This window comes from Zea mays, chromosome 10, assembly GCF_902167145.1.
Source record: "Zea mays cultivar B73 chromosome 10, Zm-B73-REFERENCE-NAM-5.0, whole genome shotgun sequence".
NCBI lineage: Eukaryota > Viridiplantae > Streptophyta > Magnoliopsida > Poales > Poaceae > Zea > Zea mays.
This window is the reverse complement of record NC_050105.1, coordinates 80,853,606-80,925,694: the sequence shown is the minus strand read 5'-3', so window position 1 is coordinate 80,925,694 and position 72,089 is coordinate 80,853,606.

The window sequence follows — 72,089 nt, the reverse complement described above, 5'->3', positions numbered from 1 at the left end:
CACAACCTCTACTTGCCATAACCATACCTGACCTAATAAATATCTAGACATACAATATTCATGTCATCTACTAACTGTTAAAAAAAAAAAACTTGAACAAAACTTTGATTCCCAAAACCAAATGAGAAACTAAAATTCTAGACCAAACCTATTATATCCTTTTTTCTGTTAATCTCGAGGACGAGATTATTTTTAAGGGGGGTAGGATTTGTAAGACCCAAATTGTAAATAAGGTGAAAAAAAATATATCTCATTATATGTGTGACCATCTACTTATTCCAACAAGAGAATATCCTTATTTAAAGAGAATAATTAATTAATAATACATAAAATAATCAATGCCTCATTTTGGACTTTTGTGTTGTGCATTTAATACTAACCATGTTAATGGGAGCAAGTTAATAATCAAAATTAGGGTTTAACCAAAGATGTTCAATTTAGAAAAGGGAATTTGAAATGGACTATTTATTCCCTCCATAAATAAATAAAAAAAAGAAAAGAATATATATTATAAAGAAAAATATAAATAAGTAAATATAATTATTTGGGCCAGTACTTTACTGTGGCTCAGATTTTAATTTGAACTATGAGTTTTAAACTTGAATTTGAAATGGGAATTAGAAATTGAGAAGAGAATAGAAAAAGAATAAAAAAAAAATAAGGACCTTACCTGCTCGTGGGCCTGATCTTCTCTCATCGGCCCGGCTCCTAGCTTTTCTCGCGGGCCGAATTCCCCTCAGCACAATTCGGCCTCCACCGGGCGCTCGTGGGTTTGGTGTCACTGACGCGTGGGCTCACTTATGCATCGATGCCGCGTCCTCCGCTCAAGCTCACTGGCAGCCGGGCCCGGAAACCAGGAACATCTTCTCCTTCCTCGGGTCGGACTCGCCGCCCAAAACGGAATCCGCGGAATCCGTGGAGGATCTCCCGCACCCGTCGCGCGGCCTGACCGGGCTCGTCCCCATCCCTGGCTATAAAACCTTGGCGTGATCCTTCTCCTCCACCATCGGAAGCATCCGTCTCGGGTAGTAGGGAGGCAGCGAAATCAATAGGTACTCCGCCGCCGTCGCACTGAAGTCCGGGATACACCGTCGTTCGGTCTCTACAGGTGGCTTAGGAGCTTCGCCAGGGCATTAATTTCATGGGGAGGCGCCGCGGGACCGTGGGAACAACCGGGCGCCACAAATCTCTCGTTGGGTGGATCCTCCGCCGTGGATCCGCGTGGCGCCGTGGGTAGCCCTGTTGCTACCTCCATTACCGGTGAGAAGCTATTTAATCAATTCGAATGACCCTCCTCGGTATGTTGCGCCCAACCGTGACCAATTTTGCGCCGTGGCTTTGATTCGGCCGTCCACCGGCGTACCTCGCCACGCGGCGGCGCCACCATCTCTAGGTGATGCCTGGCAGCCGGGGTGTAGTTGGGGGCGATACGGTGGCCCTTGATTCAGCGATGAACGCCCCAGATTATGCCACACCGTACCGATTCGGCCTGGGCGATTCTAGGCGTTGGATCGCGATCGTACGGGTTCGAGGCGATCGCGGGGTATTTTAAATCTGAACCGTAGAATCAGGATCCTACGGTCACCGTACCCTGCCGGTTCAGTATTCCGCCGATCTAATCCGGGCCCTTGACCGCTGATCCAACGGTCCACATGCCCTCATACCCCTTCGCCGAGGCAAACTTTCTAAAGAGCCCTCGGACTTTTAGCGATTCAACCCGCAGTCCATGCAGGCTGTTCGCTGTGTCTGCAGAATTTTACTCCGAGCCCCCTGGCCTTTTATGAATTTGAGGCCCAGTCCAGAGAATTAGGAAACCCAGTAAAAATAAATAGAAAATGATTTTTAATGTGAAAATAAATGCCAGAAACTTGTGAAATTCATAGTTAATTCATTTTAACTCCAAATTGAGTAATTCCAGTTGCAATAATTTTGTATTAACATTGTCTATCAACTAGTAACATTGTTTAACCATAAAACTTAAATTAAAATTATTCATTTGGATTAATCTATTCTAGATGCTTATTAACTTCAACAATTCATAACTTAGAATCTGTAACTCCAAAATTAATGATTTCTGTTCCTAGAATCTTATTTTAATGAGTAGATTATTATTATGTATTTTGTTTACATGTTTGGTGTGATGTTAATTTTGCCTATACACTGCTTGTTTGTATTGCTACGACTAGCGTGAGGTCACGTGTCACCTGAAGATCATCCTGGTACCTGGAATCTCAAGTCCCAGGCAAGTTGTGCCCTTGATCACTTCTTTTTACCCACTCATGTTCTAATTAATCATAATGATCTGCATAGGTTAATTTTGATGGGACCCAATAGGTTACCCTAGTTTGATTATCTTTATACCTTGTTTACCACTGAACTTTTTGGGTAGTACTTGCTAGTGCTTTATGTGGTTTTGGGTATGAAGATACATTGTTCACGATTACACTTTTATTATCTGTTTATTACTACTGTTCATGATAAGATCATTATGTTAATTGGAACATGGAGAACCACCCGGGAAAACAGTGCTACCACAAGGGTTTAATGGGACGCCCTTGGCCGATTAATTAGGAAAGCTAGTGGAAGACTACCTTACCCGAAAGGGGCAAGGGCAGTAGGGGAGTGGTCAGTGTAGGGAGGCCCTCGGGAGGATTTTGCTGTGATGGCGGTCCTGCAAGGGATTCCTGGGAAGGCCCTCGGGAGGATTTTGCTATGATGGCGGTCCTGCAAGGGATTCCTGGGGAGGCCCTCGGGAGGATTTTGCTGTGATGGCGGTCCTGCAAGGGATTCCTGCATTGGAGCTTCCTATAAACTGTAGCGGGTTTTCTGAAGCTAGTGGAACTTTGTAAAGGCCTCGTAGTGTTACCCTGCCTCGCCTCCTCGGTAGAGGTGTATGGGAAGTCGCGATCCCTTGGCAGATGGGTAACATGACTTGTGGGTAAAGATGCGCCACCTCTGCAGAGTGTAAAACTGGTATACTAGCCGTGCTCACGGTCATGAGCGGCTCGGACCCTCACATGATTAAATTATGGAACTTAAACTCAATTTGTCATATGCATTGCATCGCAGGTGATGTTGTTACTTTTGTTCTACTACTTAATTGGGTTGGTATTTACTTATACTTAGTAATTGCTAATAAAATTTTGACCAACTTTAAAAGCAATGCTCAGCTCTAACCATCCTCTTGGTAAGCCTTACACTTCACGTGAGCTCCCATCTTTGGCGAGTTCATGCACATTATTCCTCACAACTTGTTGAGCGATGAACGTATGTGAGCTCACTCTTGCTGTCTCACACCCCCCCCCCCCCCCACAGGTCAAGAGCAGGTACCACAGGATGAGGCGCGTGGAGGATGCTGTGATGAGTTCGTGAGTGGTCTAGGTCGTCGTCTCCCAGTCAACTTTGGGTTGCTGGACCGTTGTCTCCTTATAATGTAATTATTTATTTTGTATAGAACTCCTATTATATAGTAAAGATGTGACATTCGATCCTGTGCCATGATTCATCATATGTGTGAGACTTGGTCCCAGCACACCTGGTGATTATGTTTACACCCGGGCTTTGGGCCCCCTAAAATCCGGGTGTTACAGGTAGGTAATGGTAAAGGAAACACATCACATTTTTATTTCCTAAATTTTTGGTACAAGGCAGGGGTGGTGTGGGGGTCACTTCTTTATTACAACAACTATATACACTTTACAATTTACAAGAGGCTAAAAAGCCTGGGAAATTCTTATCTAAAAAGTCTTGGGTTTCCCATGTAGCCTCATCTTCAGAATGCTGGTTCCACTGTATCTTGTAGAACTTGAGAGTCTTTCTCCGGGTAACCCTGTCCTTTTGATCCAGAACTCGAATAGGATGTTCCGAGTATGTTAAATCTGGTTCCAGGACAACATCAGTCACTTCAATGGTTCGATCGGGAACCCGAAGACACTTCTTCAATTGTGACACGTGGAACACATTATGCACAGCGGACAATGTTTCGGGTAGCTGGAGTCGGTACGCCACTGGTCCACATTGCTCAATCACCAAGAATGGACCAATGTACCTGGGTGCAAGCTTCCCTTTAACCCCCGAAACGCGATACATCTTTCATTGGTGAAACTTTTAAGTAGACATAATCGTCTACTAGAAAGCATAAGGGTTGTCGTCGTTGGTCTGCATGACTCTTTTGTCGAGTTTGAGCTTTCTTCATATTATGAATAATTTTCTGAACCTTTTCTTCGACCTCTTTCACCATATCAGGCCTAAAGAAGTACCTTTCTCCAGGTTCAGACCAATTTAGCGGAGTTCGACACCGACGTCCATATAAAGCTTCAAAAGGTGCCCTCTTGATACTTTCTTGATAACTGTTATTGTATGAAAACTCCGCTAAGGCAAACATTTATCCCATTTCTGTGGGAATTCCAGAACACATGCCCGTAGCATATCTTCCAGTATTTGGTTTACCCTCTCAGTCTGTCCACTGGTTTGAAGATGATAGGCCGAACTGTGGAGCAACTTAGTACCCAGGGATTTATGAAGTTCTTCCCAAAATTTGGATACGAATTGCGATCCACGATCCGACACTATGGTCTTCGGAACACCATGCAGACTAAGAATACAAGCAATGTACAATTGGGCATAGGCAGTAACCGGGTGATCTGTCTTGACTGGCAAAAAATGAGCAATTTTCGTAAGCTGATCAACAATAACCCAGATAGAGTCATACCCTTTTGTAGTCCTGGGTAATCCCACGATAAAGTCCATACAATATCTTCCCATTTCCATGTTGGGATAGGTAAGGATTGTAATGGACCAGCAGTCTTCAAATATATGGCCTTGACACGTTTACAAGTGTCACACTTAGCCACATAGTGTGCAATTTCAATTTGCATCTCTGCCCACCAGAAGAACACATAAGGTTCCATGCAACTTGCTTTTTCTGATGACACTGTACTATCTGAGTCTGTTGGGTGGCAATTATGCAACTTTACCCAAATAGAATCAGATGCACCATCTTGGGTAAAACACATAAGAAGAGGTTTACCAACAAGTGGTTACAGTAAGTTCATAGCACACGAGACGGGTGTGAATGTCGAATAACATCACGGTTGACTCGTGTTAGCCAGGGAATCCAAGTCCACGAAAGGTGATATAGATTCAAGAAAAATCACCAGCGGAGGGATCCTAAAAATGCGGACTTTGCAACCAGTCCATTTTATCCAGCACTAGTCATGGATCGGCATGATCACACACACAGGAAAAGTATGTGTGAGGTGGTCGAGGCGCGACTGGATCGATAATTTACTGGTCAACTTAACTTGACTTTGGTAAGTACTTTCTTTGTGGTGGGTTGAACCAAAGTGAGTTTAGACAACTCGATAAAACGATCTCTAAACTCAGCATTCGTTCAACGGGCAGTTACAAGTTAGTCAAAACCAACTTGTTGGACTACTTTTGACGTTAAGCAAATCCTCTTAATACCATTGGTAAGCCAAGGGTTGAGAGTTCAATTTGCAAGCAAAAGGTCATGCATTTGGGTAGAAATCCATTTAGTCATGTTGTTCATCTGTTTCTTCAAGCGAGATGAATTATCCACTTGGTTAGGGAATACATGGATTAATTAGGAAAGCGAATGAACAAACTCCTGCATTTCAGCAGCAGGGGAAACAGATCTCTATTTTGAGAGCTAATCAGTTGTTTTCTTACACTAAAAAGCTCCAAGGCTTCACCTTTACACAAAGGATGCAAAGGGAACTTGTGTGAGTAGTCACTACCAAGATCAAAAGAAATAAGACCACACATGAAAGTGGTATGCCCTTTTGATCCAATGGAAATGACAGATGTTGCTTGATCTCTTCAAGACCACATAGAAATTGTTTTAAGGAAGGAATCCACAGAAGATCACACATCAGTGTAGTTTCACAATGGATCATGACCAGAGACCTTGATACCAACATGCGCCAAGCAGCAGAATCCTGTGTGTACATTCACAGGAGGCTCTCAGTTTCGCCGCGGTACGATAAGTCCTTAACCATGACACCATTACAAAACTAGTACCAATAATGAATCTCACGTGGTAAGAACAATTTGCGTAGAGATAACATATTGATATAATCTCATAATGGATTATGACTACTAACTGTGATACCAGCGTGCATCGAGCAGCACAACCTTGTGTGTATACCCACAAGAGGCCCTCGGTTTTGGCGCAGCATCATCAATTTTAGTCATAACGCCAATACCAGACATAACCAATAAGGAATCTCACACAGCCCAAATAGATTGGTCAAGGATGACAAGGTACAAAAGAGACTCCACCTGTAAGAACGATTACAAGTAGAGATCCAAATAGATCATGGCCCAAGGAAGTGAACAAGGCATGGCCATAACCTAAACTGAAAGGAGTATGATGGGAGACTGTTAATTCAGCCCAAGCATATTTCTATGCCCATCGCAGAGATCACAAGGTCAAGGCTTAAGTTGGTATGCCTTCGATAGATATGAAGAAACCAAAGGCATCAAATTCAAGGAAATGGTCGGACATGTCTTTCCTAGGTTGGGTTAATAAAGTAACATGACGATCCACAAGGAGAGGCTAACTATACTAGAGACTGCAACCTGCATCAACCGAACAACAGAATGGCTCTAGGAGGAGACATGACTTGAGATCCTTGTTTGAAGTCTAGGTACACCTTAGGTTTGACAAGGAAATTATCTAGGCATTTATTTGTACGGGTGTGGTCATGAAGTGATAACGGAAAATTCGACTTTGGGTCAGGTCATGGTTCACTAAATGCTAATATAGCCTAATTCTTGGGTTTAGGCAACCAAGTTACCAACTCTCTATTGGCCATAACTCAACCTGATGGTTCTCAAATCAGGGTTGAGAATTGTTTTATGCTAGGCTAACCAGTTTATGCCTAAGATGACATCTATGTCTTGGCCTTTCAGAACGATCATATTAGTAGGAAAGTTCTGTCCGGCCAATGTCACGGGTACTTGGTAAGCCATTTTTTACTTTTGGTAGCTTTACTGTCGGGCGTAAAAGACCATTCGTCAACCAACTTCATAGAGGGAGGGGGCCTGAAAAGGTCCAGTGCACCATCAAGTGCTTCTCCCGCTACATGAGAAGGTCCGACTTCTGTCCCGACAAGATCCGCAGGGATGTTCGGGTGCAGTTGTGAATACAACACATGAACTTCTTTATGTAGTGTATTATAGACCTGCAAGTTATCCATGGCTAAGCTAAGCTCCTCCACATGGGCTCGAGCTTTGGCTTCCTTAGCCCAGGCGAGTAAACGAGAGTTAACCGCCCAATCGAGTGCTAAATCTCGTTTCGCGAGTTGGTCTTGTAAGTAGCGGATGGCTGCATCCGTGACCCATAGATCATTCCTGTGACGGAATCCTGATTAAAGTAGTTCGACTTGTGCTTCCCGATCCCGATAGGATCGTTGCTACCACTGTTACTTTCTTCATGTCTTGGGGCAAGTTATGCCAATGGGTCTAGTAGATTTGCGCGCGGTCTTTCTGATGCGCGACAGCATTTCTCTAAGGGGGAAATTTTATTAATATAGTTCTTAGCATGATGCATGTATAATTACAGAATCAACCTTAGTCGATTCAACCTTCTATACATTGCACTCTTCCTATCTGGTCTTTAAGATATACTCTTCAGAATACTTAGGTAAGAAGAGAAAAGAGTTTTTAGGTAAGACTTTTGAAAATCCTTTTGAAGATGCCTCATAATATCTGCAAAGAAGGGCTACGCTCCGATACCAGCTGTGACGGAACCTCCCAAGTAATTAGGCCCACCTACAGTTGTCCTTGTCTAACAGACATCAGACACCCTGTAGATGTTCCTAAGTCACTTGACAAGCTCGGTATCTTTCCTTACCTTACCAGGAACGTTTCACCCGTCTTGCAGACATTACAGAACATCGGAGATAAAGAAATGCGGAAGCAAATTACATAACTTACATTTATTTCAAAAGCAAGCTTGAGTTATTTTATTACAGACCAGAGCTAAAAGTGAGTGCAGAGTAGTAATATTATACAAACCAAGGGAGGCACAAACTCCTCCCGATAAGTTATAAGCAAAAGATCCTAAGTGGAGGACCGAGTCCTCCCGCACTTCAGTCTTGTTTTTCCTCATTTGGTACCACCTTGGAGCAAAAGCAACAAAAATTTGTCGCTTCCTCACCTAAAAACAACAAAGGGATAAACCCTGAGTATGGAATTACTCAGCAAGTCTTACCCGACTAAGGAAAAGACTCTCAAGGGTATGCTGGATAAATAGGAATCAAGGAGAGGCTTTAGCAAGAATCAACTTAGATACTTTTTGCAGAAATAACTTACTAAAGTGAGTCCTTACTTTCAATATTTTAACGCCAGATTGAATATTAATAGACACTGTTTGCATCTAGTCTAATTTCATCATCTCATCAATACAACATCATTTTTATCCATAGTGTTCACATCCTGACTTTAGGTTGTAGACAAGTGACCACGTCTTCATAACCGCGAAGGTACGGCGATCCGAATCGATTATACTCAGCTGAGGATCTCCAATCACACGACATATGTAGCACTTAACCCTTGCATATGTCAACCCGCCACCGGGGTTCTTAAGACCAGATCAGGTTCACGCAAACCGAGAGCACAAATACACCACCGTCCAGCCTCTTGCCACGGAGGGTACACGCTACTCTCGCCACCGCTCCACGCCCATTTCGTGTTATCTTATTTTGGCCTTAGTCTGCCCGAGGCAAGGCTTACCCACGACGAGGCATGTGACCAGTTAAAGGGTCCGCGGTCAGCACACCTACATACGCATTAATCCTTAACCAACCTGGGTAGAACATCACCTGTTCCTAACCCAAGTCTTGATTTACGTACTTCCATCCTTAGGATTGTTTCTGTTCCCAAGGATGAAAAGAGCATCACAGGGAGCTTTGCAGTAAGATCCCACCATTGCTCCAAATGAAAATATTCTTGCAGGTAGAAGCCATCCTTTCTCGAGCTAAGCTAAGGACAACCTCTATCCACAAGATCTAAGCAAGGCTAAGCATTTTTGTAAATCATATTTTGATACTTCACAGAAGTATCTATAAAGGTATGGATATCAAGGAAAGCAATGCATCAAAGGGTTTCAAGCAACTCCTATAAACCTAATGCACATTTCACTAGACTTAAGGTGTGCGAAAATTATTTTAAAAACACAAGGAAAGGGGTTGCATGCACCGGGGCTTGCCTTCGTTTACAGGTGAGTCAGGCTCGGACTCGCAGATGTCGAAGTAGAGCCAAGTCTCTGTCTGAGATTCCAAAGGTGGTGGTGTCTTCTCTTTAGTCACTTCACTCTCTTCTTCGTTCTCTAAATATAACCATATAGGTATATATATAAAAATGAATGCCATGTCATGCTCATGAGAGTGCAAAGGTAATAAGGATTTATTATCTAAATCTTGAATATAACTTTCCTTCACGGAACTCCGAGAACCTAGAGTTTCCGGAGTCAGTAAAGGAGTTCACAGGGCAGGGGGGTGGTTTTGGGTCCTAGTTATCAAACAATGTTCAAATCAAACCAAACTCTACCCATGGCTTCTAAATAATGTGAAAAGCTCACATAAAAAGTTTGGGCAATTTTGGGATTACCATTTATCTTTTAAAAATCCAGAACTATTAGTTTAAGCTATTTTAAATGCCTTAAAATTCCTTATTTAACCTAAAAATCACACACTTATTTTTATTAAATTCTAGGGAAAATAAGGAGTCTAGGAAAATTGGTTTCACAATTTTATCATTTTTCTACTGTTTTTGATAATTGTTTTGGCTCTGGAGATAAAAGAAAAAGAAAAACACTTCAACAGTCGTGGGCTCAAACTGGCTTAGGCGGCCCAACATCGCACAGAAGCGCGCTTGCGCACGCGTCCACGCCTGCGTTAGCCATCTTGCAAAAGGGCCCTCGGGGTTTCTGGCTAACCGGAAACAGCTCTTGCCACTGTTTACAGAGTCACTGACCGTTTGCATAAACACCCTCCTATTTCTAATCCTTTGCAGACCGAAGTCCCTGTCGACGAGCAACGCCGGTCCGCGCTCCGGCGAAACTATTCCGGCCAGATGACGCCATGACTGGAGTTCTCAAGCGACAGGAACCAAATTAGCTACCTACCGCACCTTTCCCCTCACTTAATTTCTGAATTGAAGCTCTACACCCTTCTGCCCACGGTGTCAGCGTGGGTGATTAAGTGGATCAAAGTGTTCCGGATCAAACAGCGATGAGAATGGCCGAATTGGGGCTGGGTAAAGCTTCACAGGTTCACCAGGGTCTACGGACACATTTTGGTTTGGGCAGAACAAGGCCCGAGGAGTGGGTCGACGGTGAGGGGGGTCACGGCGGTGTTCTTCAGAGCAAGCACACGTTCCGGTGAAAGCTTTTGGCTTAAGTTCGATTGGTTGGTACTGGGAGCAATAGGGGGCTAATAGCAAGCAAGAACATGAAACAATTGGGTAAGTACTCACTCGAGGAAGGCTGGCCACGGAGATGTTCTTCGCGGCGGAGTTAAGAACAAGGGAGCGAGGGATTTGGAGGCTACGTGGGTTTTCCGGTGATCTTGAGTCGGGCGCTTAGTGGCTGAGAGGTGGGATACGGTGAAGAAGCAACGCTCGCCCTCAATTTATAGCCAACCGGCCGCAATCGGATGAGCTTCACCGGCTGTAATCGTGCTGGCGAGCTCACACGGGTGGCAGAGCCACGGCACAAGTCCGGTGGCCGCCGTTTAACCGGGTAGCGCCACCTCAACGCTTTGAAGCCACGTCGCACCAGATCTTTACCGCAGCCGCCGACGACCATCCGCTGCGGTGGCGTTCTTATCGCCGGCGAGGGGCTGACCCATATCCATGGCGCGATATTTCTGAAGGCTGGTGAACAGTGCTCGGTTTCAGTAGAATCAACGAGTCTGACAGCCCATGTTTAGCGTTGATTTACTCCGGATTTTCAATGGCAACCAGTGGATCTGCTAATAACAAAGTTGTTGTCTGATAGTCCAACAACAATCTTGCTATAGCATCCATAGCCAAATTCTTATTAGAGCAAGGTTGATTTCCAGTTCAAAGTTGACTTAATACTACTGTTAGTCTGAATTTCATACTTCAGACAGCCTGAAAGTTCAACTTTGAGTGCACTTTTCTCCAAATTATTTACAAGAACATGGCTTGCACTCTTAAGCAAAATTGTTCTCCTTTGATTCCTCTACAATTTTGATGTGGTGACCCAGGGCAAAAACCCTAGAATTTGAAAGTTACAAGGGCTTCAAGTTGAGCCAATCTCATTGAAAATCAGACTTAACCAAAAAGGGTCAAGTATGGCTCTTTTGCACTTAAGTCCAAATCTCAAATTTTGGATTGCAAATCTTCCCAAGTGTGAACCATGTGACTTTATATGTTTAAACATAGTAGTTTTTACACTTTAGTCCAAAAGTGGACTAATTTTGCACATAGACCCCTAGGGTTTAGTTTTGGGGTTTTCCAGGGTTCCAATTAGGGTTTCTGGTATCTTAGGGGTATAAATGTGTTTCAACTTTATTCTTGGGGGTATTTTAACTATTTCCCTAAAGTATTTAGGTTTTTCTCAATTTGGGTTAAGTTTTACCCCTTTAATCCCTATTTAGGGTGAAGCTTCCTATCCAGGGTCCTATTTGCAAAACATTAAAACAATACAACTTGTTTGAAATTTTTGCCTAGTGAATGCATTCTAGGTGTATCAAACATATGCAATGCCAATGCTTATGATGTCATGCTCAAGTTTTAGTTATAGTAACACCAGGGGTGTTACAGCAGGGGCCGGGCGCGGCGAGTGTCGACCGAGGTCGGGGCGCGGCGGGGCGGCCGAACGCGGGGTCGGGGCGAGGGCGGCTCGCCGAGGCGGGGGCAGGCGCGGGCTCGCCGGGGTCCGGGGCGGCGGAGGTCGGCGCGGTGGGGCGGGCTCGCCGGACATGGGGGCGGGGCTCGCCGGAGGGAAATTTTGGGGGGGGAGGGGGGAGGGGGCGGCTGGGCCGGCCATGGGCCCAAAGCGGGGGGGCGCGGTTGGGCCGGCCGGGATGGCCCACGGCGGGGGAGGGAAGGGGGGAAGGGGGGGCGGCTGGGCCAAAATGGGGAAAGGGGGAGAGAGAGAAAAAGAAAGGGTTTTTTTCTTTTTCCTATTTTCCATTTTCTATATCCCCTATTTCGCATATGCCTAATTCTCCAATTCACCCAACCACAAATAAAAAAAAGGTGCATAATCCAGCATGATGCAACAACCAAAAATAGTTCTAGGTTTTGCGTATACAAGATGTCGAGCTAATTCTCGCTATAACTTTTGGAAAAGATCAAGGCTTAGCGAGGAGAAAAAGGGAAAAGGAAAGGGTAACGCCTGAATTTGGTGTGAGAAAAGAAGAAAAAAATTCTACCCCCAAATTCAGGGCGTTACAAACCTATCCCCCTTAAAAGAATCTCGCCCTCGAGATTCAGGGTTGGCTAGCAAAGAGCTCAGGGTATTTGGCCATCAGATCATCTTCACGCTCCCAGGTTGCTTCTTCCTCAGAGTGGTGATTCCATCTGACTTTGCACATTCTGATGGTCTTCCTTCGAGTGACTCTATCTGCGGTTTCAAGGATCTGCGCTGGCTTCTCTGTGTAGGTCAAGTCCTCCTGGACTTCAAGACCTTCCACTGGCAACTGCTCTTCCGGCACACGCAAGCACTTCTTCAACTGAGACACATGAAAGACATCATGCACAGCAGACAAATTCTCTGTCAGACTGAGCTGATAGGCCACTTCTCCACGCCTTGCGAGAATTTGGTACGGACCAATGTAGCGGGGTGCTAGCTTGCCTTTGACTCCGAACCTTCTGACTCCTCTGATCGGTGACACTTTCAGATAGACGAAGTCTCCGACTTCGAAACTCAGCTCTCTTCTTCTTGTGTCTGCATAGCTTCGCTGTCTTGACTGCGCTATCTTCAGATTCTCTCGAACCATCTTGATGTTCTCTTTGGCTTCAAGCAGAATGTCTGGCCCGAATACTTGCTTTTCTCTAGGCTGATCCCATTGCAACGGAGTTCTACAACTCCTTCCATAAAGCGCTTGAAATGGTGACATCTTCAAACTGGCCTGGTAACTGTTGTTATAGGAGAACTCTGCATAAGGCAATCGCTTGTCCCATCCGAACTGATCCTGCAACGCACAGGCTCTCAACATGTCTTCAAGAATTTGATTGGTCCTTTCGGTCTGACCATCTGTCTGCGGATGATACGCTGAGCTGAAATTCAGATGTGTGCCCAAGGCTTCATGCAGCTGCTGCCAGAAATGAGAGGTGAACTGCGTTCCTCTGTCTGACACTATCTTCTTTGGCACACCATGAAGACAAACAATCCGAGACACATACAACTCTGCCAATACTGCACTACTGTAGTTGGTCTTGACAGGTATGAAGTGGGCTGACTTGGTTAAGCGGTCCACCACTACCCAAATGGAATCGTAGCCGGCTCGAGTGCGAGGCAATCCGACTATGAAATCCATACCGATTTCATCCCATTTCCACTGAGGGATTTGCAACAGTTGCAACAATCCAGCTGGTCTCTGGTGCTCTGCCTTGATTCTTCGGCAACTATCACACATAGCCACATGCTCTGCGATTTCCCTCTTCACTTCGTACCACCAGAATTTCTTCTTCAGATCCTGATACATCTTCTCACTTCCGGGGTGAATCGAATAAGCTGTCTCATGAGCTTCCTTGAGAATCAACTCTTGAATAGACTGGACATTGGGAACACACAAGCGGTCTTTGAACCATATCGCACCTTCTGCATCTTCCCGAAAATCTTTGCCTCTGCCATCTAGAATCAGTCGTCGGATCTCACTGATCTTCTCATCATTCTTCTGCGCTTCTTTGATTTCCCGCTCCAAGGTAGGTTCCAACTCAACTGTGACTCCTCGCGAATTGTTCAGAAATCCGAGACTCAACTTGTCAAACTCCTTGGCCAACTCATAAGGCATCGGACGAGCGACCATCAGATTGATCTGACTCTTCCTGCTCAAAGCATCTGCCACTACGTTCGCTTTGCCTGGATGGTAGTGAATCTCCAACTCATAGTCTTTGATCAACTCTAACCATCTTCGTTGCCTCATATTCAGCTCTGACTGAGTGAATATGTACTTCAGACTCTTGTGGTCTGTGTAAATGTCGCATTTCTGTCCATACAGGTAGTGCCTCCATGTCTTCAGTGCGTGAACCACTGCTGCCAACTCTAGATCATGGATTGGGTAATTCTTCTCATGAACCTTCAGCTGTCGGGACGAGTAAGCCACAACTCTTCCCTCTTGCATCAACACACATCCCAAACCGGTGTAACAAGCATCACAATACACCAAGAAGGGCTTGTGCACATCAGGCAAGACTAGGACATGCGCTGTAGTCAACTTCTCTTTCAGCGCTTCGAAGGCCTCTTGACATTTCTGGGTCCACTTGAACTCAACCTTGTTGCCTAGCAACGCTGTCATTGGTTTCGCAATCTTCGAAAACCCTTCAATGAATCGCCGATAATATCCGGCCATTCCAATGAAGCTCTTGATTCCTCGAACATCTGTTGGCGTTTTCCAGTTCAGAATGTCTGCCACTTTCTTCGGATCCACAACCAATCCTTCTTTGTTGATTATGTGACCCAAGAACAGGACTTCACTGATCCAGAACTCGCACTTGCTCAACTTGGCATACAATTGGTGCTCTCGCAATCTCTGCAATACCATCCTCAAATGATCTGCATGCTCTTCTTCGCTTTGAGAATAAATCAGAATGTCATCGATGAATACCACCACAAACTTGTCGAGATAGTCCATGAATACACTGTTCATCAAGTTCATGAAGAAGGCTGGCGCATTGGTCAAACCAAAAGACATCACTGTGAACTCATACAACCCATACTTGGTAATGAATGCAGTCTTCAGAATGTCCGAAGGTCGTATCCTGAGCTGATGATAACCTGACCTCAGATCAATCTTGGAGAACACACTGGCTCCTCTCAACTGGTCAAACAGATCTTCTATTCTGGGCAAGGGGTACTTGTTCTTGATCGTGACTTCATTCAGAGCTCGATAATCGATACACATCCTTTTGGTGCCATCTTTCTTTTCCACAAATAGGACAGGGGCGGCCCAAGGCGAGGTGCTTGGCCGGATGTAACCTTTCTCTGATAGCTCATCAATCTGCTTCTTAAATTCAACCAACTCTGGTCCGGATATTCTGTAAGCTCTCTTAAAGATAGGGGAGGTTCCAGGAAGAAGCTCTATGGCAAACTCAACTTTCCGCTCTGGTGGCATACCCGGTAAGTCCTTTGAAAACACATCTGGGAATTCGGACACAACCTTGATACTCTCGATTGGGTCTGCTTCACTGCTATCAACGGCCATCTGATAACAACTTCCTTTCTTTGGCTCAGGCGGGACTAATTCGGTCACCACTTCCTCTCCTAGTGGAGACACCAACTTGATTGTCCTCTTATCACAACTAATAACTGCCTGATACTTATCTAGCCAATTCATCCCTAGGATGACATCTATTCCCTGAGTACCCATTACTATGAGGTTGGCAGGAAACGCTATCCCCCTTATTTCCACACTTATATTCAAACATATGCTATCGGCTCGAATTCTACCACCGGCTGAGTCAATTTGAATGGGGGTTGACATGGTTGTAATTGGAAGATTATGTGCTTCTACCCATGATGCAGTAATGAAAGAATGCGTTGCTCCAGTATCAAATAACACTTCTGCAATATGGGAGTCGACTGGGAACATACCTACTATCATGCCGGGGGTCTCCTGAACTGCTTCAGCCTCCAAGTGGTTCAGTCTTCCATGATTGTAACGCGGTTGAGAGCGGTTGCCTGCTCCAGGCTGAGACACGTTCTGCTTTGCTGGGGCATTGGGGCCTGACTGCTGCTGGGCTGCCTTCTTTGGACATTGCATCACCCAGTGGTCTTGCTCTCCACAGTGGAAACATGCCCTGTTTCCAACCTGAGCTGGTGCTGCCTGATTGCTCTGCTGGTTTGCTGGGGCAGGAAGACGAGGTGCCTGCTGATTCTGCCTCTGAAACTGACCTCCTGACTGATTGCTCTGACGGTTCTGATACTGGTGCTGAGGATACTGCCTTTGGAACTGCTGATGCTGCTGAGGTGGACGCTGGTTCTGCCTGAACTGCTGAGGTTGATTGCCTGAGAAACGAGGACGATTGCTGCTTCCAGGCTGCGGTCCACTGATCTTGCGCTTACGATCCTCCATCTCCTTACGCTTCCTCTCTGTCATGATTGCTCTGTCAATCAAGTGCTGGAATGTCGGGAAGGTATGATTCATCAGCTGATACTGAAGAGGGTCAACCAAGCCTCTCAGGAAACGATACTGTCGCTTGGCGTCGGCGTTGACATCTTCAGGAGCATAGCGAGACAACTGCAGAAACCTGTCCCGGTACTCACTGACAAACGATGACCCTTGCTTGAGGGCCAGGAACTCCTCCTTCTTCACTGTCATCAGACCTACAGGAACATGGTACTGACGAAAGCTACCTCTGAACTCTTCCCAAGTGATGGCGTCGGGGTTGGCATGAGTGGCGAGATAAGACTCCCACCATGACTGAGCTGCTCCTCTCAACAGACGAGGACCATACAGGACTTTCTCTCTGTCGTCACACTGAGCGGTATGCAACTCCCGCTCCACAGTGCGCAGCCAGTCTTCAGCATCCATGGAGTCAGAAGAATGGGCAAACGTGGGTGGATGACCTCTCATGAATTCAGCACGCTTGTCCCTGGGCATCTGAGGCATCTGAGGCTGAGGTGGTGCCTGCTGCTGTTGTTGTTGCTGCTGCTGCTGAATGGCGGCCAGAGTCTGACCGATGGCTTGAACTGCCTGAGTCTGCATCAGAAACATCTGCTCGATGGACATCGGGGGCGGGGGCGGCAGGTGCTGTTGCTGGGGCACCTCATCCTACTGAGCGGCTCGCTCCTGCTGAGCACGCCTTCCTCCTCTGCGCCTATTCTCTGACATCTGCAGAATGCAACCACACATCAGAACTGATCTGTCAAATCTTGTAGCATAAGAAAAGAGTATAGAATCCTTCAACAGCACTGAACAGATGAGCATCTTCACTGATCTCCAACACAGACCACACAGCTTCTCAGATAGAGAGGAAAGTGGAATAAAAGGTTTCCCAACTATATAACTAACTCCATTAACATAATAGGTAAACCAAAATGCAGGGGATACCCACACTCTGGTGACAGTCATTACAAAGATCCAAACCAAACATAGTTCATCATGACAAACATAAATGCACAGGATATAGCAAACTACCCTGTCTAACTAAGACTAACTAAGAGCGAGACTAACGCTAAGGCTGTAGCTTCTAAGTATATATTTTGTATTAATTACAAGATCCAACTCTAACGATCTATGGTTCTAGATTTATCTTGGTCTTGCAGTCGGGGTTGCCATAAGACTGGTGTCCACGCCGAGGTGAGCGGTACGGGTGCTGAGTCCCGACAGGAGTGGGGGAACCATCATCCAGGTGACGACGCTTCGCGCGCTCAGCCCGCAGCAGGGCGATCTCAGCACGAGCCCTACTCAGCTCGTCTAGCGCATGGTCTAGCTCCGTGTTTAGCACGGCGGCTAGGTTGACTGTGCTGCTCAACCTAGGATTGTCCTCACCAACAGGTGATACAATCACGCCTCCTGTGCTGCCAGATGGACGGCGGGGGTAATACTTTAGGTCGAGATCGTCAGCTACCCCACCGAGAACGGAGCAGTAGTGCGAAAGCGCACGCCGTGCAGCATCTTGCATGGCCGCCTCAGCTGAGTCCCGCTCAGAGATGGAATAGTGCTCTGAGCAGGCCTCCGCACCCTGGAGACTGTTCTCCGAACGGCGCACCAAGCAGGTCGCCTCCCAGTGGTCCGAGTAGACCCCGCGACTATGCTGGTAGACCACACAGCGATACTCGATGGACCAAGTATGCCGGTTAAGTGCCCGACGTAGCAGGGTGTCGAGCGCATCATGGAAGTGACACCCGCGAGCAGCGTCGCGAGTGATGGGTCAAGCAACCCATCCTTCCGGCTCCTAGTCAGCAGAGAAGTCGGTGTCGTGGCTCGAGCTGTCGTCGCCACCTCCGTCGTCTGGGTCTCCTCCAGCAGCTACTCCAGAAGCTGGGGCGCCCAGTGGTGGTGCAGGGGGCGCCTCCAGGGGAAGCACAGGGGAGCAGCTCCTCACAGACTCTATCTCCTGGTGGAGCGAGAAAGAAGAACCCTGCTGCTCCTGTCGTCGACGCTCCTGCTCCTCATGTAGGCGGCGGTGCAGTCTCTCCAAGTGGCTGGACTGTCCGGCCACGGGACGGCGAAGCGGACGCTCAGCAAGGCGGGAGGGTAAGAAGGGGATGATGGACTTTCGTGCAGTGTGTCTAAGACGAGCCATCTACAAAAGACACTGCAAGCAAAAGAGTGAGAACAGAATTAATATGACCAGCAAATAATGAACCATAAATAAATGAAGGATTAGAATAAAACATAATTTTCAGCAAGGTATAATACATAGTAGAACATAGGTTTGGTCGGTATGACCAACTTTTGAAGGGATATCAAAGTCAAGGCAGGGACAGAGGTCTATAGTCCTTAGAACGACCATTCTACTCTAGGTTAGCGGTCCTACAGTCAGCACGGCTTTGATACCACTTATGTCACACCCAGTTTTAGAAGGCAAACCGAATGCGAACCATGTACGTGCCAGGATCAGCAATTCACGTACACAGCAGTTACATAACATGGACATCATCACACAGTGCTCAAATAGTATTAAAAAGGGAAATAATAGTCGATTACATCATATGTCTGAGACATCCACATAGTCTTTACAATAAATCAAAGTGCGGAAAAGAAACGTAGATAAACGCGGCCTTCACAGGCAGCCGACTGGGGGTTGCCGCTAACCCACGCCTAGAACTCGTCGTAGTCTTGGAACTCCTGGAAGTCTCCTTCCACAGCTTCATCTTCTCCTGAGCAGTGGTTGCAATGCTGACAACCTGGGGATGGGGGGGGGTTTGGTGTGTAGAGCAAGGGTGAGTACACATCAACATACTCAGCAAGTATCCTGTTTGGCTGTAGTGGACTAGCTTTATGTGGGGATAAGTCAAGCAGTTGCTTTTAGTTGGTCAGATTATTATTTACTAGTAGAAAGCCAGGTTTTAGCATTAACCCAAGTTATTAGCCTGATGTACCCTTTCCAAACGGAAAGAATACCACTTACCAGCACCATAGACATAACCAAAACCATCAGTCTCATTGCCACCTGTAAACCAAAGTGTCTCTGATCAAGTACCACTAATCACTGGAGCTCCCTTGGCCGCTCATAACCGCGAGCACGGCTGATATATCAGTTTTCAAACACTCTACAGAGGTTGTGCACTTTACCCACAAGCTGTGATTCCCTTTCTGCCCGGAGATCATGACTCTCCATTGATCACTACCAAGGTGACCCAGCAGGGCATCACTACGTAGCCTTTACAAAGACTCCCCGGGGCTGTAGCCACCCGTTAGGTTTCCTAAATGCACCGCACTCCTCCCCAAGGGGCGAACCCAAACTTGGCAGAGCGAGCCGCATACACCGAGCCCCATTAACGGCACGACGACTAAGTGATCTACACCCCGGGTCCTCTAATTATTCAGCTAAGGGCACCCCATTCCACCCTCATGGTTGCACTATTTTCCCGGGTGGTCATCCAAAGAACAGGTCCTTACGGAGAGGCACTCGAGAAACCGCTCGAGCCCCCTTAAAGGCCACAAGTATAACATCATAATAAGAGATGGGAAAACAGTGTATCATAGATAATCTCATCATGTTCATTGATTAGAGTTTGAGCAATATCATAAAGCTAAACAATAATAATCCAACCCAAATAGGTAAACAAGGACATGGATAACAAAGCTAGTCAATCCTTAGGCATAAATGTGTAATGCGGGAGGTGAATTTAAGAATGAATAGGACAGAGATAGGTCAAGGGACACTGGCCTCCACCAACCGACTACTGCTCAGGGGCTTCTCCTGCGAGTTCTTCGGGCTCCTCGACCGAATCGTTCTCTATGCGATTGCAAGCATACATACATCCATCCATTCAAATTAGGAAACAAACAGTACACCATACAAGAGAACAAATAAAGTAAATATGCATAGAATATCACATATGATAATGAATTTACCATGGTTAGAAAGAGGCGGGGAAAGGTCTCGCGAGGGTTGAAGCTTATGCTTGAGGCGTGTAACACCCTAGGTATTACTCAGGGTGTCCACCCAGGACTACCCCATTTAACCTATTATCACATGTGGATTGGTTTGGGTAAAGTACATCAAACTTGGAATTCAAGGTCCTAAGCAAGTGCAACCCATCTTGGATATCATGCCCTAGCTTGTCATGCACATCTAAGGGGAGAATTTCCCAAAACCCTAAAGCAAACCCCTCTTGGGCAATAGGAACCCTAAATGTAGGTGGGATCAAAAGGTCATATAAACCTTATGATCATGGCTTGGGCCAAATATAAAAGTTGTAATATACTTCATAACCTACAAATGATAGTAAGAAAGTAACCCCAAAAAGATTTCAGAAAAGCCCCAAAAAAGTTCACCAAAGGTTGAGCACAAGAGAAAATTCAGAAATTGCCTAAGTCTAAAAACTAACCTTTGAACAAAGATCCCACATGTTCACCCTAATCCAAAATTCAAAACACTTCGACCCAATTGACAAAGTGGCGCCAAATTAACCCTAGAATGCCCTGGAAAGAGGTGACACCTACCCTAGGGCGTTTGACACGACTTGGCACCATTTTTGTCTCGACTTGGACCTAGCTGACATAGCCAACTTCTCACCCCTCTATCTCCCTACCCCGACCATATCTTGACTTGGAACTCACAGCAAAAAGGTAGGATATGGAGCAGGGAAGAGACCGTACACAGTGACTTTGCCAAGATACGCACGCTATGGTGCTCAAATCTGCCGTTGAACCATGGCAGAAGCGAGCTCCCACGTGTTCGACGCGGGCTGACACCCGGAGGCGCGCTCAGAGCACGCCCGTGCGCGAACCCCCGCGCGCCCGCGACCGCCCGTGACCACACCCATGCCACGGCTATAAAGCCCGTCCCAGTGCTCGGCTGCCTTCCCCGTTGCCTCCTCCGTACCACGCCTAACTCCCCCGAGCCCGCCCTTAGCTCCGGCGACCTCCCCGCGACCCGCCAGAGCCGCCCGAGAGCAACCACCGTGGCTAGCCCCTTTCCCGTCCTCCTCTGTTCGATCCAAGCCTTCAGATAGCTTCCTTGTGAGGCTGTGAAGCTTGCACAAGCTTGAACCAAGGACCCGCGTCACCGGAATAGCGAAACCGTGCTCGCCGGAGTTCATCACCCTGCCGGCGCACGTGGACCGGGTAAATCACTGCGCCATTTTTCGATTCAATGCACAGATAGCCTCTACATCACCCCAGGAAGCTCACCGTGCCGTTGGATTGGACTAGGTCGCCGTGATTTGGCCGGCACACCCGCCGCCGACGAGGACACCCGCCTGCGCACGTGGATCGAGCGATTCCGGCCATCCCCGTCGTCGAGCCGTACGTCGTTGTGACCGCCAGAACCTCCCCGAGCCAACCCTACCCCTCGCCGGACTTCTCCCGTCGCCGGTAAGCCGCGCCGCCCCTTTCTTTTCTGCGGATACTATTTACACCTGGGAGGGACCGCGGGGGAGAGGAAGAGAAAGTCAGGGGGTTTTGCGCATTGTCAGTCACACAGAGGAATAGTGGCGCAAGGGTAGAACTGCGAAGATTAATTAGGAAAGACCCTGGGGACCTCGGTGTAAACTGCTTTTCCAGAAAACCTTATTAAACCTGATTTTGAATTTGAACAGAAACTTTGAAAATCCATAACTTCTGTTTAGTTCATCCAAATTTGGTCAAACCAATTTTGTCAGACTCTAAATAATGTGACCTACTTAAGAAAAATATAAAGCCCCCTATGTACTACAGAAAACTTTAAGGTTCTGATTTAATTATAGTTTTGGCCAAAAGCTAAATAACAGGAAGAAAAATAGTTGTACTATTTGTCTAGGGTTAGAAAAATTTGGAGAAGTTTAGGTCCACCTACTGACCTAATTAAAAATGCTAAACCTCTTTGTCCACCCCATTAAGTTAGTTTTTACCACTTATTTTACAATGTGCTTAAGGTTAAGAAACATAGAAAATGTGATTTAAATAATGAACCAGAGGGCACCCTTATTTTTGTTAGGGTACTTATTCAATGTAGTTCACTGGAAAAATCTATCATACCCTGGTTTAGTATAAAATAAGTAGGATACCTTTTATTTTAATAAAACAAGGAATACTTAGAAAAACCCTACAAAAATAACCCCAAGGTGAAATCACCCCAACTCTTGGGATAATTAATGTTTTGTTAATAAGAACATAGGAAAAATATGAAATCTGTTGTTTGACATTTTTCAAATAACAATGTAGTAGAAAGTGCCTTTTTGGCATTTAACTTTAGAAAATCATAACTAAATGACCATTCCTTAGCTATCTGTGATTTTTAGCACAAAAGCCTATTATTACTGTTAGATGCCAACAAAAATAACCCTTAGGGCAGAACTCACCCCTAATTAAGAGATGTAGTGCAAAGTGGCCCATTTTACACAACTCTTGTTATTTTTGTCTAAAGCATAGCCTTTATATTTTTAAGCCTCAAATTCTTAAAACAGGCTAGAATGGCCAATGGCAACCCACTGTAATTTTTATAGAATTTTTGGAAAATATTAAACCACTGTTGTAGTTCAAATCTACACTAGAAACCCTAAATAGGAAATGAAGAAAGGGAAAAGTGAATGAGAAGAACTAGTGTCATCCTAAAACCCTTATTAACTTGTCCACTGAAATATATAGAGGCAATACAAATTCCCTCTGCCTATCCCTAGAAAAACCTAAACCTAGAAGTGATAAGCATAAACCATTAAATGCCACATATGACCCGGAAACCCTAAGTTACTCATTAGCTTAGTTTTTCTTCTTTAGCATAATGTTATTAAATCCTGCATAATCATGACATACATGTTCATTGCATTGGATAGACTGTAACCTTGCTGACGGAGAGTATGTCCTCGTGCCGGAGCAAGGAGCTGCTCAGGAGGTAGCCCCAGATCCAGCACCAGAGCCTGCACCAGAGGACCTGCCTGCCACTGCTTTGGAAGGCAAGCCCCGGTTTATGCATGACCTGTTAATTATGCTATTTTAATTCACTTATTGATTGTAGGATTGAATGTGCACTTAAGTGTAGGAGTTGTGTGAAACCCTAGTTGCATGATCTCAGGAATCCTTTTGAAATGGATACTAGTATGCTAGGTCGAGTAGTTGCTTTATTTAATTAGGATCTCGGTAGAAGACGAGTGATTTTTCTAGCACTCGCGCGAGATCAGGAAATTGGTTGTACCCACTTTCATACTATCATGATTCTAGTTGTGGACAACAATCCATGGGGATTGGTTGTTTACGAGATGGGAAAAATGGAATAAGGATTAACGTGCGGATACCTGTGTCAAGCGTTTGAACGTACTAAACACATACCGAGAAATATGGTAAATCGGTAAGCCTAGTACCTGATTGAACCTGGCAGTAGACTTTGCCCCTCACGCGACCTGAGACGTGGTCTCCCATTCCGGTTATGGTGGGTACAAGTGCGGTCACTGCACGACGGCAGTCGGGGTCAGTGAGGCATTGTACGCCAAGGCGGTGAGCCCTGATCTGCTGACAGGGAATCGATGGGGACGGTTGATGTGTGTGGGGACGGAGTGCCTCGCCACGTCGTGTGTTTAGGTTTACCTTGCAAGGATAAAAACTCGATTCGAATCGTCTGCTTCTCGCAGCTAATGAGACTGCTTGATCCATTGTACTGCATGGAGTAACAAGTGGAAATATGATGAGTTGATATAAGACGTTGATTGCTAATAATGTTTGCTACTATGTATGAGCAGATAGTACACATTTAGCCTTAAGAGAGTCACACTTAAATTGGCAAAGTTAAAACTTGACTTAGAAACTCAGCTAGTGCTTTTGGCAACCAAACCCCACAGCCAAACAGCTGCATGTCTAGAGGTAGAGGAGTAGACTCCTCACACCGGGTAAGTCTAGCTGAGTATTAGTATACTCAGCCTTGCTTGTGGCATAATTTTACAGGTTCTCTGGAGGACATGGTTGCTGGAGTGACTTGGCCGTCCATCTTGCCACCGGGGTGGACTGTCGAGTGGGACCCTACCTCGGCTGAGGAGGAGCATGAGGAGTGATGGGACAGGTTTTCCCGTCTCTCTGTTTATTTACCGTTAGTTTTATTCCGCTGCACTCCGAACAATGATGATTACTTTTGCAAAACTCCGATGGTGATGTAATAATTTAATACTCCTTCATGTATGGTTTTATGCTTTATTGTATTTGCTCTGTGACTCACCTTCGAGTGAGATTGTGGTACTTGATCCTGTCAGTGGCCGTGTCGGACTAGATCTGAGGGATTGACGGGTTATTCCCATTTAAGTGTGGTCTAGCCTCTAAGGCAGGGCTCAGGCACTTAAATTGGAATAATTCGGGCAGTTCCGCCACAGCTGGTATCGGAGCTTGTACCACCACAGAGGAATCAATAAAATATAAATATCATCGTTTTCCAAGGTAAAACTTGATAGAAACAATGTTGGATAGATAGTAGGACGAGCAGGATAGACCTAGGACGTGAGGCCTTAGGATGATAGAAGGGTAGCTAGGTGGCTAAGTGATTAGGCCCTACAGGCCACGTTAAGGGACAGGAGTTCTTCCCTATTCCCTTTACATTGTTGTGAGGTCGTTTAAGACGAGCATGCATGCATTCTTAAATTAGACAAATGGATCATTGAGTAAAGACTTAAAAACAAGATGATAACCAACTAAGACCCCAGTACCATTTTATTTAACTAGAGAAAGGCTGAGTCTTATTTTTCTTGTTCTTTTTATAATTCTTTTTCTTTTACTTACGCTTAATCGTACACAGATGACTTCCCACGGATCCTCAGATGACGGAAATGCACTGTCCCACACTGACGGGCTTGCACGAGAGGGCTTTCCCCGCATTTTGTGGGAGGTACTTCAGGGGGCCGGATACACGACACCCCCTCAGTACGCGGTGCAGCAGTTCGAGAAGCATCGAGTGCCCCGCTGTAGGGTGAGGATGACCTTGGAGCCCCATCCCCTGCAGCCAGGCTGGCGCTCGTTGGACTCTGAGTCTTTTGGATACCGGGCTGAGGACACAATCGAGGCGATCGCTCTGCACGGGTTGACCACTTTCTACGGATTCCATCCCTTGGAGCTGTCTACCCACCCCATTGGCTTGTTCCCCGCGGAGAAGGAGGACGACCCAATGTGGAAGGATCGGGTGGAGCATGCCAAGGATATCTGGGTCATCTACCCAGGACAGACTGCGCACTTGACCGTACGGTGCATGAATGCTCTGTCGCCTACAAGTGATGCGTGGTGAGGCGATGTCCCATCTGATGGCACTATTGGAGGCGACCAAGATCACTTTGGACAACAGAGAGGAGCTCATGGTTGATTTGTCCACTGAAATGGTGGAAAAGGACTTGCAGGTGGAGCAGCTATCCACTGATATCAAAGAGTTGGAGGAATTAGTGGGCACCAGGGAGAACACCATCGAGGTTCTTGAGGATCAGCTCCTTAACACTCAGCAGCAACTTGCTGAGGCTAACGAGCACTTGGATATGCATCACCAGGAGATCCAGTATATGGAGGCCAACGAGGACGTCGACATCGAGGGAGGAGATGAGCCTGCCTCTAGTTTGGACACTGCTGGCTCAGGGAGACCACCTTCCCCCGAGTCGAGTGTTGCCTCGTTCGCTCACTAGGTGTCCCGGATAGAGTTAGACGTCGGTGATGGTAGGACTCCTCGCAGCTAGCTTAGCTTTTGCACCCTTGGGGTACTAGGCTAGATAGAGTTGAGTCTTTTTGGGATCCTTGATGTAATTGCTTTAAACTCTTTTGGAAGCATGGCTGATGGATGTTATCAGTTTTAAATTTGGAAGGAAAAATTTATGCCTTTTTAAATCCTTTTTGTTTAAGTTGGAATCTATCATTTTGCTTTTGACTCTTTTCGCCGCAATTAAACCTTGAACTTGGAGATATGGCGTTAAGTATATATGTGGTTTTTCAGATGGCCGGGAGGCAGCGTCGTGGCCAGAATGAGCGCGTTCCTCCACCGCCGTCGCCGCCTCCCACTCTGCAGGAGCTAATGGCTCAGCAGAATGAGATCTTGAGGCAGCTAGCTCAGCGTCAGCCACCACCTCAGCACTATGGTGGTGGAGACCATCAGCGTCACCTCGCGGCAGCTACCTACCAGGAGTTCCTCAGTACCCAGCCACCATTGTTCACAAGGGCAGAGGACCCACTTGATGCAGATGTGTGGTTGCGAGTAGTGGAATCCAAATTCCCGCTACTCCATGGAGCTTGTTCAGAGGTCACTAAAGTCAGGTTCGCCACCAGCAGCTTCGCAGACCCGCAAGGACTTGGTGGGACCATTTTCTTGCCATGCAGCCAGAGGATCGAGAGGTGGAATGGAAGGAGTTCAAGGCAGCTTTCCAGGGACACCACATACCAGCTGGGATTATGGACCGAAAGCTCAACGAGTTTCTGGCACTCACTCAGGGCAACATGACAGTGTTGCAGTATGCCCAGGCTTTTAATGACTTGTGCCAGTATGCTGGATAGCACGCAGATACGGATGAGAAGAAGAGAGACAGGTTCAGGAGGGGCTCAGCACTAAGCTCCGTGACTGTCTCAACACCGTCAGGGCCAACAGTTACAATGAGTTGGTCAACATGGCTATCTCCCAGGAGGACTGCATTACAGCTCGATAGGCAGAAAAGAAGAGGAAGACCCCTATGGCAGGACCCTCAGCTCAGCCACAACGCTTCAGGATTGTGTCCGACACACAGAACAGGGGACCCCAGCAGCAGCATGGGAGATGGGTGATCCGACCACAGCAGCAGCAGCAGCAGGCACCCAACCGCACCCAGTTTCCAGCTCCGAGGAACAATCAGCAGCAGCAGCAGTACCGCCAGGCAAATGACAACAGGTGTTTCACATGTGGCAACACCGGACATTATGCCAAGAATTGCCCCAGGAACCAGCAGAGGCAGGGGCAGAATGTTAATCAGAATCAAGGCAAGAGACAGAAGGTGCAAGTGAGGCAGGGCAGACTAAACTTCACCACCATGGCTGATATTCCAGAGGGAGCGCCCGTCTTGACTGGTATCTTTACAGTTTTGAATTATCCTGCTATTGTTCTTTTTGATTCTGGTGCATCACACAGTTTTATCAGTACCAAATTTAGTGCCAAGTGTCAATTGCCTTTTCACCACACCAATGGGGGCATTACAATCTCAACACCAGGAGGCAGGGTTGCCACCTATCAGATCAATAGACACATACCAATTAAGCTGGGTAGTTTCATTTTCAAAACCACTCTCTTGATAATGGGATTGGATAGTGTGGATATCATCTTAGGGACTGATTGGTTATCACGACACCACGCGGTGATTGATGTTGCAGCCAGAGCCATAGAAATCCACTCCCCTTTGGATGGCGAGATCACCTTATATCTACCCGACCAGGGTTGTGCCCGTTCCTGTGCCTTCGTTATGATAGAATCCCCAGTGGAAAAGATCCTAGTGGTCTGTAACTACCCAGATGTGTTCCCAGATGAATTGCCAGGGATGCCACCTGACCGAGACATTGAGTTCGCAATCAAATTGCAACCCGGGACTGCTCCTATCTCCAAGAGACCCTATAGGATGCCTCCCGCGGAATTGGTAGAACTGAAAAAGCAATTGCAAGAGTTGTTGGACAAGGGGTTTATTCGCCCAAGTACTTCGCCTTGGGGATGTCCCGCCTTGTTCGTAAAGAAAAAGGATGAGAGTTTGAGGATGTGTGTTGACTACCGCCCTCTCAATGCGGTGACTATCAAGAACAAATACCCACTGCCCCACATTGATGTTCTGTTTGATCAGTTAGTGGGAGCCAAGGTATTCTCCAAAATAGACCTTCGCTCAGGTTACCATCAGATCAAGATATGTGCCAGTGACATTCCCAAGACGGCTTTCTCTACCAGATATGGGTTGTATGAGTTTTTGGTGATGTCTTTTGGGCTGACCAATGCCCCGGCTTATTTTATGTACCTAATGAACTCAGTATTCATGCCAGAGTTGGATAAGTTCGTGGACGTTTTCATTGATGATATTCTGGTCTATTCCAAGAATGAAGACGAACATACTGAGCACCTGCACATCGTGCTTCAGCGACTGCGCGATCATCGCCTTTATGCTAAGTTGTCTAAATGTGAATTCTGGCTGAAGGAGATTAAATTCTTGGGTCACACAATTTCTCAGGATGGGATATCAGTTGATCCTGAGAAGGTACAAGAAGTGATGGATTGGAAACACCCGACTACAGTGAGGCAGATTCGGAGTTTTCTGGGATTGGCAGGGTATTATCGACGATTTATTCCGGATTTCTCCAGAATTGCCAAACCAATGACTGAACTGTTGAAGAAGGGAGTCAAGTATGATTGGAGCCACAAGTGCGAAGACACCTTTCACACTTTGAGGCAGCATTTGACAACAGCCCCAGTGCTGGCTCAACCTGACAACACCAGGCCATTTGAGGTTTATTGTGATGCTTCCGGTACTGGATTGGGTTGTGTCTTAATGCAAGATAACAGAGTCATCGCTTATGCTTCCCGAGCACTCAGACCCCATGAGCAGAACTACCCTACACATGATCTAGAATTGGCAGTTGTGGTTCATGCTCTTAAGATATGGAGACACTACTTAATGGGAGCTCACTGTAACATCTACACTGATCACAAGAGTCTCAAATACATCTTCACTCAGGCAGATCTGAACATGAGGCAGAGAAGATGGTTGGAGTTAATCAAGGACTATGATTTGGAAGTGCATTACCATCCGGGCAAGGCCAATGTTGTGGCAGATGCTTTGAGTAGAAAGGCCCAGTGCAATTGTATGAGCATGGATGCAAGAGTTACCACCCTGTGCGATGAATTGTGCAAGCTGAACCTGGAAGTTGTTTCTTCGGGTGACTTAAGTTATATCTCGGTAGAGCCCACATTGCAAGAGCAGATAGTCAGGGCACAGATTGAGGATAAGGGTGTTCAGGTTATCAAGGAAATGATCAAGCAGAAGGCAGGGAAATACAAGTGCTTCCGGCAGGACAGCAAGGGAATTCTATGGTTTGGAGATTGATTAGTTGTTCCCAAGGACCCTGAGCTCAGAAAGAAGATATTGGATGAAGCTCACCTTTCCAAATTCTCCATGCACCCTGGTAGCAACAAGATGTACCATGATCTCAGATCTTTATATTGGTGGACCAGAATGAAGAGGGAAATTGCCAAGTACATATCCGAGTGTGACACTTGCCAGAGGATAAAAGCTAGTCACTTGAAGGCAGCAGGCCCTTTGCAACCCCTTCCCATACCATCTTGGAAATAGGAGGACATTTGCATGGATTTTATCGTAGGATTGCCCAATACCTCAAGGCACCATGATTCCATTTGGGTTATTGTGGACAGATTGACTAAGACTGCTCATTTCTTGCCAGTGCATACCACCCACAAGACAGAGAAGTATGCAGAAATATATGTTGATCAAATAGTGCGGTTGCATGGTATTCCAAAAACCGTTGTATCTGACAGAGGAGCACTGTTTGTGGCACGCTTTTGGGAGCAGCTACAAGAATGCCTTGGGACCCAAGTAATACGAAGCTCAGCATACCATCCCCAAACAGATGGCCAGACAGAAAGGGTGAATCAGATTTTGGAAGACATGTTGCGAGCATGTGCACTACACTACGGAAAGGATTGGGACAAGTGTCTTTCCTTGGCAGAGTTTTCTTACAATAACAGCTATCAGTCCAGTCTAAAGATGGCACCTTTTGAAGCCTTATATGGGAGAAGGTGTAGGACCCCATTGAATTGGTCTCAAGCAGGAGAGAGGGAAATTTTTGGGCCAGATTTGGTACTTGAAGCAGAGGCAAAGGTCAGAATTATCAAGAAGAACCTAGAAGCTGCTCAGGCCAGGCAAAAGAGCTATCATGACAAGAGGCGGAAGCCTCTACAGTTTGAAGTGGGAGATCATGTTTATCTTAAGGTGTCACCCACCAAGGGTGTCCAGAGATTCGGGATTAAAGGCAAGCTAGCTCCTCGCTACATTAGACCCTATGAAATCAAAGCAAGTTGTGGACCCGTAGCCTATCAATTGGAATTGCCACCTCACATGTCAGTAGTTCACAAATGTGTTCCATGTATCTCAGCTGTGGAAATGTGTTCGCCTACCCACTGAAGTGCTGCCAGAACCAGACATTGAGATAGAACCAGACTTGTCCTATCAAGAGTACCCCGTCAAGGTATTAGATCAGAAGGAGAGATCAACTCGGGCAAGGTCAGTCAGAATGTATAAAGCTCAGTGGAGTCACCATTCAGCAGAAGAAGCTACATGGGAAACGGAGGATTTTCTACGCTCTCGCTTCCCCGACTTTCTACCTAAAGGAGTCGGTACGTAACCCAAAAAACCCCACCCCCACCTGCCCTTTGAATACAATTATAAGAAAACCTTAGGTAACAAGGATAGTCTAAATTGTGGATTTAACTTAAAAAGGGCTTCCTTCTGAGGTTGCAAAGAGAATGACATTCGAAGAGCAGTTAACAAGAGAAACTTGAGTATAAAGAAAGAGTAGCACACCAACACACCTTCAAGCACCCCTCCAAGGGACTCTACCTAAAATCTCGGGACGAGATTCCTTTAAGGGGGGAGGGCTGTAACACCCCAGGTATTACTCAGGGTGTCCACCCAGGACTACCCCATTTAACCTATTATCACATGTGGATTGGTTTGGGTAAAGTACATCAAACTTGGAATTCAAGGTCCTAAGCAAGTGCAACCCATCTTGGATATCATGCCCTAGCTTGTCAAGCACATCTAAGGGGAGAATTTCCCAAAACCCTAAAGCAAACCCCTCTTGGGCAATAGGAACCCTAAATGTAGGTGGGATCAAAAGGTCATGTAAACCTTATGATCATGGCTTGGGCCAAATATAAAAGTTGTAATATACTTCATAACCTACAAATGATAGTAAGAAAGTAACCCCAAAAAGATTTCAGAAAAGCCCCAAAAAAGTTCACCAAAGGTTGAGCACAAGAGAAAATTCAGAAATTGCCTAAGTCTAAAAACTAACCTTTGAACAAAGATCCCACATGTTCACCCTAATCCAAAATTCAAAACACTTCGACCCAATTGACAAAGTGGCGCCAAATTAACCCTAGAATGCCCTGGAAAAAGGTGACACCTACCCTAGGGCGTTTGACACGACTTGGCACCATTTTTGTCTCGGCTTGGACCTAGCTGACATAGCCAACTTCTCACCCCTCTATCTCCCTACCCCGACCATATCTTGACTTGGAACTCACAGCAAAAAGGTAGGATATGGAGCAGGGAAGAGACCGTACACAGTGACTTTGCCAAGATATGCACGCTATGGTGCTCAAATCTGCCGTTGAACCATGGCAGAAGCGAGCTCCCACGTGTTCGACGCGGGCTGACACCCGGGGGCGCGCTCAGAGCACGCCCGTGCGCAAACCCCCGCGCGCCCGCGGCCGCCCGTGACCACGCCCACGCCACGGCTATAAAGCCCGTCCCAGTGCTCGGCTGCCTTCCCCGTTGCCTCCTCCGTACAACGCCTAACTCCCCCGAGCCCGCCCTTAGCTCTGGCGACCTCCCCGCGACCCGCTAGAGCCGCCCGAGAGCAACCACCGTGGCCAGCCCCTTTCCCGTTCTCCTTCGTTCGATCCAAGCCTTCAGATAGCTTCCTTGTGAGGCCGTGAAGCTTGCACAAGCTTGAACCGAGGACCCGCGTCACCGGAATAGCGAAATCGTGCTCGCCGGAGTTCATCACCCCGCCGGCGCACGTGGACCAGGTAAATCACTGCGCCATTTTTCAATTCAATGCACAGATAGCCTCTACATCACCCCAGGAAGCTCACCGTGCTGTTGGATTGGACTAGGTCGCCGTGATTTGGCCGGCACACCCGCCGCCAACGAGGACACCCGCCTGCGCACGTGGACCGAGCGATTCTGGCCATCCCTGCCGTCGAGCCGTACGTCGTTGTGACCGCCAGAACCTCCCAGAGCCAACCCTACCCCTCGCCGGACTTCTCCCGTCGCCGGTAAGCCGCTCCGCCCCTTTCTTCTCTGCGGATACTGTTTACACCTGGGAGGGACCGCGGGGGAGAGGAAGAGAAAGTCAGGGGGTTTTGCGCATTGTCAGTCACACAGAGGAATAGTGGCGCAAGGGTAGAACTGCGAAGATTAATTAGGAAAGACCCTAGGGACCTCGGTGTAAACTGCTTTTCCAGAAAACCTTATTAAACCTGATTTTGAATTTGAACAGAAACTTTGAAAATCCATAACTTCTGTTTAGTTCATCCAAATTTGGTCAAACCAATTTTGTCAGACTCTAAATAATGTGACCTTCTTAAGAAAAATATAAAGCCCCCTATGTACTACAGAAAACTTTAAGGTTCTGATTTAATTATAGTTTTGGCCAAAAGCTAAATAATAGGAAGAAAAATAGTTGTACTATTTGACTAGGGTTAGAAAAATTTGGAGAAGTTTAGGTCCACCTAGTGACCTAATTAAAAATGCTAAACCTCTCTGTCCACCCCATTAAGTTAGTTTTTACCACTTATTTTACAATGTGCTTAAGGTTAAGAAAAATAGAAAATGTGATTTAAATAATGAACCAGAGGGCACCCCTATTTTTGTTAGGGTACTTATTCAATGTAGTTCACTGGAAAAATCTATCATACCCTGGTTTAGTATGAAATAAGTAGGATACCTTTTATTTTAATAAAACAAGGAAAACTTAGAAAAACCCTACAAAAATAACCCCAAGGTGAAATCACTCCAACCCTTGGGATAATTAATGTTTTGTTAATAAGAACTTAGGAAAAATATGAAATCTGCTGTTTGACATTTTTCAAATAACAATGTAGTAGAAAGTGCCTTTTTGGCATTTAACTTTAGAAAATCATAACTAAATGACCATTCCTTAGCTATCTGTGATTTTTAGCACAGAAGCCTATTATTACTGTTAGATGCCAACAAAAATAACCCTTAGGGCAGAACTCACCCCTAATTAAGAGATGTAGTGCAAAGTGGCCCATTTTACACAACTCTTGTTATTTTTGTCTAAAGCATAGCCTTTATATTTTTAAGCCTCAAATTCTTAAAACAGGCTAGAATGGCCAATGGCAACCCACTGTAATTTTTATAGAATTTTTGGAAAATATTAAACCACTGTTGTAGTTCAAATCTACACTAGAAACCCTAAATAGGAAATGAAGAATGGGAAAAATGAATGAGAAGAACTAGTGTCATCCTAAAACCCTTATTAACTTGTCCACTAAAATATATAGAGGCAATACAAATTCCCTATGCCTATCCCTAGAAAAACCTAAACCTAGAAGTGATAAGCATAAACCATTAAAAGCCACATATGACCCGGAAACCCTAAGTTACTCATTAGCTTAGTTTTTCTTCTTTAGCATAATGTTATTAAATCCTGCATAATCATGACATACATGTTCATTGCATTCGATAGACTGTAACCTTGCTGACAGAGAGTACGTCCTCGTGCCGGAGCAAGGAGCTGCTCAGAAGGTAGCCCCAGATCCAGCACCAGAGCCTGCACCAGAGGACCTGCCTGCCACTGCTTTGGAAGGCAAGCCCCGGTTTATGCATGACCTGTTAATTATGCTATTTTAATTCACTTATTGATTGTAGGATTGAATGTGCACTTAAGTGTAGGAGTTGTGTGAAACCCTAGTTGCATGATCTCAGGAATCCTTTTGAAATGGATACTAGTATGCTAGGTCGAGTAGTTGCTTTATTTAATTAGGATCTCGGTAGAAGACGAGTGATTTTTCTAGCACTCGCGCGAGATCAGGAAATTGGTTGTACCCACTTTCATACTATCATGATTCTAGTTGTGGACAACAATCCATGGGGATTGGTTGTTTACGAGATGGGAAAAATGGAATAAGGATTAACGTGCGGATACCTGTGTCAAGCGTTTGAACGTACTAAACACATACCGAGAAATATGGTAAATCGGTAAGCCTAGTACCTGATTGAACCTGACAGTAGACTTTGCCCCTCACGCGACCTGAGACGTGGTCTCCCATTCCGGTTATGGTGGGTACAAGTGCGGTCACTGCACGACGGCAGTCGGGGTCAGTGAGGCATTGTACGCCAAGGCGGTGAGCCCTGATCTGCTGACAGGGAATCGATGGGGACGGTTGATGTGTGTGGGGACGGAGTGCCTCGCCACGTCGTGTGTTTAGGTTTACCTTGCAAGGATAAAAACTCGATTCGAATCGTCTGCTTCTCGCAGCTAATGAGACTGCTTGATCCATTGTACTGCATGGAGTAACAAGTGGAAATATGATGAGTTGATATAAGACGTTGATTGCTAATAATGTTTGCTACTATGTATGAGCAGATAGTACACATTTAGCCTTAAGAGAGTCACACTTAAATTGGCAAAGTTAAAACTTGACTTAGAAACTCAGCTAGTGCTTTTGGCAACCAAACCCCACAGCCAAACAACTGCATGTCTAGAGGTAGAGGAGTAGACTCCTCACACCGGGTAAGTCTAGCTGAGTATTAGTATACTCAGCCTTGCTTGTGGTATAATTTTACAGGTTCTCTGGAGGACATGGTTGCTGGAGTGACTTGGCCGTCCGTCTTGCCACCGGGGTGGACTGTCGAGTGGGACCCTACCTCGGCTGAGGAGGAGCATGAGGAGTGATGGGACAGGCTTCCCCATCTCTCTGTTTATTTACCGTTAGTTTTATTCCGCTGCACTCCGAACAATGATGACTACTTTTGCAAAACTCCGATGGTGATGTAATAATTTAATACTCCTTCATGTATGGTTTTATGCTTTATTATATTTGCTCTGTGACTCACCTTCGAGTGAGATTGTGGTACTTGATCCTGTTAGTGGCCGTGTCGGACTAGATCCGAGGGATTGACGGGTTATTCCCATTTAAGTGTGGTCTAGCCTCTAAAGCAGGGCTCAGGCACTTAAATTGGAATAATTCGGGCAGTTCCGCCACAAGGCGCGTTACGGGTAGGCGAATAACTAGACGTTACGTGCTCTAGTTCCAATTGGTTCTAACAAAAGGATTAGCTACATGCAATAATGTAAACGTGACCACTTTTAGTAGATTAACATTGAATGAGATAGACGATTAGCTATACAAATTAACTAACGTAACCAATTTCCAAATTGAGACTCCTATCTTATTAATATAAATAACGTGATTAGCGCGCATAGGATACCGGGGGGGGTAGACGAGGCGTCTGGGGGGTAGACGATCGTGTCGCGGACGCGACAGGGCGCTATGCGTCGCGTCGCAGGCACGATGAGCTACGCCAAGGCGCTGCGCGGGCACGCGCACGCGCAAAACCACGCTTAACGTGCCGCGAACGAGTCGCGCACGCGTCGGGGCTGCGCGCTGGCCGAGCTCGAGGCCACGCGCCCAAGGCACGCTGGGCCGAGCTCAAGGCTGCGCCGGGGCCATCACGACACGAGCAAGGCACGCCGGCGGCACGCTGGGGCGGGCGGGCGAACACGGGTGACGGCGAGGGCAGCCGGGCCAGGCGCAGGGCTCGCCGGGGACGAGCGCGGCGGGGGCGGCCGAGCCGGGCGCGGGCGCCATGGCCAAGGACGGGCGGGGCGGCTCGCCGGAGAGGCGGCCGAGCACGGGGGTGGGCGGGTCGCCGGGGGGCGGCCGAGCCGGGGCATGGGGTGGGCGGGCTCGCCGGGGGGGGGGGGGGGCGAGCCGGGGCACGGCGGGGCCGGCGAGGGGGCGGCCGAGGTCGGGGACGGGCTCGCTAGAGGGGGGCGGCCAAACCGAGGGCGGCGCGAGGGCGAGGCGGGTTCGCCGGGGCGGCCGGGCGCGGGCGGGGGCGGGCTCGCCGGGGCGCCGGGCGGACGGGGCGGGGTGGGGAAGGGGCGGCGTGGGGCGGCCGAGCCGGGGCCGGGCGCGGCGAGGGCCAGCCGAGGTCGGGGCGCGACGGGGCAGCCGAACGTTGGGTCGGGGCGGGGGCGGCTCGCCGAGGCGGGGGCGGGCGCGGGCTCGCCGGGGGCCGGGGCGGCGGAGGTCGACGCGGCGGGGCGGGGCGGGCTCGCCGGACATGGGGGCGGGGCTCGCCGGAGGGAAATTTTGGGGGGGAGGGGGGAGGGGGCGGCTGGGCCGGCCATGGGCCCAAAGCGGGGGGGCGCGCGTGGTTGGGCCGGCCGGGACGGCCCATGGCGGGGGAGGGAAGGGGGGAAGGGGGCAGCTGGGCCGCCAGCTGGGCCGGCGCGAAGGGGGAGGGGGGCGGCTGGGCCAAAATGGGGAAAGGGGGAGAGAAAGAAAAAGAAAGGGTTTTTTTTTCTTTTTCCTATTTTCCATTTTCTATATCCCCTATTTCGCATATGCCTAATTCTCCAATTCACCCAACCACAAATAAAAAAAAGGTGCATAATCCGGCATGATGCAACAACCAAAAATAGTTCTAGGTTTTGCGTATACAAGATGTCGAGCTAATTCTCGCTATAACTTTTGGAAAAGATCAAGGCTTAGCGAGGAGAAAAAGGGAAAAGGAAAGGGTAACGCCTGAATTTGGTGTGAGAAAAGAAGAAAAAAATTCTACCCCCAAATTCAGGGCGTTACAAAGGGGCCATGAATCCACGGGCAGAGACGGGGGAACGGCGGTGAGAAAGCCTCCGGTGGGCCGGAGCAACTCCGGTGAGCCATATCGGCCATGAGGAGGGGACTTAAGGCGCTCTAAGGCCTTGGCTAACTTCAGCAGAGGCAGGGGCAACACAGAGACTTACTCCGGTGAACTAGATCGGGCTAAATCGGCCGGCCACCGTGCGAGCACAGAGGACCGCCGCGGCCGAGCACCGACGAAGGTGAAATTGGCCTAGCACAAGGCGCAATAGAGGAAATTTGGTTTGGGGACGGGTGTCTCACCTCGGGGCGAAGCTCGAGGAGGCTTGGAGCGGTCTCCAGCAAGCTGGATGGCCGGGAACGCGGGCGCGGGTCTCCGGCGGTGGCTGGCGGCGTGGGTAGAGCGCGAGAGAGGGTGAAGCTGAGCGAAATGAGGCGAGGGGTGTGCGCGAGGAACTAGCGGGGCTCTAAGAAGGGAGCTGGGCGCGTGGGCGGACGTCGTGGCCGAGAAATCCGGCGACGTGCGCGAGTGCGCACGCGCCGGTCCACGGTGAGCGCGGAGGGGGCGGAACTGACAGGGCAGGCCCACGGCACAGAGAGAGAGAGAAGAAAAGGGGTGCGCGGGGCAACGGCTCGGCGACTGGCGATTCGAGCCCGCGAGACAGAGAGAGAGAGAGAGAGAGAGAGAGAGAGAGCAGGGGGGAGAAAAACGGGTGCCGACAGATCGGCCCCACTGGGCAACGAGCGAAAGAGGGAGGGCGCGCGCGAGGGAGAACTGCCGTTGACAGGCGGGGTCTGCCTGTCAGACGGCGCGTGCGCGCGGCCTGGCTGGGCTGGGCATAGTGGGCAGACTGGGTTGCTTTCTCTTTTTCCTTTTCTCTAGATTTTCTAATTCCTTTTCCATTTCTTTTTCTATAGGGTTTTCAATTCCAAATTCAAACTAGGTTTCAAATTCAAATAAATTCAAACTTGTGCAACACTTCAAAGAATATTTTAAGCTCAGCTTGATGCAACATGTCATGACTCATAAGGTTTTGGCAAAAATAAATATTAACCTCCACTAGTTTAAGCTATTTCTAATCAAAAAGGAAAAAGGGAGAAAGAATCTAGAGAGAGAAATCCTAGAGTGAGAAAAAGAAGAGTAACACATGATTTTGGGTGATAATTAGAAATAAATTTTATACCCCAAAATCAGGGTGTTACAATGGAGAAAATATGTTATTGTCCTGATGGCATTATTAAACAATGTATGAAGATCCTTAATGGGCATGATTGTAATTCTGTACAAAGGCGGTTCATCTTCCCTATAAATAGATGAACAGTGCCCTGCATTAAGTACCTTTCGAGGGCCATAGCTTCGTGTCGCTCAGCCTTCGAAGAACCATCGCGCCACCTTGTATTAAGGAGCCAAAGGCATGCTTGTAAACTCATCTAATATAATGAAAGATGGAATAAGAAATGTTGAGCCAAAGAAAATGAGTTTTCATACTCCACTGAGCAATATTATTTCATTATACGTTGTTTTCACATGCATTTCCTTCCGAGACTTTCGTCCTTCGCATTAACACTTCAAAAGAAGTGTTAAGCTAAGGACGAAGGTCCACACTCCTAACTTGTGTTGCCTTGATTTTCAACGCCTTCAGGGAACTGAAATCAAGTATTCAACAAAAACAGTGCTAGAGAAGATTGAATACAAAGCTTTTATTTTAAAGGACACTAAAAATAATAATTTTAAAATGAATATTATGTAACCAATAAAATAATCTCTAGATGTCATTATGTTATGTCTACATGTATACATACTGTAATACCCCATCCAATCCCTGGACCAGTGATACTTACTCCTGGCAGCTCTCTAGGATCATATATCGTCCCCTCAGACCAACACGAGTCTTTTGTGTGCACTTTGTACTCACTCATGCGCAACCAAGAAAACTTCCCGGTCGGTCACTAACACACTCGGTTTTGGAAGGTAAACCGAATGCGAACCATGTACGTGCCAGGATCAGAACTCACGTACACAGTGATTACATAAAAAAACATCATCACACAATGTTTGAATTAAATAGCGGAAAGGTACTTAGTTACATCAAGATGTCTGAGACATCCACAGAGTCTAATACATAGCTATAGTGTTCAACAATAATATCAAAGTGCGGAGTAACGAAACGTAGAAGATAAGCCTACACAGGCAGCTGACTGGGGGTTTGCCGTAAACTAGAACTCGTCGTAGTCCTGGAACTCCTCAAAGTCCTCCATGTTGCCAGCTTCACCTCCTGAGCACTGAGTACAATGGGGACAACCTGGGGTGGGGGTGGTTGTAAAGCAAGGGTGAGTACACATCAACGTACTCAGCAAATGTCTCGTTTGGCTAAAGTGGACTAGCTGTATGTGGAGTTAAGGTTAAGCAGTTGCTTTTAGTTGATCAAGTTTTATTACTATTAGTAGAGCCAAGTTTTAGTAATAACCCAGTTATTACCCAGAAGTACTCCCTCCAAGAGGAAATACCAGAGATCAGAATTGTAATCATCATTCCTAATCATCATCATAAAAGTAACCAAAGTTCTTCTAATCGAAGAGGATCCCAAGGCTGCTCATAACCGTGAGCACGGCTGATATACCAGTTTCTAACACTCTGCAGAGGTTGCACACTTTACCCACAAGCCGTGATTCCCATTCTGCCCAGGGTTCTAGCCTCCTCATTGATCACTACCAAGGTGACCTAGCAGGGTCTCACTCGTAGCCTTTACAAAGATTTCCCAGAGGTCATAGCCGCCCATTAGGTTTCTCCAGTTTGATAAACATAGTACATCTCCCCAGAGGAAGGGTGACTGACAAAACCAAATCAAAGAACCTCTACAACCAGCCTCGGCAGAGCAAGTATTGTGCCTGGACCCCATTGACGGCCTTACGGCGAAGCCAACTACTCCTCTAGTTCCTCTAATTAATCAGCTAAGGGCGTCCTATTCCACCCTCATGGTTGCACTGTTATCCCGGGTTGTCACTCCCCAAACAGGTCCTTACAGAGAGGTACTCAGGAAACAGCCTGAGCCCCTTAAAGTAATAACAAGGACCCCATCGGGATAACATCATCATACACATCATGTTCATTGATTAAGTTGAAGCAGTAGCATAAGCTAACCATGATTAACCCAAAAAGGTAAAAAGGGTAAGGTAAATACAGACTAGTCAATCCTTAAGTTTTCAATAATGTAATGCGGGATAGTGAATTATAAGTAAAGTAGGACATAATAGGTCTGAGGACACTTGCCTTCACTAGGTTGTTGCTCAGAGGGATCTTCGGCAACACACTCAGGAACCATGAGCTGCTCGTTGTCTAAGTAAAGCGAGCATACATTCAATACATTTGAAAGATAAAAATGAACATCACATCAAACATGTACAAACATTGGCACACAACTCCAAAAGGTATAGTATTAAGTACAGGGGAATGAGGTCAAGTTATAAAATGGACTAATCATAATTGGGGGTTAATTACTCTCTAAGTGTGTGGAACATAACTCAAAAGGTAAAGTAATAATTAAACAAATAAAAGATTAAATTATAAGATGAACTACTCTCATTTAGGAATTTGATTATCCTTTAAATGATATCCATGATTACATACCTAATTTTATTTATCTCATTAAGGCCTAAAGGTTAAACCAAGAATGAATCCCTAAAAATGCATAACAGTAATCTCACAAATTAAATATACTTTAACTCCTAGGATTCTTCTTTTATTTATTACATTAAATAAGTAAATCAACATATAATTTTAATTCTATATTCTGAATGTAAAATTTCAAGTACACAGATTACAGTTGGTCATATTTTATTTGAACAGAGAATAATCTTGTGAACATTTTGCAATTTGAACCACTAAATTTGGAGTTCATATGAAAAAGATATGAAATAAACAAGTTTTAAAGTTTGAAAAATGAAATTAGGGCTAAATATGTGATTAAATAAAAGTCTAGGGGGTTATTCTAAAAAAAATAGGGACCTATGCGCTAAAACAGAGGATGACGGGTTGATTTCCTAAAACCAGGGGGTTCTTAAGCAAAACTCACACGCGAAGGGGTACGGGGTAATCTCAATCGTCAGATCAGAGATCAACGACTCAGATTAGATCGCGCAGGCGCGCGCGCGGGCGCGGGCGCACGAACACGGCTGACAAGCAGGGCCAGGGCGTCAGCGGGTCAGGGCGGACTGACTAGCTGGGCCCAGGGGCAGAGACGCGGGTAAGGGGGAAGAGAGAAGGACGGTTGGATCTGGATCGGAGGGCTAGGATTAGATCTACTTGGGTTAAGGCTAAACCATCCAATCTCAGACAGATGGCCGAGATCTAACGGCCAGAGCTGGATTGGGCGCGGTGGCGCCACTCGGTCCCGCGACGAGAGTTCGCCGGAGACGAGCAGACCGGCCACAACAGGGCACAAGAGGCTCGGGGCCTAGCCTAGGCGCAATCAGGGAGGTCTGGCGAACTCGGCAATGGCCTACACGCCGACGCAGAGGCACTAGAGGGCGCAGACCGCGGCGGAGCGGGCTAACGGCGGCGCTGGATTGCTCCGGCGAGCAATCGCATGAGCTATAGAGCGAGGATAACCAAATTAAGGGCACGGACAGGTTGCTCACCTTGAGTAGAAGCGTTGGCATCGCGAAGCAACGACGAAGGCGCAGAGGCTCGACGGGGCGACGGTGGCCGACTCCGGCTGCGCAAGAAAACGCTCTGGTGAGCACGAACCGGGCGCAGTAGGGAGGGAGAGGGCACACCGAAGGGTGTCCCGAGTAGCTGACGGCAAGGCGAAGCTCACCGTGGCACTGGACGGGGCACGAGCGCAACGACAGCCACAGAACAGGCGGTGGGCGTCGGTGGGCGGTGGCGGAGCTCTCGGTTTGTGCGTGCAGAGCGAGAGAGAGGGCAAGGGAGCTGGGCAGAGGGCACAAATGAGAGAGGGGAGGTGGGCGAGCAGGGCGTGGGGCTCAAAAGGGGCGTGGGGGCTCGGACGTGGCCGGAGAACGCGCGGACGTGGGCGCGTCCACGCGGGGAGATCGTGGGCGAGAGGTTAGAGACGGGCTGACAGGTGGGGACGACGGGACAGAGAGTGGTAGCAGGTGCGCGCGAGGGAAACAGCGCCGACAGGACTGGCCCACGGGACAGAGAGAGGGAGAGGAGTGAGCGCGCTGGTTGGCGCCGATAGGTGGGGCCTGCCTGTCAGACATAGGGGACGAGCGGGCGCGGGTGCGCGCGCGGGCTGGGCTAAATGTGCCGACTTGGGCTGAAATGACATTTTCTATTTTCCTGGAATTTCTATTGCCTTTTCTATTTATTTTCTCTAGAGTTTTCAATTCAAATTCAATTCAAGTTTCAAATTCAAACCAAATCAACCATGTGCAACAATTCAAAAAATATTTGGGGTTCAAAATGATCATTCATGACTCACATGTTTTGCCAAAAATAAAGTAAATACTCCGTCACTAATCAAGTTAACCCTAACCAAAATAGAAAGAGAGAGAGAAACTAGAGAGAGATGGACACTAGAGTGAGATAGAGAAGAGTAACACCTGAATTTGGATGATTATGAGGAAGAAATTTTATACCCCCAAATTCAGGGTGTTACAGACCTATCCCCCTTAAAAGAATCTCGCCCTCGAGATTCAAGGCTGGCTAGCAAAGAGTTCAGGGTACTTGGCTCTCAGATCATCTTCTCTTTCCCAGGTTGCTTCTTCTTCTGAGTGACGACCCCATTTGACTTTGCACATCCTGATGGTGTTCCTCCGGGTGACCCGATCTACTGTCTCCAGAATTTGCGTTGGCTTCTCAATATAAGTCATATCTTCTTGAACTTCAAGATCTTCCGCTGGCAACTGCTCTTTTGGCACTCTCAAGCATTTCTTCAACTGCGACACGTGAAACACATCATGCATTGCGGACAGGTTCTCTGGCAAGCTGAGTTGATAAGCCACTTCTCCACATCTGGCCTGAATCTGATACGGCTCGATATAGCGAGGTGCTAGCTTGCCCTTGACTCCGAACCTCTTGGTTCCTCTAATGGGTGACACTTTCAAATAGACGTAGTCTCCCACTTCAAAACTGAGTTCTCTTCTTCTGGTGTCAGCATAGCTTCGTTGTCTAGACTGCGCTGCCTTCAGATTTTCCTGGACCATCCTGATATTCTCTTCAGCTTCACGCACAATTTCTGGACCGAACACCTGCCTTTCGCTAGGTTGATCCCAATGCAATGGAGTTTTACAATTTCTCCCATAAAGTGCTTCGAATGGTGACATCTTTAGACTAGCCTGATAGCTGTTGTTGTAGGAGAATTCTGCATATGGTAGCCTCTTGTCCCAACCTAACTTGTCTTGCAAAGCACAAGCTCTCAACATATCCTCAAGAATCTGGTTGGTTCTCTCAGTCTGACCATCTACTGTCTGCGGGTGATAAGCTGAACTGAATTTCAAGTGAGTACCCAAGGCTTCATGTAGCTGCTGCCAAAAATGAGAAGTAAACTGGGTGCCTCTATCTGATATTATCTTCTTTGGAATACCATGCAAGCACACAATCTGGGACATGTATAACTCTGCCAACACTGCTCTGTTATAGGTGGTCTTGACTGGTATGAAATGTGTCATCTTTGTCAAACGGTCCACTACTACCTAGATGGAGTCATAACCAGCTCGAGTGCGGGGCAGACCAACTATAAAGTCCATCCCAATCTCATCCCATTTCCACTGCGGAATCTGCAACGGCTGCAACAAACCTGCGGGTCTCTGATGTTCTGCCTTGATCCTCTGACAAGTGTCGCATCTGGCCACATACTCTGCTATCTCTCTTTTCATACCGTACCACTAGAATCTCTTCTTCAAGTCTTGGTACATTTTCTCGCTACCAGGGTGTATTGAATACGCTGTCTCATGAGCTTCCTTGAGAATCAGTTCTCGGATCGAGGTGATGTCGGGAACACACAGCGTATCCTTGAACCATACCACTCCTTCTGCATCTTCACAAAAATCTGGACCTTTCCCATCCATGATTAGTTGCCGGATCTCGTTGATCTTCTCGTCATCTTTCTGACCTTTTCTGATGTCTTGCTCCAAAGTGGGCTCTAGCTCAATTGTCACCCCTTGAGTGTTGTTCAGGAATCCGAGACTCAACCTGTCAAATTCCTTCGCTAGCTCGAACGACATTGGGTGAGCATCCAACATATTGACTTGACTCTTCCTGCTAAGAGCATCCGCAACCACATTTGCTTTGCCTGGATGATAATGAATCTCTAGCTCATAGTCTTTGATCAATTCTAGCCATCTTCGCTGCCTCATGTTTAACTCTGACTGAGTGAATATGTACTTGAGGCTTTTGTGGTCCGTGTAGATATCACACTTCTGCCCATATAGATAATGTCTCCAGGTCTTCAATGCATGAACCACTGCTGCTAACTCTAGATCATGAGTGGGGTAATTCTTCTCATGAACTTTTAGTTGTTGGGACGAGTATGCCACTACTTTCCCTTCCTGCATTAACACACATCCCAGTCCAGTGTACGAAGCATCGCAATATACTGAGAATGGTTTGTGAACATCTAGCAGAACCAATACCGGTGTTGTTGTCAACTTCTGCTTCAACATCTCAAATGATTCTTGGCACGCTGGGGTCCACTTGAACTCAACCTTCTTTGCTAGTAAGGCTGTCATTGGTCTAGCAATCTTGGAGAAACCTTCAATGAAACGTTGATAATAACCGGCCATTCCAATGAAACTCTTGATTCCTTGGACATCTTTTGGTGCTTTCCAGTCCAGAATTGCTGCTACCTTCTTTGGATCTACAACTAGTCCATCTCGGCTTATAATATGACCCAAGAACAAAACTTCGCTGATCTAGAACTCACACTTGCTAAGCTTGGCATACAACTGGCAATCTCGTAGCCTCTGAAGTACTTTCCTTAAATGTTCTTCATGCTCTTGCTCATTCTAGGAATATACGAGAATGTCATCAATGAACACCACTACGAACTTGTCGAGATAGTTCATGAACACACTATTCATCAGGTACATGAAGTAAGCTGGCGCATTCGTCAATCCGGATGACATAACCATGAACTCATATAGTCCATACTTGGTGATGAATGCGGTCTTTGGTATATCTGCGGGTCGGATTCTAAGCTGATGGTAACCTGACCTCAGATCTATCTTAGAGAACACACTGGCTCCTCTCAACTGATCAAATAGGTCTTCAATTCGAGGCAGAGGATACTTGTTCTTGACAGTGACTTCATTCAAAGCTCTATAATCGATGCACATCCTCTTCGTGCCATCCTTTTTCTCCACAAATAATACTAGGGCTGCCCAAGGTGAGGTACTTGGTCTGATGTAGCCTTTTTCTAACAACTCATCAATTTTCTTCTTGAGTTCCACCAACTCTGGTCCGAACACTCGATAGGCTCTATTGGAAATAGGGGCAATGCCTGGAATAAGCTCTATGGCAAATTCAACATTCCTTTCAGGTGGCATGCCTGGTAACTCCTCAGGGAATACATCAGGGAATTCTGACAGTATCCTAATTGCCTCAATTGGATTGGACTCCTTGTCATCTACTGATAAATGGTGACAGACTCCTTCTTCTAGTTCAGGTAAGTATAGTTTGGTTATTACTTCCTTTCCGGATGGGGACACCAACCTAACTGTTCTCTTGTCACAACTGATAGTGGCTTGATTTCTGTGTAGCCAATTCATCCCTAGGATGACATCTAACCCTTGAGTTCCCATTACTACTGGGCTACCGGGGAAGTTTATCCCCCTTATTTCAATCCTTAGATTCGGACAAATCCTATCGGACTAAACTTTTCCTCCAACTGAATTAACTCTTAAAGGTAGAATCATTGGTTCTATGGGGATGTTATGTGATTCTACCCAAGGTGTAGAAACAAAAGAATGTGTGGCCCCAGTATCAAATAGTACTTTTGCTAGGTAGGATTCAGCTGGAAACATACCTACTACCATGTTTTGAGCATCCTGGATTGCTTCGGCCTCCAGGTGGTTCACCTTTCCATGGTTGTAGGCCTGACCACGGACTCCTGGTGCTTGTTGTGATGCTCCTTGTCTTGCTAGGCATTGACTGTTGGCGGCTGCTGAGCTGCTTTCTTGGGACAGTTGTTCGCCCAGTGATTTTGCTCTCCACAGTAGAAGCATGCACGACCTCCTACTTGTGCTGGGGCTGCTTGGGCATTCTGGTTGGTTACTGGGGCAGGAAGACAAGCTTCCTGGTTGTTCTGACATTGGTACTAATTTCCTTCCGGCTGAGTGTTCTGACGGTACTGCTGCTGCTGCTGCTGAGGAAACTGCCTCTGGTACTAGTGCTGGTGCTGACGCTGATGCTGGTGACCTTGCTTGAATTGTTGGGGCGAGTTGCCTGAGTAGCGGGGATGACTGCTACTCCCGGCCTGAGGTCCTCCAATCTTGTGCTTCCTATCCTCCATCTCCTGAGGCTTCCTTTCAGTCATGATTGCTCGGTCTACCAAATGCTAGAAGGTGGGGAAAGTGTGATTCATCAGATGATAATGGAGGGGATCAACCAATCCTCTCAGAAAGTGATACTGCCTCTTAGCATCCGTGTTAACGTCTTCTGGGGCATAGCGTGACAACTGCAAAAACTTATCCCTGTACTCAATGACGGACATGGGACCTTGCTTCAGGGCGAGAAACTCCTCCTTCCTCACTATCATCAGTCCTTCGGGCACATGGTAGCGACGAAAGTTTTCCCTGAACTCCTCCCAAGTAATGGTTTCAGGGTTGGCATGGGTGGCGAGGTAAGACTCCCACCAAGACTGTGCTGCTCCCCTCAGCTGTCGGGGACCATACAACACTTCTCACGATCATTGCACTGGGTAGTGTGCAACTCACGCTCCATGGTACGCAGCCAATCTTCCGCGTCCATGGGATCTACAGAGTGGGCAAAGACTAGGGGTGACCCCTCATGAACTTTGCTTGCTTGTCTCTAGGCACTTGTGGCATCTGGACTTGCACTGGGGGCTGAGGTGGGGGTGGTTGCTGCTGCACCTGCTGCATCACTGCTAAAGTCTGACCAATTGCCTGAACTGCCTGAGTTTGCATCATGAACATCTGCTCAACTGTCATCGGGGGTGGCGGTGGCAACTGCTGCTGTTGGGCTGCATCCTCTTGGGGTGCCTGCTATTCTGCCTGAGCACGCCTCACACTTGTGCGCATGTTCTCAGACATCTGTAGAAACCACACACATATCAGATCTGACTCTGTAGTCTTTCAGCATAAGAAAAGATACATGGAAATCTTCATAGCACTGAATAATTGATCATCTTCACTGACATCTTCTCAGATAAAGAGGAAAGTGGAAATAAATGGATTACCCAACTAAATAGCTGACTTTATTAATAACTACACCAAGCTGTAGGGGATACCCATACCTTGATGACAATCATTACAAAGATCCAACTTCATTACATGTTCATCATAACAAGCATTCAACATATGATAAGCAAACTAACTCTAACTAAGACTGACTAGACTAAGACACTGAATTAAGCATTATTACAAACTCCGACTCCATCGATCTATGGATCTAAATCTATGTGGGTCCTGCAGTCTGGGGTACCATAATCGAAGCGACCATGGGGCGGTGAATGGTAAGGGTTCTAAATCCCGACAGGGGCGGGAGAACCACCATCAAGATAGTGGCGTGCTGCGCATTCAGCATGCAATTCCGCAACCTCCGCCGAAACCTTGCCCAACTCGTCAAGGGTGTGGTCCAACTCTGTGTTGAGCACGGTGGCCAGGTTGACCATGCTGCTCAGCCTGGGATTGCCCTCACTTACTGGTGAGACAATCACACCTCCAGCACTGCCAATCGAACGACGAGGGTAGTACTTCAGGTCAAGGCCGTCAGCTACCCCGCTGAACAACGAGCAATACTGAGAAAGTGCCCGTCGTGCTGCATCCTGCATGGCTGCCTCGGCAGTGTCCCTCTTAGTGATAGAATAGTGCACTGAGAAGGCCTCTACACCCCGGAGATCATCGTCCGGACGGCGCACCAAGCAAGTAGCCCCCACTGGTCTGGGTATAGCCCGCGACGATGATGGTAGACTACACAACGGTACTCGATAGACCAAGTGTGTCGGTCGAAGGCCCGACGCAACATGGTATCGAGAGCGTCGTGGAAGTGACACCCGCGAGCGGTGTCAAGATTGATGGGTCTAGCGATCCATCCCTCCAGCTCCGTCTCCTCTGAACGCTCCAGGCCGTGGCTCGAACTGACACCAGCGTCGTCATCGTCTCCGTCTCCGTTAGGGTCTCCTCCAGCAGCCGGGATGCCCTGTGGTGGTGCAGGGGGCATCTCTGGCTGAGGTGCAGGGGAAGGTGGCCTCTCAGACTCCACCTCCCACTGAGGAGAGGGGGAAGAGTCCTGTTGCTCCTGCTCCTGGCGTCGGTGCTCCAGCTCCTCGTGTAGGCGGCGATGCAGTCTCTCTAGGTGACTGGACTGACCTAACATCGTGTGACGCAGGGGACGCTCCGCCAGACGAGAAGGCAAAAAGGGGATCACAGACTTACGTGCAGTGAACCTGATACGGGCCATCTACAAAAGACATCGTAAGCACAAGAGTAAGAGTGGAACTATGAGACCAGAAAGTAAACAGAAAGAAAAGTGAGACAAAACTTTTGAGATAAGTAAATAATATAGAGTTGGTCAAGATAACCAAATTTTGAAAATACACTAAGGCCAAGGTAAGAATAAGGGTCTATAGTCCTTAGGTCGACCATTCTAGTCTAGGTTAGCGGTCCTACAGTCAGCAAGGTTTTGATACCACTTATGTCACACTTGGTTTTGGAAGGTAAACCGAATGCGAACCATGTACGTGCCAGGATCAGAACTCACGTACACAGTGATTACATAATTGGAAATCATCACACAATGCTTGAATTAAATAGCGGAAAGGTACTTAGTTACATCAAGATGTCTGAGACATCCATAGAGTCTAATACATAGCTATAGTATTCAACAATAATATCGAAGTGCGGAGTAACGAAACATAGAAGATAAGCCTACACAGACAGCTGACTGGGGGTTTGCCACTAAAGTAAACTAGAACTCGTCGTAGTCTTGGAACTCCTCAAAGTCCTCCATGTTGCCAGCTTCACCTCCTGAGCACTGAGTACAATGGGGACAACCTGGGGTGGGGGTGGTTGTAAAGCAAGGGTGAGTACACATCAACGTACTCAGCAAATGTCCCGTTTGGCTAAAGTGGACTAGCTGTATGTGGAGTTAAGGTTAAGCAGTTGCTTTTAGTTGATCAAGTTTTATTACTATTAGTAGAGCCAAGTTTTAGTAATAACCCAGTTATTACCCAGAAGCACTCCCTCCAAGAGGAAATACCAGAGATCAGAATTGTAATCATCATTGCTAATCATCATCATAAAAATAACCAAAGTTCTTCTAATCGAAGAGGATCCCAAGGCTGCTCATAACCGTGAGCACGGTTGATATACCAGTTTCTAACACTCTGCAGAGGTTGCACACTTTACCCACAAGCCGTGATTCCCATTCTGCCCGGGGTTCTAGCCTCCCCATTGATCACTACCAAGGTGACCTAGCAGGGTCTCACTACGAAGCCTTTACAAAGATTTCCCAGAGGTCATAGCCGCCCGTTAGGTTTCTCCAGTTTGATAAACATAGTACATCTCCCCAAAGGAAGGGTGACTGACAAAACCAAATCAAAGAACCTCTGCAACCAGCCTCGGCAGAGCAAGTATTGTTCCTGGACCCCATTGACGGCCCTACGGCGAAGCCAACTACTCCTCTAGTTCCTCTAATTAATCAGCTAAGGGCATCCCATTCCACCCTCATGGTTGCACTGTTATCCCAGGTTGTCACTCCCCAAACAGGTCCTTACGGAGAGGTACTCAGGAAACAGCCTGAGCCCCCTAAAGTAATCACAAGGACCCCATCGGGATAACATCATCGTATCATAAAAGATCACATCATGTTCATTGATTAAGTTGAAGCAGTAGCATAAGCTAACCATGATTAACCCAAAAAGGTAAACAAGGGTAAGGTAAATACAGACTAGTCAATCCTTAAGTTTTCAATAATGTAATGCGGGACAATGAATTATAAGTAAAGTATGACATAATAGGTCTGAGGACACTTGCCTTCACCAGGTTGTTGCTCAGGGGGATCTTCGGCAACACACTCAGGTACCACGAGCTGCTCGTTGTCTAAGTAAAGCGAGCATACATTCAATACATTTGAAAGATAAAAATGAACATCACACACAACTCCAAAAGATATAGTATTAAGTACAGGGGAATGAGGTCAAGTTATAAAATGGACTAATCCTAATTGGGGGTTAATTACTCTCTAAGTGTGTGGAACATAGCTCAAAAGGTAAACTAATAATTAAACAAATAAAAGATTAATTTATAAGATGCTACACTCATTTAGGAATTTGATTATCCTTTAAATGTTATCCATGATTACATACCTAGTTTTATTTATCTCGTTAAGGTCTAAAGGTTAAACCAAGAATGAATCCCTAAAAATGCATAACACTAACCTCACAAGATTAAATATACTTTAACTCCTAGGATTCTTCTTTTATTTATTACATTAAATAAGTAAATCAACATATACTTTTAATTCTATATTCTGAATGTAAAATTTAAAGTACACAGATTACAGTTGGTCATATTTTATTTGAACAGAGAATAATCTTGTGAACATTTTGCAATTTGAACCACTAAATTTGGAGTTCATATGAAAAAGATATGAAATAAACAAGTTTTAAAGTTTGAAATATGAAATTAGGGCTAAATCTGTGATTAAATAAAAGTCCACGGGGTTATTCTAAAGAAACCAGGGACCTATGCGCTAAAACAGAGGACGGCGGGTTGATTTCTTGAAACCAAGGGGTTCTTAAGCAAAACTCACACGCGAAAGGGTACGGGTAATCTCAATCGTCGGATCAGAAATCAACGACTCAGATTAGATCGCGCGGGCGCGCGCGGGGGCGCGGGCGCACGGACGCGGCTGACAAGGGGGCCAGGCGTCAGCGGGTCAGGGCGGACTGACTAACTGGTCCCAAGGGCAGAGACGCGGGTGAGGGGGAAGAGAGAAGGCCGGTTGGATCTGGATCGGAGGGCTAGGATTAGATCTACTTGGGTTAAGGCTAAACCATCTGATCTCGGACAGATGGCCGAGATCTAACGACCAGAGCTGGATTGGGAGCGGTGGCGCCGCTCGGTCCCACGGCGAGAGTTTGCCGGAGACGAGCAGACCGGCCACGGCAGGGCACAAGAGGCTCGGGGACTAGCCTAGACGCAATCAGGGAGGTCTGGCGAACTCGACCATGGCCTACGCGCCGGCGCAGAGGCACCAGAGGGCGCAGACCGCGGCGGAGCGCGCTAACGGCGGCGCTGGATTGCTCCGACGAGCAATCGCGCGAGCTATAGAGCGAGGATAACCAAATTAAGGGCACGGCAGGTTGCTCACCTCGAGCAGAAGCGTTGGCGTCACGAAGCAACGACGGAGGCACAAAGGCTCGACGGGGGCAACGGCGGCGGACTCTGGCTGCACAAGAAAACGCTCCGGTGAGCACGGACTGGGTGCAGCAGGGAGGGAGAGGGCACACCGAAGGGTGTCCCGAGTAGCTGACGGCAAGGCGAAGCTCACCATGGCACTAGACGGGGCACGGGCGCAACGACGGCCACAGAACAGGCGGTGGGTGCCGGCGGGCGGTGGCGGAGCTCTCGGTTCGTGTGGGCAGAGCGAGAGAGAGGGCAAGGGAGCTGGGCAGAGGGCGCAAATGAGAGAGGGGAGGTGGGCGAGCAGGACGCGGGGCTCAAAAGGGGCGCAGGGGCTCGGACGTGGCCAGAGAACGCGCAGACGTGGGCGCGTCCACGGCGGGGAGATCGTGGGCGAGAGGTTAGAGACGGGCTGACAGGTGGGGACAGCGGGACAGAGAGAGGGAGCGGGTGCACGCGAGGGAAACAGCGCCGATAGGACTGGCCCACGGGACAGAGAGAGAGGGAGAGGAGTGAGCGCGCTAGTTGGCGCCGACAGGCGGGGCCCGCCTGTCAGACACAGGGGACGCGCGGGCGCGCGCGGGCTAGGCTAAATGGGCCGACTTGGGCTGAAATGACCTTTTCTATTTTCCTGGAATTTTTATTACCTTTTCTATTTATTTTCTCTAGAGTTTTCAATTCAAATTCAATTCAAGTTTCAAATTCAAACCAAATCAACCATGTGCAACAATTCAAAGAATATTTGGGTTTCAACATGATGCAACATTTCATGACTCACATGTTTTGCCAAAAATAAAGTGAATACTCCCTCACTAATCAAGCTAACCCTAACCAAAAGAGAAAGAGAGAGAGAGAAACTAGAGAGAGATGGACACTAGAGTGAGATAGAGAAGAGTAACACCTGAATTTGGATGATCATGAGGAAGAAATTTTATACCCCCAAATTCAGGGTGTTACAGTCACCCATCCCAAATTGCTACAAGTCAAGCACGCTTAATGAAAGGGAATTAGGCTTACACCTAGTCCCTAATTAATTTTGGTGGTTGAATTGCCCAACACAAACATTTGGACTAACTAAGTTTGCCCAAGTGTATAGATTATACAGGTATAAAAGGTTCACTCTCAGCCAATAAAAAGACCAAGTTTTGGATTCAACAAAGGAGCAAAGTGGCAACCGAAGGCCCTCTGGTCTGGAGCACCGGACTGTCCGGTGTACACCGGACAGTGTCCGGTGCACCACCGGATAGTGTCCGGTGCACCAGAGGACTCCAACTCAAACTCGTCACCTTCGGGAATTTCCAGAGGCACTCGCGCTATAATTCACCGGACTGTCCGGTGTACACCGGACAGTGTCCGGTGCGCCAAAGGAGAGCGGCCTCAGGAACTCGCCAGCTTCGGGAATCTCCAACGGCTAGTTCGCTATAATTCACCGGACTGTCCGGTGCGACTCCGGAGCAACGGCTATCTCCGCGCCAACGGCTCTCTGCCGCACATTTAATGCGCGCTCTGCGCGCGCAGAGGTCAGGCACGCCCATACTGGCACACCGGACAGTAAACAGTACGTGTCCGGTGTGCACCGGACACCCAGGCGGGCCCACAAGTCAGAAGCTCCAACGGTCAGAATCCAACGGCAGTGATGACGTGGCAGGGGCACCGGACTGTCCGGTGTGCACCGGACTGCCCGGTGCGCCATCGAACAGACAGCCTCCCAACGGCCACATTTGGTGGTTGGGGCTATAAATACCCCAACCACCCCACCATTCATAGCATCCAAGTTTTCCACTTCCCAACTACTACAAGAGCTCTAGTATTCAATTCTAGACACACCAAAGAGATCAAATCCTCTCCAAATTCCACACAACGCCATAGTGACTAGAGAGAGTGATTTGCTTGTGTTCTTTCGAGCTCTTGCGCTTGGATTGCTTTCTTCTTTCTTGATTCTTTCATTGCGATCAAACTCACTTGTAATTGAGGCAAGAGACACCAAACTTGTGGTGGTCCTTGTGGGAACTTTGTGTTCCAAGTGATTGAGAAGAGAAAGCTCACTCGATCCGTGGATCGTTTGAGAGAGGGAAGGGTTGAAAGAGACCCGGCCTTTGTGGCCTCCTCAACGGGGAGTAGGTTTGCAAGAACCGAACCTCGGTAAAACAAATCTCCGTGTCTCACTTGCTTATTCGCTTGGGATTTGTTTTGCGCCCTCTCTAACGGACTCGTTTCTTCATTACTAACGCTAACCCCGCTTGTAGTTGTGTTTACATTTGTAAATTTCAGTTTCGCCCTATTCACCCCCCTCTAGGCGACTATCAATTGGTATCAGAACCCGGTGCTTCATTAGAGCCTAACCGCTCGAAGTGATGTCGGGAGATCACGCCAAGAAGGAGATGGAGACCGGCGAAAAGCCCACTACAAGCAATGGGAGCACTTCATCGGAAGAGTCCCACACCAAACGGAGGGAGAAGAAGAAGAGCTCCTCCAACAAAGGGAAGGAGAAGAAATCTTCTTCTCACCACAAAGAGAAGAAGGAAAAATCCTCTTCCCACAAGCCGCATCGGAGTGGAGACAAGCAAAAAAGGATGAGGAAAGTGGTCTACTACGAGACCGACACTTCATCAACATCGACCTCCGGCTCCGACGCGCCCTCCGTAACTTCTAAACGCCAAGAGCGTAAGAAGTTTAGTAAGATTCCCCTACACTACCCTCGCATCTCTAAACATGCACCTTTACTTTTCGTCCCATTAGGCAAACCACCAACTTTTGATGGTGAAGATTATGCTAGGTGGAGTCATTTAATGCGATTTCATCTAACCTCACTCCACAAAAGTATATGGGATGTTGTTGAGTTTGGTGCACAGGTACCATCCGTAGGGGATAAGGATTATGATGAGGATGAGGTGGCCCAAATCGAGCACTTCAACTCTCAAGCAACAACAATACTCCTCGCCTCTCTAAGTAGAGAGGAGTATAACAAAGTGCAAGGGTTGAAAAGCGCCAAGGAGGTTTGGGATGTGCTCAAAACCGCGCACGAGGGAAACGAGCTCACAAAGATCACCAAGCGGGAAACGATCGAGGGGGAGCTCGGTCGGTTCCGGCTTCGCAAAGGGGAGGAGCCACAACACATGTACAACCGGCTCAAGACCTTGGTGAACCAAGTGCGCAACCTCGGGAGCATAAAGTGGGACGACCACGAGGTGGTTAAGGTTATTCTAAGATCACTTATTTTCCTTAACCCTACTCAAGTTCAATTAATTCGTGGTAATCCTAGATATACTAAAATGACCCCCGAGGAAGTTATCGGGCATTTTGTAAGTTTTGAGTGCATGATCGAAGGCTCGAGAAAGATCAACGAGCTTGATGATCCATCTACATCCGAAGCTCAACCCGTCGCATTCAAGGCGACGGAGGAAAAGAAGGAGGAGGCTACACCAAGTCGACAACCAATAGACGCCTCCAAGCTCGACAATAAGGAAATAGCGCTCGTCATCAAGAGCTTCCGCCAAATCCTCAAGCAAAGGAGGGGGAAAGACTACAAGTCCCGCTCCAAGAAGGTTTGCTACAAATGTGGTAAGCCCGGTCATTTTATTGCTAAATGTCCTATATCAAGTGACAGTGACCGAGGCGACGACAAGAAGGGGAGAAGAAAGGAGAAGAAGAGGTACTACAAGAAGAAGGGCGGCGATGCCCATGTTTGTCGGGAATGGGATTCCGACGAAAGCTCAAGCGACTCCTCCGACGATGAGGACGCCGCCAACATCGCCGTCACCAAGGGACTCCTCTTCCCCAACGTCGGCCACAAGTGCCTCATGGCAAAGGACGGCAAAAGGAAGAAGGTAAAATCAAGATCCTCCACTAAATATGAAACCTCTAGTGATGAAAATGCTAGTGATGAGGAGGATAACTTGCGTACGCTTTTTGCCAATCTTAACATGGAACAAAAAGAAAAATTAAATGAATTAATTAGTGCTATTCATGAAAAGGATGACCTTTTGGATTCCCAAGAGGATTGTCTAATTAAAGAAAACAAGAAACATGTTAAAGTTAAAAATGCTTACGCCCTAGAAGTAGAAAAATGTCAAAAACTATCTAGTGAGCTAAGCACTTGCCATGAGATGATTGACAACCTTAGACATGAAAATGCTAGTTTAAATGATAAGGTTGATTCACATGTTTGTAATGTTTCAATTCCCAATTCTAGAGATAATAATGATGATTTGCTTGCTAGGATTGAAGAATTGAACATTTCTCTTGCTAGCCTTAGGAATGAAAATGAAAAATTACTTGCTAAGACTAAAGATTTTGATGTTTGCAATGCTACTATTTCCGACCTTAGAAGTAAAAATGAAATATTGCATGCTAAGGTTGTAGAACTAAAATCTTGCAAACCCTCTACATCTAGTGTTGAGCATGTTTCTATTTGTACTAGATGTAAAGATGTTAACATTGATGCTATACATGATCATATAGCTAAATTAGATGCCAAAATTGTCGAGCATAACTTAGAAAATGAAAAGTTTAAATTTGCTAGAAGTATGCTCTATAATGGGAGACGCCCTGGCATCAAGGATGGCATTGGCTTCCAAAGGGGAGACAATGTCAAACTAAATGCTCCTCCTAAAAGATTGTCTAATTTTGTAAAGGGCAAGGCTCCCATGCCTCAGGATAACGAGGGTTACATTTTATACCCTGCCGGTTATCCCGAGGACAAAATTAGGAGAATTCACTCTAGGAAGTCTCACTCTGGCCCTAATCATGCTTTTATGTATAAGGGTGAGACATCTAGTTCTAGGCAACCAACCCGTGCTAAGTTGCCTAAGAAAACTCCCATTGCATCAAATGATCATAACATTTCATTCAAAACCTTTGATGCATCTTATGTGTTGACTAACAAATCCGGCAAAGTAGTTGCCAAATATGTTGGGGGCAAGCACAAGGGGTCAAAGACTTGTGTTTGGGTACCCAAAGTTCTTGTGTCTAATGCCAAAGGACCCAAAACCATTTGGGTACCTAAAATCAAGAACTAAACTTGTTTTGTAGGTTTATGCATCCGGGGGATCAAGTTGGATACTCGACAGCGGGTGCACAAACCACATGACAGGGGAGAAGAAGATGTTCTCCTCCTATGAGAAAAACCAAGATCCCCAAAGAGCGATCACATTCGGGGATGGAAATCAAGGTTTGGTCAAAGGTCTTGGTAAAATAGCTATATCTCCTGACCATTCCATTTCCAATGTTTTCCTTGTAGATTGTTTAGATTACAACTTGCTTTCTGTTTCTCAATTATGTCAAATGGGCTACAACTGTCTATTCACTGATATAGGTGTCACTGTCTTTAGAAGAAGTGATGATTCAATGGCATTTAAAGGAGTGTTAGAGGGTCAGCTATACTTGGTAGATTTTGATAGAGCTGAACTCGACACTTGCTTAATTGCTAAGACTAACATGGGTTGGCTCTGGCACCGCCGACTAGCCCATGTTGGGATGAAGAATCTTCACAAGCTTCTAAAGGGAGAACACATTTTAGGATTAACAAATGTTCATTTTGAGAAAGACAGGATTTGTAGCGCATGCCAAGCAGGGAAGCAAGTTGGCACTCATCATCCGCATAAGAACATAATGACGACCGACAGGCCACTGGAGCTCCTACACATGGACCTATTCGGCCCGATCGCTTACATAAGCATCGGCGGGAGTAAGTACTGTCTAGTTATTGTGGATGATTATTCTCGCTTCACTTGGGTATTCTTTTTGCAGGAAAAATCTCAAACCCAAGAGACCTTAAAGGGATTCTTAAGACGGGCTCAAAATGAGTTCGGCTTAAGGATCAAGAAAATTAGAAGCGACAACGGGACGGAGTTCAAGAACTCTCAAATTGAAAGCTTTCTTGAGGAAGAGGGCATCAAGCATGAGTTCTCTTCTCCCTACACTCCACAACAAAATGGTGTAGTGGAGAGGAAGAATCGAACTCTATTGGATATGGCAAGAACCATGCTTGATGAGTACAAGACCTCGGATCGGTTTTGGGCGGAGGCAGTCAACACCGCTTGCTACGCCATCAACCGGTTATATCTACACCGAATCCTCAAGAAGACATCATATGAACTCCTAACCGGTAAAAAACCCAACATTTCATATTTTAGAGTCTTTGGTAGCAAATGCTTTATTCTTGTTAAAAGAGGTAGAAAATCTAAATTTGCTCCTAAGACTGTAGAAGGCTTTTTACTTGGTTATGACTCAAACACAAGGGCATATAGGGTCTTTAACAAGTCCACTGGACTAGTTGAAGTCTCATGTGACGTTGTGTTTGATGAAACTAACGGCTCTCAAGTAGAGCAAGTTGATCTTAATGAGATAGGTGATGAAGAGGCTCCGTGCATCGCGCTAAGGAACATGTCCATTGGGGATGTGTGTCCTAAGGAATCCGAAGAGCCTCCAAATGCACAAGATCAACCGTCCTCCTCCACGCAAGCATCTCCACCTACTCAAAATGAGGATGAAGCTCAAGTTGATGAAGTAGAAGATCAAGCAAATGAGCCACCTCAAGATGACGGCAATAATCAAGGGGGAGATGCAAATAATCAAGACAAGGAGGATGAAGAGCAAAGGCCGCCACACCCAAGAGTCCACCAAGCAATCCAACGAGATCACCCCGTCAACACCATCCTCGGCGACATTCATAAGGGGGTAACTACAAGATCTCGGGTTGCACATTTTTGTGAACATTACTCGTTTGTTTCCTCTATTGAGCCACACAGGATAGAGGAAGCACTCCAAGATTCGGATTGGGTGGTGGCAATGCAAGAGGAGCTCAACAACTTCACGAGAAATGAGGTATGGCATTTAGTTCCACGTCCTAACCAAAATGTTGTAGGAACCAAATGGGTCTTCCGCAACAAGCAAGACGAGCATGGTGTGGTGACAAGGAACAAAGCTCGACTTGTGGCCAAGGGATACTCCCAAGTCGAAGGTTTGGATTTTGGTGAAACCTATGCACCCGTAGCTAGGCTTGAGTCAATTCGCATATTATTGGCCTATGCTACTTACCATGGCTTTAAGCTTTATCAAATGGACGTGAAAAGTGCCTTCCTCAATGGACCAATCAAGGAAGAGGTCTATGTTGAGCAACCTCCCGGCTTTGAAGACAGTGAGTATCCTAACCATGTCTATAAGCTCTCTAAGGCGCTTTATGGGCTCAAGCAAGCCCCAAGAGCATGGTATGAATGCCTTAGAGATTTCCTTATTGCTAATGGCTTCAAAGTCGATAAAGCCGATCCTACACTCTTTACTAAAACTCTTGAAAATGACTTGTTTGTATGCCAAATTTATGTTGATGATATTATATTTGGGTCTACTAACGAGTCTACTTGTGAAGAGTTTAGTAGGATCATGACACAGAAATTCGAGATGTCAATGATGGGGGAGTTGAAGTATTTTCTAGGATTCCAAGTCAAACAACTCAAAGAGGGCACCTTCATCAGCCAAACGAAGTACACTCAAGATATTCTAACCAAGTTTGGGATGAAGGATGCCAAGCCCATCAAAACACCCATGGGAACCAATGGGCATCTCGACCTCGACACGGGAGGCAAGTCCGTGGATCAAAAGGTATATCGGTCGATGATAGGTTCTTTACTCTATTTATGTGCATCTCGACCGGATATTATGCTTTCCGTTTGCATGTGTGCAAGATTCCAATCCGACCCTAAGGAATCCCACCTTACGGCCGTAAAACGAATCTTGAGATATTTGGCTTATACTCCTAAGTTTGGGCTTTGGTACCCTCGGGGATCCACATTTGATTTGATTGGTTATTCGGATGCCGATTGGGCGGGGTGCAAAATCAATAGGAAGAGCACATCGGGGACTTGCCAGTTCTTGGGAAGATCTTTGGTGTCTTGGGCTTCAAAGAAGCAAAATTCGGTTGCTCTTTCCACCGCCGAAGCCGAGTATATTGCCGCAGGCCATTGTTGCGCGCAATTGCTTTGGATGAGGCAAACCCTGCGGGACTACGGTTACAAATTAACCAAAGTCCCTTTGCTATGTGATAATGAGAGTGCAATCAAAATGGCCGACAATCCCATCGAGCATAGCCGCACTAAGCACATAGCCATTCGGTATCACTTTCTTAGAGATCACCAACAAAAGGGAGATATCGAGATTTCTTACATTAACACTAAAGATCAATTAGCCGATATCTTTACCAAGCCTCTTGATGAACAATCTTTTACCAAACTTAGGCATGAGCTCAATATTCTTGATTCACGCAATTTCTTTTGTTAGATTGCACACATAGCTCATTTATATACCTTTGATCGTATCCCTTCATATGCTATGACTAATGTGTTTTTCAAGTCTATTTCAAACCAAGTCATAGGTGTATTGAAAGGAAATTGGAGTCTTCGGCAAAGACAAAAGGCTTCCACTCCGACACTCATCCCTCGCCATCGCTCCAAGCCACTCTCCATTCTTGGGGGAGAAAAGCATAAGCATCAAAGAAACGGACTGGACTTCGTCTTTGGTATAATCTTAACTCATTTATTTATGACCAAAGGGGAAGAAAAGCACTTAGAGGGCTCTAATGATTCCGTTTTTTGGCGATTCATGCCAAAAAGGGGGAGAAATGAGCCCAAAGCAAAAGGACCGCACCACCACCACCAATTTCAAAAACTTGAGTGTTGAATATTTTCAATTGGTATCTTATTGTGTTCAAAAGGGGGAGAAAATAGTATTTCAAAAATGGTATATCAAAACCCTCTTGAACACTAAGAGGTGGATCCCTTTTAAGGGGAAGTTTTGTTCAGTCAAAGGAAAAGCATTTGAAACAGGGGGAGAACATTTCAAATCTTAAAAATGCTTCTCAAAATCTTATTCATTTGCCTTTGACTATTTGCAAAAGAACTTTGAAATGGATTTATAAAAGAATTTGCAAAAACAAAACATGTGGTGCAAACGTGGTCCAAAATGTTATATAGAAAGAAACAATCCTTGCATATCTAGTAAGTATTTATATTGGCTCAATTCCAAGCAACCTTTACACTTACATTATGCAAACTAGTTCAATTATGCACTTCTATATTTGCTTTGGTTTGTGTTGGCATCAATCACCAAAAAGGGGGAGATTGAAAGGGAATTAGGCTTACACCTAGTCCCTAATTAATTTTGGTGGTTGAATTGCCCAACACAAACATTTGGACTAACTAAGTTTGCCCAAGTGTATAGATTATACAGGTATAAAAGGTTCACTCTCAGCCAATAAAAAGACCAAGTTTTGGATTCAACAAAGGAGCAAAGTGGCAACCGAAGGCCCTCTGGTCTGGAGCACCGGACTGTCCGGTGTACACCGGACAGTGTCCGGTGTACACCGGACAGTGTCCGGTGCACCACCGGACAGTGTCCGGTGCACCAGAGGAATCCAGCTCAAACTCGCCACCTTCGGGAATTTCCAGAGGCACTCGCGCTATAATTCACCGGACTGTCCGGTGTACACCGGACAGTGTCCGGTGCGCCAAAGGAGAGCGGCCTCAGGAACTCGCCAGCTTCGGGAATCTCCAATGGCTAGTCCGCTATAATTCACCGGACTGTCCGGTGTGCACCGGACTATCCGGTGCGACTCCGGAGCAACGGCTATCTCCGCGCCAACGGCTCTCTGCCGCACATTTAATGCGCGCTCTGCGCGCGCAGAGGTCAGGCGCGCCCATACTGGCACACCGGACAGCAAACAGTACGTGTCCGGTGTGCACCGGACACCCAGGCGGGCCCACAAGTCAGAAGCTCCAACGGTCAGAATCCAACGGCAGTGATGACGTGGCAGGGGCACCGGACTGTCCGGTGTGCACCGGACTGTCCGGTGCGCCATCGAACAGACAGCCTCCCAACGGCCACATTTGGTGGTTGGGGCTATAAATACCCCAACCACCCCACCATTCATAGCATCCAAGTTTTCCACTTCCCAACTACTACAAGAGCTCTAGTATTCAATTCTAGACACACCAAAGAGATCAAATCCTCTCCAAATTCCACACAACGCCATAGTGACTAGAGAGAGTGATTTGCTTGTGTTCTTTCGAGCTCTTGCGCTTGGATTGCTTTCTTCTTTCTTGATTCTTTCATTGCGATCAAACTCACTTGTAATTGAGGCAAGAGACACCAAACTTGTGGTGGTCCTTGTGGGAACTTTGTGTTCCAAGTGATTGAGAAGAGAAAGCTCACTCGATCCGTGGATCGTTTGAGAGAGGGAAGGGTTGAAAGAGACCTGGCCTTTGTGGCCTCCTCAACGGGGAGTAGGTTTGCAAGAACCGAACCTCGGTAAAACAAATCTCCGTGTCTCACTTGCTTATTCGCTTGGGATTTGTTTTGCGCCCTCTCTAACGGACTCGTTTCTTCATTACTAACGCTAACCCCGCTTGTAGTTGTGTTTACATTTGTAAATTTCAGTTTCGCCCTATTCACCCCCCCTCTAGGCGACTATCACTTAACTTGGAGGTTCTTTCGAGATAGGCTTCCGAAAAAGAAGATGCACCTTGTTGGTATGGATACTCTATTAATTCTATTAAGCCTTGGGCCTGGAAACCACCATCCCAAGGGCCAGGATATCACACATACTATTACTTAAACTTTTTTCTACATTTTGCACAAGACCTCCAAAAATACCAGGACACCCCTACACTTCAGCACAGGCCTAGTCCGGTGTGCATCGGACCAGTCGAGGACAAGGTCAACTCGAGGTCCAACAGTTGGCGCCAAAGGTCCAACAGCACAGGCCTAGTAACGTGGCACGGAGTCTAGTGGAGCACCGGACTGGTGCCAACTCGGAAGGAAGGCACCAATTAGGATCCCAAAGATTGTGCTACCATACTCGGTTCAGTGGTGCACAGGTACTGTGGGGGATAGATATCCCCTGGGTCCACTAAAGAAGTAAAAGGCCTCACGAAAGGCCCAAGGGCCCAATAATTCGTAAGGTCATTCTTTCGTGGGCCTAGGGAAAGACAACCAACGAAGAAAAGAAGACGTGAGACTGATTAGTGCAAACCCAGACGGCCCACAACGTCGAACGAATGAATCGCAACAGAGACCCGACTTTCCCGCGCTGAAGCCCCCATGCGACAGAGCCATGCGAGGATAAGTCGGCGAGGGTTACGTAGGGATAAACTCAAGAGGTTCACTATCTTTTAGCTACTTGTTGTTCTCATATCACGTGTACTGCCCCACGGCCGAGTATATAAGGCCTAGGGGCACCCCTTCAGAAGGATCGACCCTGTTCTGCTTAGCCACCCACATAAACTCTCTGCGCCCTCTATCCAGAGAACCCTCTTGTAACCACGCTCATATACTCACCAGGACGTAGGGTGTTACGCATTTCTAAGCGGCCCGAACCTGCAAATCTTGTCCATTGTCCCTCGTGCGACCGGCACGAACCATTTTGCTACAGTCGTTGACACCGTCCTACTCCTAAAAACACCTTGAGGGGCAACCCCGGGTGTGCGGTCGGACCCAAAACACCGACAGCTAGCGCGCCAGGTAGGGGGTGTGTCGACGATCCAAGCTAGCTCAATGGCCGTCACCTTCCACAGCAAGATCGCCGTGCGTCCCGGATCTGTATTCTGCTTCGGGACAATCTCATCCGTAGCGAACGAAGAGGGAATTCTACACCGCCTTGCAGATCTGCCAGAACAGAAGTCTCCTCCAACAAACTCCGAAAATGCTGGAAAGACGCTACCTCCGGCTCTTCGGAAAAAGATCGTCTCCGGGGAGGCTGGAGCTAGAAGCTCGCTGACCCGGGAGACTCCGCTGTCTACTTCCCCGACGAAAGAATGGACACGGGTCGTGAGAAAGAAGGAGACCAGGGAGAGGCAGGTCGTTCTTCCCGTTCTTCCGGCCTCAAAGGAGAACGGAAAGAAAGTCGCCGCGACAGCAGTACCGTTCTACCCCGACGTCCTCTTCATCGGGAGAGCAGAGTCGCCCGCCGTCTCTGACGATGAACCGACCGCACCTGGAGAAGAACCACCTCAGCGAGAATCCCGCCGACGAAGGAACCGACGCAGGAACGTTCGACGACATCACGCAGCCGGAGAGCGGGATCCGGAGCAGCCTGTCTCGCGAGACGAGGTCTCAGAGATAGGAGAAACTCCGGGAGAACGCGTCTTCAGGGAACGAAGGAACTCTCGACGACGTGATCGCAGGTGGACTCAGGAGCAAGCCGAGCAAGATGCAAGGCAACGACTTAAGGCGGTGCAATATGCTCACGCTTACTTAACTCGGGGTGACCACTATGCCCTACAAACGGAGCAATCGACTTAAGTCGGCAACGACTTAAGGCGGTGCAACATGCTCACGCTTACTTAACTCGGGGTGACCACTATGCCCTACAAACGGAGCAATCGACTTAAGTCGGCAACGACTTAAGGCGGTGCAACATGCTCACGCTTACTTAACTCGGGGTGACCACTATGCCCTACAAACGGAGCAATCGACTTAAGTCGGCAACAACTTAAGGCGGTGCAACATGCTCACGCTTACTTAACCTAGGGTGACCACTATACCCTACTAACGGAGTTACCGGCTAAAGTCATTGACGGCTTAAGCCGGTATAGCATACTCGCGCTTATGCAGTTCAGGGGATGATTTCCATATCCCACAAACAAACTTCATAATCATCATGCAGCGTTACCACAAATTCGCAATACGGATACAATAAGAAAGTGATGATGTCATTCGAATGATAAGCCGATAACCTCTAACAAGTACTTGATCATGCTAACTGCGCGCTCAGAGCACGCGAACTGTTTCTTTATTTTCCAATGTCTTTCTCAGGAACGACTGACGAAGAAGGGCGATTCGAGGAATCAGGGGCAGCATTCACATCGGCTCTTATATCTTCAGGGACAACCACGCCGGGTCTTCTCATCAAGATTCGTCCCGCCCGAATAGCTTTATCCAGGACTTTATCACGCTGAGCTTTGAAAGTGACAGCAGCTTCTTCGGCAACTTTAACAGCCTGCTGAGCAGCTTCTAACTCCTGAGCAATGGATTTCTTAGAAGCTCGGAGTCCCTTGATGGTGGCATCCTTTGCTGATAGCAACTGTGTAAGGCGGGTCACTTCGTCCGAGGATTCTTGCAGCTGACGGCGCTGATTGTCCAGCTCCTCCATCGTAAAACGGTGGCTCCTCTCCAAGATGGTCAGCGAGTTGCTGGAATCTCGGTACAATCTGTCCAGGTTGTCGCGAGAAGCAGCAAGGATGCGTTTTTCTTCCTACAAGCAAAAATCAACTCATTCAGAATCCAAGAGCATGATAAGGCGAAGCACGGGTTCGTAAGCTACCTTCTCAGAGTCAAGCTGAGCATGAAGAGAAGAACTCAGAGCGTTAGCATCATCCAAAGCCGCGGAGACCTGACTCAATTCAATCTGGCTCTGAGAATACTTCTCCTCGAAGTCAGCGCACCGTCGAGCCATCTCAGCTTGATCTTGAGAATGTTTTTCTTCAAGAACTGTAATCCGCTGAGTCATCCCTATCAAGAGGTATTCAAACGAAATGAGGTCAGAAGGTAAAACAATCCACGAGCAAGAACAAAGAAAAAGAAGAAAAGACACTAACCAGCATTAGTTGCCTCCAACTCGGATACACGACCCCGAAGCAACACTGGATTCCAACGCTCAAGAGATGAAGCCACCTCCGGGATGGAAGCACCCTGCGACTTCAGTTGGCCGACCATTCCATCCACCAAAGCCTGATAAGAAGAGCGGATGAACATAATGGCAACAATTCATGCAACATAAAGATCAAACTAAAGCACAGCACAGCACCTGGAGGTTGGAAAAGAGCGAAGGGATCCCCAAGTCAGGAGAAATCAGCTGATGACCAGGTGCCAGACCACCACCCGAAGCAGCTTGCAGCAGACCAGCAGGAACGAGCTCAGTACATTCAACAGAGCCTAACGCCAGACCAGTGGGGATGCTGCCCTCTAAAGCGACCCCCTGATCCGGAGTTTGGGCCACCACCATACCGCCAGAGTGTGGAGGTGAACCTGCGTGAACATCCATGGAAGTGCAGGAAGGAGACCTCGCTCGGACACCCTCGGGGGCTGGGTCAAATTTGGCACTGCCCACTTGAGCCGGATCATCCCCGGCAACACCCTCGGGGGCTGGGCAGTGGCCTACACTCCTCACCCGAGCTGAGTCCTCCCCGGCGACATCCTCGGGGGCTGGGCACGTGTCAGCACTATTCAAGGGATCCAAGCTCTCTGCCGTGACCACCTCTAAGGTTGACGGGCCTTCAGCTACTTCCATGGGATCAGGACGGTCCAAGTCAGCATCCCGACCCTCGAGATCATGCTCTAAGGTTGACGAGGCACGGGATGACCTCAGCCCAGCATCTGGCACGGCAGCACAAGTTTCTGTTGCATCAACATCCACAGGCTCTGATAGCAACTCTTCTGGGACCATATCCTCTAGAGCTTGATCAAAATTGGCCATAGACAGCTCTTGCAGACCAATAAGGGCAGACAAAGCAGGAGAAGGGACTCTACTACTTCCACCGCTAGCAACGAACTGCCGACTGTTTTTCCGAGTTAATGGAGTGCCATTTTCTTCCTCCTCATCTTCCACAGTAACAGCACGAACAGCATCCTCAGCGGGGTCAGCAGCAGGCGGAGCACACCCATTGGGATCAATGTCAGCAAGGCCAGTTGCAGTCATTTCTTCAGCAGTAGGAGCTAAGGTACTGGCATCCTCGTCAAAGCCGGATACTCGCCGGAGGCGTCTTCTCTTCTTCTTCTGCTCATCAGCAGAAGGCTCGGGCTGACTGGTTCGGCTAGGGCGCCTCGGGCGAGTACTGACAGGTTTTGGGACATCCAAGGTCGCATCAACCTCTGGAAGGGGCACCACTGCCAATGTACCATCAGGAGCAGCATCAGATGAATCCTCAGCTAGCAGATCAAGCATGTCATTTATGTCTGCATCACTAGGGTTCAGGGGCACTTCAAAATAAATCTGCCGTTCATCATCAGGTATCTCCCCGAGCGAAGCAACTAAAGAACGGACCTCTTCAGCAGAGGGTCGCACTCTAAGACCCAAATTGCTATCAGTCACGGGCGGATTGGACACAAAAAGGGTGAGAGCTTTGGGAGAAGGTAGGTTCCAAGCCGAGTATGCCACTGGAGCACCAACGTTTGAAACTTTACCCCTGAGGATCATCTCGAGTCGGCTTACCAAATCAACAGAAGGAATTCTCCTATTGGTAACTCGGGTTGAGTCGGCCAGCCCTCGATAAAGATATGCCGGATAGGCCCTGTCTTTCAGCGGCTGAATGTTTTTGAAAACAAAATCTGTGACCACAGCTTCGGCAGTCAGACCTCTCTCTTTCAGTAATCCGACTTCAGTAAGCAACACGCCTGCCTCGGCCACTTCTTGATCCGTGGGAGACTCAGTCCAACTCGGAGTACGAACGTCTGGCTGTCTTCCTGAACGGGAAGGGAGAGAATTTCCATAATTATCAATTATAAACCACTCCAGACGCCAACCTTTAATGCTGTCTTTGAGGGGTATCTCGAGATACTCGGTCTTCCGCCCACGGCGCATCTCCAAACTGGCACCTCCGACCAACTGATGTTGCCCCCCGGCCATCCCAGGACGGCAGTGATACAGATACTTCCATAAACCAAAATGCGGCAGCACGCCGAGATAAGCTTCGCAAAGGTGAACGAAAATAGAGATTTGGAGAATGGAATTAGGGTTCAAATGAGTCAGGTTGATGTGATAAAAATCAAGGAGGCCACGAAAAAAAGGAGATATGGGAAGGCCGAGGCCGCGAAGAAGGAAAGGAGTGTAAACTACTGACTCGTGGGTATCTTCGGTTGGGACAGTAGTCCCGTGGCAAACCCGCCAAGAACAGAGTTCCCGCGGAGGAAGAACCCCGATGGAGACAAGGCGGAGAAGCTCAGCTTCAGAAATTACAGACATGTGGTTACCTGCGAAGGGTAACTGGCTGTTGGGGTCGATTGCGGGGATCACTGCAGCAGACGAGTTCGCAGTTTTTCTCTTGGGCGCCATCTTGCTTCTCACTGGCGAAACAGAGTAGGAGGCGAGTGGCAGAGAAGATTCAGATGCGGAAATGCAAGAACTAGGGCACGGAAAGCAAAGGCGGCTAAAAGCGCGACTCTTAAGGGATATTCTTGAGCCAGATACCCTTTCAAAAAGTGCCCAGTCATCACCCGGCGGTCATTTCCGAAATCCCAGCATGCCACGTGGATATCCGACAGTTATTTCCAAGAAAGCCGACGTGCCACCTCATCACTCGGTTATTTTCCTCAAAGTAACTTGTGAAGCTGGCTATCACTCGGCGTTGCCTCTAAAACGCCGACCACGTGTTCAATCGCTCGGCATTACTTCTAAAATGCCGACGCCGACCTTCAATCACTCGGCGTTGCCTCTAAAACGCCGACCACGTGTTCAATCGCTCGGCGTTGCCTCTAAAATGCCGACGCCGACCTTCAATCACTCGGCGTGTCCTCTAACACGCCGACCACGTGTTCAATCGCTCGGCATTACTTCTAAAATGCCGACACCGACCTTCAATCACTCGGCGTTGCCTCTAAAACGCCGACCACGTGTTCAATCGCTCGGCGTTGCCTCTAAAATGCCGACGCCGACCTTCAATCACTCGGCGTGTCCTCTAACATGCCGACCACGTGTTCAATCGCTCGGCATTACTTCTAAAATGCCGACGCCGACCTTCAATCACTCGGCGTGTCCTCTAACACGCCGACCACGTGTTCAATCGCTCGGCATTACTTCTAAAAATGCCGACGCCGACCTTCAATCACTCGGCATTGTTTCTAAAACGCCGACCCCGTATTCTGTCGCTCGGCATTACTTCTAAAATGCCGATGCCGACCTTCTATCATTCGGCATTGCCTCTAAAACGCTGGCCTTGTGTTCGATTGCTTGGTGTTACTTCTCAAACGCTGATGTCAACCTTCACATCGCTCGGCGTTGTTTCTACTATATCAAAAGAATCAGTTCAACATTCAGGAAAAGCAACGACAAGTCATCGAAAAGGGGGGATCAACGACAGTTCTTGATTAAAGGGAAGTTAATATGTTTACAAACCAACTCCTCAGGAGTTGGTGCTTCCCTACTTCTACTCTACATTACTACTACTACTAAACTACACTATACTACTCTACATTACTACTACTACTAAACTACACTATACTACCCTACATTACTACTACATTATTCTAACTATACTAATATTTAAAGACCAGTGGCGTTTAGCCACTGGCCCTGCCGCCGCTGCCCTTGCCGCCGCCGCCTCCGGTGCTGCCCACACTGCTGCTGCCCTTGGTGCCGCCCTTGCCGCCGCTGCCTCCGCCGCCGTTGCCGCCATCGCCGTCGCCGTCGCCTCCGTTGTCGTCGTCGCCGTCGTCGTCGTCGTCATCTTCGCCCTCGCCGCCGTCCGAGTCCTCCTCGTCCGAGGAGAACTCAGACTCATCCGAGCCCTCGAGCCCGGAGCGCTCGACGGCCCGGATGTACGTCCAGACCTCCGCCGCAAGCCCCTGGGAGTCGTCTGAGTCATCAGACGACTCACGCAGGGGGATGGGAGCCGGAGACCCCTCGGACTCAGAGGAGAACTCCTCCTCTGAGTATTTCGAGTCACCAAACTCCTCCGATGGAGGAGTCGGCTCACGCTTGCGCTTGTTGTTCTTGCCCATGGTGGAAGCAGACAGAAGGGAGGAAGAAGAAGGCGGTAAAGAGCAGCGAAGAGATGTGAAAAAACCAGAGAAGCAAAGGTGTTATTTATAGAAGGGAAAGGCAACCGCTCACTTCTAACCGTGGTCACTGAACAGTCGCAAGGCATTCAATAAGCACTTCCACCCATCTGAAGACACGTCAGACGGCGGACGCCGTTTCATGCAACACTACACCCATTGGGACTCCAGTCAACAGCGCAAAGGATATGATTACACTAGCCGTCCCATCGCATTACTACTCAGAGGCAACCGGCTAAAACACTCAGCGTACCAAGCCGTCCCTTGCCCACACCCATTGGGGGGGGACGCCCAGGAATTATCAGTATATTTTTCAAAACGGTCACATCCGTGCAGGGCATGCAGTGAATACCTCAAGACAAAAATGAGATATCAGTAAGGATCAGAGGAAAGCCAAATATAGCCAGCAAAGTACAAGATATGGCCGACAGAAGCGACGTGAAGACTAGACAGAGAACGTCCGTCAAACGTCCAATCAATCGCAGAAGCAAATAAATTGCACTACCTAGCAAGATATGGATGGATTGCAAACTCGGCTGCTAAAGACAAAATATACGCTGACCTCTGCAGCAAAATATTGATGACATAATGCTGACCTCCAAAGCATAATGCAAAATAGCTTCATGCCAGTTTCCACAAGCGAAAGGAAGACCTTCGAATGGATTATCTTTAAAAAATCCATTTGAAGGTCGGGGGCTACACCCATTGGGTGCACCTCCGGTGCACCCCATGGAGTATTATCCTAAACCGATATAGCGCCGACTTCTAAGGCGTAGAGCAAGATTGAAAAGACCAATCCTCAACCGAGATGCAGGAGCGCGAATGGAGATAACCTTTGGAAGAAGACCTTCGAGTAGATTATCTTCTAAAATCTACTCAAAGGTCGGGGGCTACACCCATTGGGTGCACCTCCGGTGCACCCAATGAAGTCCAGAGTCTTACAATCCAAAATGCCGACCTCTAAGGCACAAGCACAAAACCAAACTTTAGTCGAACGAGTGATCAGAGCCAGAGAAGACAGCAGGAAGTCATTTTTTGGACCTTGGATCTTTGAGTTGATTACCTCTAAATCAACCCAAAGATCGGGGGCTTGTGGGGGATAGATATCCCCTGGGTCCACTAAAGAAGTAAAAGGCCTCACGAAAGGCCCAAGGGCCCAATAATTCGTAAGGTCATTCTTTCGTGGGCCTAGGGAAAGACAACCAACGAAGAAAAGAAGACGTGAGACTGATTAGTGCAAACCCAGACGGCCCACAACGTCGAACGAATGAATCGCAACAGAGACCCGACTTTCCCGCGCTGAAGCCCCCATGCGACAGAGCCATGCGAGGATAAGTCGGCGAGGGTTACGTAGGGATAAACTCAAGAGGTTCACTATCTTTTAGCTACTTGTTGTTCTCATATCACGTGTACTGCCCCACGGCCGAGTATATAAGGCCTAGGGGGCACCCCTTCAGAAGGATTGACCCTGTTCTGCTTAGCCACCCACATAAACTCTCTGTGCCCTCTATCCAGAGAACCCTCTTGTAACCACGCTCATATACTCACCAGGACGTAGGGTGTTACGCATTTCTAAGCGGCCCGAACCTGCAAATCTTGTCCATTGTCCCTCGTGCGACTGGCACGAACCATTTTGCTACAGTCGTTGACACCGTCCTACTCCTAAAAACACCTTGAGGGGCAACCCCGGGTGTGCGGTCGGACCCAAAACACCGACAGGTACGGTTCGGTGGACCCGCACAGAACCGATCTTTTGTAGTTCTGTCAACGACTCTTTTGGCGTTTGGGGCTATAAATAGCCCTCGACACAGCCCATTCGAGTATCCAAGCAGCACAAGACATAGAGACAAATTCATATGCATTAGAGTAACACTCCATAGTGATTCAATAGCCTCCCAAGTGCAACTAAAGAGAAGATAGTCATTTGTGTGTATCTTGATAGTGCCTTGTGCGAGTGCTCGTGTTGCTGCGTTCTTGTGCTCGGTGTTTGTTGATTCAATCTTGTAAATGATTGCAATAGGCTCTGAATCTTGTTGAGTGCCTTGCGGAGACTCTGTCTCTATTTATAGTGGACCTGAGGCGTCAAGGATGATCGATGGATCACTTGAGACTTTGAGAGAGTCGAGAGAGACTCCTTCCTTTGGGACACCTCAACGGGGACGTAGATTCTTTGGAACCGAACCTCGATAAACAAATCGTCTGTGTCTTCTTGTGTTCTTTACTTTCACTTGTGATATGTTTTTATCTATCTCTCTTCCCTCTACGTTCTCTTGCTTGGTTCTTTTGCTTTTAATCATTTGTATTGCTCTTCAAGTCATTTGTATATCAACAAGAGCAACAAGTGCAAGAGAACTATTCCACCTCTACTACCTATCTAAGTGCTTTGCTTTCATATTTCAGTTATGTTGCTGCCAAGTTAATTCTGCATTCATTTGAGCAAATAAACAAGTGTAGATAGATCATCTATCCCCTAACTCTAATTATACTCTCTTTTGTTCTAACAACTTGTTTGGGATCTAGTTTTTGTATAAGTGTTAAAATTTTAGGTTGTCGTCTATTTACCCTCTCTAGGTGACTATCAATGGGTTTATTTCCTAACATACATGTCTAACATGGCCTACTTTTCAAACCAAACATAAGGGCAAAGTGGGATATGTTACCTTGTCATTATCTTGCTCCAAAATCAAACAATACCTTCATAGTTGAAAAACAACATTACATTATATATTTTACATGCATACCTATGTATTTTTGTATGGAAGACAAGCACACACATAAATACATGTGAGAGGCTAAACGAGGACCGTAGTCGAGCTCTTTTGGCCTATTCTGGTAGGTTTAGTCTGGTTTCCTTACTAGCTTTTCTGGCCTAGCCT